Source organism: Tachyglossus aculeatus, unplaced genomic scaffold (assembly GCF_015852505.1).
Source record: "Tachyglossus aculeatus isolate mTacAcu1 unplaced genomic scaffold, mTacAcu1.pri scaffold_1_arrow_ctg1, whole genome shotgun sequence".
NCBI classification, from domain to species: Eukaryota; Metazoa; Chordata; class Mammalia; order Monotremata; family Tachyglossidae; genus Tachyglossus; species Tachyglossus aculeatus.
This window is the reverse complement of record NW_024044915.1, coordinates 5979540-6051628: the sequence shown is the minus strand read 5'-3', so window position 1 is coordinate 6051628 and position 72089 is coordinate 5979540. Positions and strand designations below refer to the sequence as shown.

Genomic DNA, 72089 nt, shown 5'->3' with positions numbered 1-72089 from the left:
AAGGCCATAAACTTGGCATTATCCTTGACTCATCCCTCTCATTCTACCCACATATTCAGTGTCACCTAATTCTGTCAGTTCTTCCTTCGCATCACTTAAATCCACTTTTTCCTATCCATCCAAACTGCTACTATGCTGATCCAAGAATTTAACCTAACCCACCTTAATTACTGCATCAGCATCCCTGCTGACCTCCCTGCCTCCTGTCTCTTCTCACTCCAGTACATACTTCACTCTGCTGCCCTAATCATTTTTCTAAATAACCATTTATTCCGTGTTTCCCTACTCTGATAGAACCTTCAGTGATTTTCCATCCTCTACATCAAAAGGAATCTCCTATCATTGCCTATAAAGCACTAAACAATCTATCTTCCACCTATATTGCTTCACTGATTTCCTAGGAATTCCAACATGCACACTTCACTCGTTTTATGCCAACATACTTTCTGTAACTCAAGCTCATCATATATCTCACCACAGACCTCTCGCTGACATCCTGCCTCTGACTTGGAGTTTACTCCCCTTTCATGCATGACAGACCACCGCTCTCTCCACCTTCGAAGCCTTATTAAAATCACATCTCCTCCGGGAGGCCATCCCTAACTAAGCCCTCATTTTTCCTACTCCTTCTCCCTTCTATATCATCCCTGAACTTGGATTTGTATACTGTATTCATCCCACCTTCAGTCCCACAGCAGTTATGTACATCTCTGTAATTTATTTTTACAACTCTACTAACTCTGTTATATTGTACTCTCCTAAGACTCGAATTCATCCATTCTTTCTTTCTTTCTTCTTTCTTTCTTTCTTTATTTATTGAGCACTGTACTAAGTGCTTGAAAAGTACAATTCGGCAACAGACAGAGAAAATCCCTACCCAATAATGGGCTCACAGTCTTGAAGGGGGGAGACAGACAACAAAACAAAACAGGAAGAGAGGCATCAATAGGATTAATATAAATAAATAGAATAATAGGTATATACACATCATTAATAAAATAAATAGTATAATAGGTATGTACATATACACACAAGTGCTGTGGGGTGGGGAGGCGGGTAGAGCAGAGGGAGGGAGTAGGGGTGATTGGGAGGGGAGGAGGAGCAGAAGAAAAAAGGGGCTCAGTCTGGGAAGGCCTCCTGGAGGAGGTGAACTTTCAGTAATAATAATTATAATAATAATGTGGCATTTGTTAAGTGCTTACTCTGTGTGAAGCACTGTTCAAAGCGCTGGGGGGGATACAAGGTGATCAGGTTGTCCCACGTGGGGCTCACAGTCTTAATCCCCATTTTACAAATGAGATAACCGAGGCCCAGGGAAGTGACTTTCAGCCCAAAGTCACACAGCTGAAAAATGGCAGATCCGGGATTAGAACCCATAATCTCTGACTCTCAAGCCCGTGCCCTTTCCACTGAGCCATGCTGCAGTAGGGCTTTGAAGGGGGAAGTGACTAGTTTGGTGGATGAGAGGAGGGAGGGCATTCCAGGCCAGAGGTGGGATGTTGGCCTGGGGTCGATAGTGGGACAGGCAAGAACGAGGCACTGTGAAGAGGTTAGCATCAGAGAAGCAGAGTGTGTGAACTGAGCTGTGGAAGGAGAGAAGGGAGGCGAGGTAGGAGGGGGCATGGTGATGGAGAGCTTTGAAGCTCAATCCACTGCTCTACACACAGTATGATCTCAATAAATATCATTGATTGATTGATTATTCCTGATTCATTTGGGAAGACAGGAGGTTGGCTTCCTGAGCAGCAAAGGCTCCTGCCTCTTGTCACATCATACCGATGCCTTCCTCCTCTGCTGTCGCTGCTGCTGCTACCCCTGCTTCTAGACCCAGGTGCTCATGGGAGGCAAATATTTTCCCTCAGTTCAAATAGAGAATTCAACCCCTGGCTCTTCTTGTCCTTTTTCTCCATAACTCCCTGCTTGGTATGTAGCTCTTCACTGCTGACCCAGTGATTGAGAAGCCTACAGTCCAAGAGAAGAGTCTTCCCTACTCAGTGTGGCTTGCCTGCCTAATGCCAGCTGGTGATAATAATAATGATGGCATTTATTAAGCGCTTACTATGTGTAAAGCACTATTCTAAGCGCTGGGGAGGTTGCAAGGTGGTAGGCAGGGGGCAAGGGGCAAGTTGCTGTCTAATGAAGATAGAGGGGTCCCTTCTGGTCCCTAGACTAGTTAAGCTACTTTTTAGCACCAGAGGGCAAGGAGCCTAACATCTTGATTCCCCTGTAGCTCTTTCATGGGTCAAAGGAGGATGGAGAGGCAAACTATTCTCTGTCCAGAAAGCTTTGAGAGAGAAAGTACTTGGGTTACCATGAAGTGCCCCATGAAGTGGGCACTTACGCCAAGGAATCACTCCTAGAATCAAGATGAGCCAAATGTTCATTCATTCAATCGTAATTATTGAGCGCTTATTGTGTGCAGAGTACTGTACTAAGCGCTTGGGAAGTACAAGTAGGCAACATATAGAGATGGTCCCTACCCAACAATGGTCTCACAGTCTAGAAAGAGGAGGCAGACAACAAAACAAAACATGTAGACAGGTTCAAAATCGTCAGAACAAATAGAAATAAAGCTATATGCACATTATTAAGAAAATAAATAGAATAGTAATATATACAAGTAAATTAAATAGAGTAATAGATCTGTACAAATATAAACAAGTGCTGTGGGGAGGGAAAGGAGGTAGGGCAGGGGGATGGGGAGGAGGAGAGGAAAAGGGGGGCTCAGTTTGGGAAGGCCTAGGTCTGCTGACTCCTGCCCGATTATAATCTCCCCATCGTTTCCCTGTATCATGGACCAATTAACCTGTACCTGAGATTGATTTAAAGGGACAAGCTGCCCATTCCTGTGAGAAACTTCAGCTTCTCCTCTCCAGAGTAGAAATGACTTGCTGTAAGATAAGCCCCAGAGCAAAACTTAAATCTGTGCCAGTTGTCTGTGATTAGGCCTGTCATCATGGAAGACATGAATGGAGAAACGAAGATCAGTCACCAGTGGCTAGGGCCATCAGATTGGAGAGAGCTCTCAGCATGCACAGTGTCACCCACGTCATGGTTGCAGCTGAATTTAATGTCCCTGCACTCCCCCATCTTTGAGGATCCTTGTGATATGTTGCTGACCCTCTACTCTGAGGTCCTAGATCTGGGATGCAAAGCAGTGCACTACCTGGGACCTAGTGCTGGGAAAACAGTGGAGGAGAGGAGGAGGTGTCGAGATGAGGGGAAGGTGAGACAGAAGATGAAGGGGAAGTGGGGATGCCAGAATTTACTCACGATAAATAAATATTGGAAGACCAATCAGTCACCCAATCAGGTGATGGTATTCATTCATTCAATCGTATTCATTGAGCTCTTACTGTGTACAGAGCACTGGACTAAGCACTTGGGAAAATTCAATGCAGTAGAGTCATAGACTCAATCCCCACCCACAAAAAGCTTACAATTTAGAGGGGGAATTTTCCTTTGCTGTTCTGTTGCTCCTTCCTGCCTCCACCTCCAGCATAGCTCACAGGGCTCTACTATCTCGGGCCATCCTACTCATCTTGTTGGTGGGATGAGTAGAAGCAGTGTGGCTCAAAAGAAAGAGCACGGACTTGGGAGTCAGAGGTCAGGGGTTCTAATCCCGGCTCTGCCACTTGTCAGCTGAGTGACTTTGGGCAGGACACTTAACTTCTCAGTGCCTCAGTTACCTCATCTGTAAAATGGGGATTAAGGCAGTGAGCCCCACGTGGAACAATCTGATTACCTTGTATCCCCCAGCGCTTAGAACAGTGCTTGGCATATAGTAAGTGCTTAACAAATGCCATTATTATTATTATCAATGCTGTGACAGTCAGTCTGTCAATCGTACTCTTTGAGTGTTTACTGTGTATAGAGTACTGTACTAAGCACTTGGGAGAGCCCAAGAGAACAACAGAACAGACAGGTTCTCTGCCTACAGTGAGTTTACAGTCTTAGAGTGGTGAGCTGGTGGGTGAACAGGAAAAGGAACAGAAACTGGTTTCTGCCAGGCCATTGTCATTGCAGCTGTCTTTCCGAGAGAGAAAGAGGAAATTTCTGTGAAGGACCACTCTCTAAACCCCATCACCATGCAAATCATTGCCTGGATGCCATTCCCAGCTTTCAGTGCACTACAGATGGCAACATTTTGCCTTTTACATATTTGTTAAGACTCATTATTTCCTCAAACCTTGGCCAGGAGGTAATCTAATCCAATAATAATAATTAAAAAGCTGTGATATTTGTTAAGCACTTACTGTACTATGCATTGGCGGGGGGTGACCTTGGGCAAGTCACTTAACTTCTCTGTGCCACAGTTACCTCATCTGTAAAATGGGGATTAAGACTGTGAGGTGTTTGTGACTATGGGTCCAACTTGATGAACTTGTTTCTACCCCAGCACTTAGAACAGTGCTTGGCACATAGTAAGGGCTTAGCAGATGCCATAATAATAATCATTATTATTATTAACAATAATACAAGAAAATCAAGTTGTACATTCTCCCTGATCCACATTGCACTCACAGTCATAATTCCCACTTTACAAATTAGATAACTGAGGCACAGAGAAGTGAAGTGACTTGCCTAAGGTCATACAGCACACAGGTAGCAGGCCTAGGATTAGAATCCATGACCTGCTGACTCCCACTCCTGTGCTCTATCCACTAGGATGAGTCTCTGGTCCCAAGGTAGTGGGAATGGTAAGATGGAAGACACCTGAGAGAGGAATTTTATAGAGAGTAGAGAGTTACCACTCCCCACTCTGGAGCTCTAGGCAGAAATCATACAGTTTCTTATAAATGACCACTGTTTATCTCAAAATTCCATTAACAGAGAAATGGTTTATCTTACCTCTGTCTCTGTTGCTCTTATTAACTGGTGAGGCAGTTCACAGGTGATCAGACTCTGGAATAATGAGACTGAGGCAGCATTTATCAGCTGATTTTTTCACCTCTTCCCTCTGACTGGAGTTTATTTGTGTGTGTGTGTGTGTGTGTGTGTGTGTGTGTGTGTGTGTGTGTGTGTGTGTACATCTGTGTGTATGTATGGGGGTGTGTGAATTAACATTAACCCACTCTGACACTGCAAATGGGAAATGTCCAGACTCCCATTCCTAATGGCCAATAACCTGAGACAAGATGTACCCAGAGCTCTCCTCCAATTATCTGCAGCTTATTGACTGGCTAAAGATCCCCTTTAAGACATCATCCTTGCCACATCCTTCAGTTCCCAGGTCCTGCCATCTCCCACCCATGGTAAAACTCTATCTGGAGCCAAGCCTGGACCTCTAGTCCATATCTGACATCCTCCACTCCCCTGGTTTCTGACTGACAACTGGCAAATCCCCTCAGAGCACACAGCTCTCCCCAACCCCTCTCCACCCTGGCATGTCTTGGTCAGTGGGAGGGCACAAATCTGGTAGAGGGATATTGGAGTATCTAGTTGATCCCTAACACCTACCCCTTTTCCCCACCACAGACACTCCAGAGGCTGGCAGCAACATTGAGAAAGGACTACTGACTGTGGCAGGAACATATTCCCCCACTCCACACTCCACTCCCCCTGGTTCCAGGCCCTCTTACCTTCAGAACCAGATTTGGGAAAGCCATAAGTTTTCCAAACAAACAAGCCCTTTTGGCAGCTGCCCCAGTGGCCACACCATCAATAAAATCCTGCCTGCTCCCAGATCAGATTTGTGTTCTCAGAGCTCTCTGTCCCACCCAGTTGCAGTGTGAGTTGGTTGCCATCTTCCATTATGGGGGGAAACTGAGGTTCAGGAAGCAAAAACCTCTGCCTAGCATCTCATAGAGCCTCAGCTAAAACTGAGGATCTCTCAAAGGTCCAACTCACCAAACTATTTCCTTTCCCTTGTTTGAGACCATGGGTGCAGAAACCTGGGCCTCCCAAAAGATTATGTACTGTGAAAATGTTCCTGTAGGAGAAGGATGCAGGAGAATAGAAAGGGAGTAACAGTGAGTCCCTGGTAGACAAGGGTAGAGACTTCCACCGACCACCTACTTTGACCTACCATCTACCCAACCACAAAATCTCACTGTGGGCAAGAAACGTCTTTACCACCTTTGTTATACTATATTCTCCCAAGTGTTCAGTACAGTTCTCTGCATACTGTAAGTGCTCAATAAATACTATTGACTGATAGATCTTAAGGCTCAGTTCCCAGTTCCACCAGACTGGAAGTGACAGATAGCAGAGGGAGCTTTCTCTCCAATCATCCCCAGGGCCACTTCCCACTCCACCTTGACCTCTTCTTCTCCTGCTATTACTGAGGCATATGGTGGACACTGGAGCATCCTGGTACTCTTTCTGCCCCTCCCCCACAACACATATGCAACTCTTGTTTCCTTTTCCATTGTGTGAGATCAAAATCCTATCTCCAAGCCAACTCTCTGCCTAGAGATACTGTACTGGTCGTGCCCAGGTACCAGAGAGTGAGAGAGACAGTGGGAAAATTCATGAACATGGAAAGCTACTCGTTTACTATGTAATTTTCTCCCTTTCCCTACCCTCCGTGATTAGACCTGTCTTGGGATGGAAAATAATGGGGCTCCACCCAGCCTGAACCTGCATGGGTTCATAGAGGTAGTGCCTTTCCAAAATTGTAATTCAATTAATAATTCAGTAGTATTAGTTGAGCACTAGGTTCTTGAGAAAGTTCAGTGGAGGTAGCAGGATCTTACAACCTAATGAGAGAGACAGATACAAAATCACCCATTGGAGGAAAAAGACACTAGGGAAATAGAAGATGAAGTTTTAAAATCATAGTCTATGTCAGTCACTGTGTACGGAAGTGTTACAGTTAAGCTGGTGCATAAGAGCAGAGGTGGCCTAAAATTGTTGGGGGGTAATTGGACGAATATGGCATTGGAAGTAGAAAACTTTGGTCGAGGTGGGATTTAAAAATGTTTTTAAATTGGGGAGAGCTATTATTTGGTGGAATTGAAAGGAGAGGGAGCCCCAGCCAAAAGAAAAATTGAAAGCAAAGGCTGAAGGTGGGAGAGATAATAATGAGGCACAGTGAGTAGGTTTAACTTGAGAGGAATGAAGAAGTTGGATAAGGTCAGATAGTAAGTTGGAGAGGGCTGACTTGGGGTTTTAAAGTCAATGGTCAGAAGTTTCTGCTTAATAATAGTAATAATAATGATGTTATTTGTTAAGCATTTACTATGTGCAAAGCACTGTTCTAAGCGCTGGGGGGCTACAAGGTGATCAGATTGTCCCACGTGGGGCTGACAGTCTTAATCCCCATTTTACAGATGAGGTAACTGAGTCCAGAGAAGTGAAGTGACTTGCCCCAGAGTCACACGGCTGAAAAATGGCGGGGTCAGGATTGGAGCCCATGACCTCTGACACACAAGCCCGGGCTCTTTTCACTGAGCCACGCTGCTTAATCCAGAGAGGAATGGGTAATCAATGGAAGCCTGACAGAATGCATATAGACATTTTAGAATGTCATTCTAGAACGAATATCTGGTCATCAATGTAAAGGATTTATAACTAGAACAGCAACAGTATCGTTATTGCTTGATACAGTGCCAGGCACATAGTAATTTCTTAACAAATTCCATAATTATTAACAACAACAATAATAATTATAATAATAACAATTGTGGTATTTGTTAAGTGCTTACTATGTGCAAAACACTGTACTAAGTGGTGGAGTAGTTACAAAATTATCAGGTCCCACATAGGGCTCTAGTCTCGGCAGGAGGGAAAGCAGGTTTTTAATTCCTATTTGCAAATAAGGGAAATGAGGCACAGAGAAGTTGAGTGCCCTGCCCAAGATCACACAGCAGGCAATTTGTAGATCCAGGATTAGAACCCAGGTCCTCTGACTCCCAGGCTTGGGCTCTTTCCACTAAGTCACTTTCCATTGCTTCTCTGCAAAGGGGAGAGATGGAGTGCAAGACAGGGAGGAGGGCCCCCGGCCCACGTCATCCCCCTGGCCTGGAATTCCCTCCCTCCCAACATCCTCCAAGCTAGCTCTCTTCCTCCCTTCAAGGCCCTACTGAGAGCTCACCACCTCCAGGAGGCCTTCCCAGACTGAGCCCCCTCCTTCCTCTCCCCGCTTCCCTGTCTCCATCCCCTCCATCTTACCTCCTTCCCTTCCCCACAGCACCTGTATATATGTATATATGTTTGTACATATTTATTACTCTTTTATTTATTAATTTATTTTATTTGTACATATCTATTCTATTTATTTTATTTTGTTAATATGTTTGGTTTTGTTCTCTGTCTCCCCCTTCTAGACTGTGAGCCCACTGTTGGGTAGGGACCGTCTCTATATGTTGCCAACTTGTACTTCCCAAGCGCTTAGTACAGTGCTCTGCACACAGTAAGCGCTCAATAAATACAATTAATTGATTGATTGATTGATTGACAGGACAAATGGTGAAGCCAAGCAAGAACAAGTATGTTCACCATATGGGAGAGGGGAAGCTGTAAAATAGAATCCCCAAATCACTGTGGCCTCTTGGAAACCTGGAAAGTAAAATATTCTAGATAAAGAACTGGGAGACTATGATCACTACAAGGATAAAAACGAGTATTTGAATTGGCATTACTCTAGTTTGCTAAGTAGCAGGAATCAAGATCAGACTCTTATAACTCTGTTACCCTGCTCTTGGAAATTATTGGAATCATCTGGTTCGTTGTAAACAAATCCACAGAGGAAGAGAGGCAGAAAACCTAATCAACTAACTGTTTCTTTAAGGACTAATTGAGAATAAGGAAAAAAACCTCTAGGGTGCTGAATATATAATTTTTGAGGGACAAAAATGGAAGTTGGATTCTTAATTCAAAATACATGTTTGAAGGAAGGAAACTCCTGCAAATAAATGTTTCACTTGTTTTAATGTGGAAGCATGGTCTTCATTATTTGGGAAAGTTTCATATCTCAAATATTTAAGTGTGGGAATGCAAAATGGAGAAGAGAATTTGCAATGATCCTGGCAGGCTTGTCTGTATAATTTTGGGTATGGTGGAAATTTCATATTAGTAACAGCAACCACAAAATCAATAGCAACAATAACAACAAAACCTTTTTCAGGGAAAAGTGCTAGGCAATTTGGGTCGTCAAATTTATGGAGAAATAGAATGAATTAATGGTATGACAGACAGTGCCCCACGTTGGGATTCAGACAGGGCAGGAAATGTGGAAAAAGCAGGTTATCTTCTTGTCAGTAAAGAAGTGGAAGAGTGAGCAGGGAAAGACTTCGAGAGTGGCTTCTAAGGAGGTATTAGGAGAGTGAACTGGGGGAAAGGGGAAAATATAAACATTGCAGAAAGGAAAAGAGGGTTGAACAAGAACTTGACATTAATTGTATGGAAAATGCTATCTTTCTACAATTATTGTTTTTGTCACCAAGAGGTTTTATTGTTTTGGCCAATGGTCGTGCCTGGGGTTCAGGATTGGACCAGTAAGTGGAGGTGAGGCATCGGATCAAACCTTTGCCTGACTCCAGGGTGCAGGAGCCTGGTCTCTTCCTCTAAGGGGATGAGTGCCTGGCTGGATCAACATCCAACCCCAGAATGTAGGAGGTCAGAGTTCTGTTCCCAACCACCATAAGGGTGAGCACTTGGAAGTGGGAGGGGAAGGAGGTGCCTGAGAAGGGTTGGGCAGTGGAGGGTTTCCTTCCACAGAAACCACCATATTAAATGCTGTTTAAATATTGTTGGACTCATGAGTCTGCCCAGTAGATACATGGCGCTTGCTCTTCAGATACTACAGTTGCCTTCACAGACCTAACCAATCCCAAAAAGGTGATGTCTGAGGTCAAAGCCGCCAAGAGAGTTGTTGCCCTGGTAACTCTTTGTATTCTCCTCTATGAGAGACAGTCGGTTATACTCTTATCAACCCAGGCTCCCTAGGAACTATCACCTGCTAGGACGTTGAAAATCCTGAATTTCTGAAACACAAAGCCTGAAGCCTATTCTGGGCAGCAAATGTGTTCGTTGCACTCTCCCAGGTGCTTAATACAGAACTCTGCACACAATAAGCACTCAATAAATATAATTGATTGATTCAATTATTGACTGAAAAATGAAGGGTAGCATGGCCTAGTGACTACAGCCTAGACCTGGGAGTCAAAAGGACCTGGGTTCTAATCACAGCTCTGTCACTTGTCTGCTGTGTGACCTTGGGCATGTCATTTAACTTTTCTGTACCTCGGTTGGCACATCTGTAAAATGGGGATAAAGAGTAGGAGCTCGTGTGGGACAAGGTCTGTATCCAACCTGACAAGCTTGTATATATCCCAGTACTTAGTACAGTGCTTAGCACATAATAAGCAACAAGAGTAAGTAAGCAAATAAGAGAAGCAGCGTGGCTCAGTGAAAAGAGCACGGGCTTGGGAGTCAGAAGTCATGGGTTTTAATCCCGGCTCCTCTGCTTGTCAGCTGTGTGACTTTGGGCAAGTCACTTAACTTCTCTGTGCCTGTTACCTCATCTGTAAAATGGGGATTAAGACTGTGAGCCCCACATGGGACAACCTGATCACCTTGTATCCTCCCCAGCGCATAGAAGAGTGCTTTGCACATAACATTAACAAATGAGGGTTTTACTAAATATGAAAGAAAATTCTCAACAGCTATTGACTAGCCATATGGTGCTGCCATTAACTTTCTGTTTTTAGTTCAATCAAGAAGAAGAACTTTCTGGAAAAGGGACACTTTGGTTTCTAACAAGGATCCCTCTTGGCATTCCTTCTGTGTTTGCCCCCAAACTCCTGTTCATGCCGCATGTTGTTGTCTTATGCTGTTAAGTCGTATCTGACCCATAGCGACACCGTGAACATATCTCTCCCAGAATGCCCCACCTCTAGCTGTAATTGTTCTGGTAGTGTATCCATACAGTTTTCTTGGTAAAATTATGGAAGCCTCCTTCCGTGCAGTAAACCTGACTCTCTGCCCTTGCCTCTCTTCCTTGCCGCTACTGCCCAGCGCAGGTGAGTTTTGATTTGTAACAGATTGCCTTCCACTCGCTAGCCACAGCCCAAGCTAGGAATTGAAATGCCTTTGCTTGACTCTCCCTCCTGTAGATGAGACTGGTGGAGTACTGGAAACTCTCCAGGTGCAACCCTGAGAGGTGTCATGCCCCATAGGCATTTTAAAATAAAATCTTGTCCCATCCTTCCTTCCTTGTCCCTGAATCTGCTGAATAGCCCCTTCTTAGCACTCCCTGTCCCAGGCCCATCCCTAAGACCCTACAGAGACCGGGAAAAAGTCAGGGTGGGGAGGGCAAGAAAATTGAAAAAAAATATAATTAATGGCGTGTGAATGGAGTTTCAGGACGTAGATTTGGCACTGGTTGTATCGAGTTAGAATTTCAGGGAACTTTGTTGGGGACAAGGAGCCATTCTCAGGCTCCTTCACAGGCTCCTGAAGGGTCAATTCTTGGTCCCCTTCTATTCTCTATACTCACTTCCTTGGCTTCAACTATCATTTCTATGCTGATGACACCCAAATCTACATCTCCTCTCCTGTTCTGTCTCCCTCCTTTCAGGCTCGTATCTTCACCTGCCTTCAGGACATATCCACCTGAATGTCTGCCCACCACCTAAAACTCAACGTGTCCAAGACTGAGCTCCTTATCTTCCCTCTCAAACCCTGTCCTCTCCCTGACTTTCCCATCACTGTGGATGGCACTACCATCCTTCCAGTCTCAGAAGCCTGCAACCTTGGTGTCATCCTTGACTCTGCTCTCTCATTCACTGCACACATCCAATCCTTCACCGAAAGCTGCCAGTCTCACCTCCACAACATCACCAAGATCCGCCCTTTCTTCTCCATCCAAACCACTACCGTGTTAGTACAATCTCTCATTCTATCCCGACTGGATTACTGCATCAGTCTCCTTTCTGATTCCCATCCTCCTGTCTCTCCCCACTTCAGTCTGTATTTCACTATGCTGCCGAGATTATCTTCCTGCAGAAACACTCCAGGCATGTCACTCCCCTCCTCAAAAATCTACAGTGGTTGCCTATCAACCTTCACAGGAAGCAAAAACTCATCACATGGGCTTCAAAGCTCTCCATCACCTTGCCCTCTCCTACCTCACCTCCCTTCTCTCCATCTGCAGCCCAGCCCATACAGTCCGCTCCTCTGCCGCTAACCTCCTCACTGTGCCTTGTTCTCGTCCACCCCTGGCCCACATCTTACCTCTGGCCTGTAATGCCCTCTCTCCACACATCTGCCAAACTAGCTCTCTTCCTCCCTTCAAAGCCCTACTGCGAGCTCACCTCCTCCGGGAGGCCTTCCCAGACTGAGTCCCCCCTTTCCTCTGCTCCTCCTCTGCTCCCCATCATCGCTCCCACTCCCTCCCACTGTCCTACCCCCTTCTCCTCCCCAAAGCACTTGTATATATTTGTATGTATTTATTACTCTATTTATTTTATTAATGATGTGTATATATCTATAATGCTATTTCTTTTGATGGTATTGACACCTGTCTACTTGTTTTGTTTTGCTGTCTATCTCCCCCTTCTAGACTGTGAGCCCAATGTTGGGTAGGGAATATCTTTATATGTAGCCGAATTGTACTTTCCAAGCGCTGAGTACCATGATCTACACACAGTAAGCACTCAATAAATACAATTGAATTAATGAATGAAGTTGATGACGATGATAATAATAACAATAACAATTATAGGAGAATGGATATTGAAATCCATTTTGCTGATGAGGAAACTGAGACCCAGAGAAGTGAAGTGACTGATCTGACCTTAAAGTTTGGGTCCTCTGGCCTGTGCTCTTTTCACTAAGCCATCCTACTGCTCAAGCAATCCAGGACAAATATGCTTTTTACAATGCTCCGCACACAATAAGCACAAATCACTTATGTATGTATTTGTAATTTACTCACTTATAATAATGTCTGTTTCTCCACCTCCGCCACCAGATTGTAAGCTCATTTTGGGCAGGGAATGTATCTGTTCATTGTTGAATTGCACTTTCTCAAGCACTTAGTACGGTGCTCTGCGTACAGTAAGTGCTCAAAAAATATGACTGATGAATGAAAGAATGAATGAAAGTAAAAACCATTGTTTGATTAGATGTCTTCCTCAATCTTGTGGTTACAGAGGAAATTTTTGCCTTCATTTCCCTTAACGGAGTGGCAAACAGAATGTCCTCAGGTAACATTGCAAGTGAGATGACTATTTGGCCATACTGTTTACATGTTTGAATTGTAATTTCCAAGCACTTAGTACAGTGTTGTGCACACAGTAACTGCTCAATAACTATGATTGAATGAATGAATGAACCACAACAGAGTCATTTCTCAGAGGGGAGGGGAGAATTAGGGAGGGAAGCATTTATCCATTTATAATAATAAATAATGGCATTTATTAAGCGCTTACTATGTGCAAAGCACTGCATTTTAGCCTCTCACCTGGTCACTTCTTACCTACTCCAGTTGTTTCCTTACATTCAGTCCTAATCGTGAAGGTATATAAAGTCTTATTACCAACAATTGTCAACATCACCTTCATTATTACCATCATCCCTTCCTGTCCCCATTTAACTTCTTTACCTTCTGCCCCAGGTCTCAGCCAGAAAGAACCCACAAATCATTTAAAGATCAGATCCAAAACCCTTTGAGATTTTCCCATCCCAAGTGATTTGCCTTTGCCTATTTGGATACCCTCAAAGGCAAATGGAACATCAGCCATACATATAGTCATCCAGCCAACCCCTGCTTCTGGCTATTCTGGCAATTCAGAGATCATTCTTTCAGCCTTTCCTCCCATGTAAATACCTGCTCTCCCTCCCATATGGGACATGATTTTCTTGTATCCTCAGAGCTTAGTACAGTGCTTGGCTCGTAGTATGTGCTGAACAAATATCACAATCATTATGTAATAGAAGGGACAAACGCAAATGACTTAGAGCAGAACAGTTTAGCTGGCTCTGTGGAGGAATCAAGAATGAGATTGATGCTGTGAAAATGTTCTGGATGTGTTTGCACTGTTGGTGTAGCATCATCATCACGTAGTCATGGACCCAGCTCCATGATAGAACAACATCTTAGAAACTCTGGTCATTTAAAAATTAATTACTATTTAGCTGATTTAAATAATGTACACTGGTATAACTTTTCTTGTTGCAGCCATTGCCTGGGATAGTGACACGTTTGGTTTTAGTGTGTTCATTTCTAACAAATGGTAGAAATGGTTGAAGATCCAAAATGTGAGCAAGCTGGAAAAATGCAGTATTGGGAGGAACAGTGATGGTACTATGCTCAGTAAGGCAAGCTGGGACTGATGGTGATAGTCTGTAAAAACACTTAGACAACAGGAAAAACAGATGGAAAACCCATGGCCACTCTTCTGATGCACAGGATGATCTGGAACCCAAGTGCATCAAGAGAATTATCCTTCTTGCTAGCCTTCAGCATCCCTGGGGCAGCCTGGATAAGAAGTGTCTCTGCCTCCTTGTGGGCAGGGAGTGTGCCTAGCAGTTCTACTGAATCGTACTCTTCCAAGAGCCTATTACACTAAGAACTCAATGAATACTTTCGATTGAATGATGGTGCTGGTCACCCTCAGGTAGGCAAGTACAGGATTGTGGTCTTCTTGTCATGTAAAGGGAAAATGAACGTGATAACACACACATATGAGCAAGGCTGCCTTCCCCAGAAGTCCAATCCCCATTCGAGTGAGGAAGAGAATTGTCAAGCCCAGGTTACTCAATGATATTTTCTTGATTTCTACAAAACTGAAAAAATCAGGATAAGTTAAAGAGAAACCCCAAATTACTAATAACTGATAAATCCTTTTCTTCTTTGTATTTGAAGAAGTCACCACTAGCAGTGAAACTTGCCATCAGTACATCTGTTGCATATATAAGGGTTTATTTATTATTATTACTATTACTGTTATTATTATTATATTTAATAAGTGCTTATTATATTATGATAGTATTTGTTAAGTGCTTACTATGTGCAAAGCACTGTTCTAAGCACTGTGGGGGATACAAGGTGATCAGGTTGTCCCACGTTGGGCTCACAGTCCCCATTTTACAGATGAGGTAACTAGGGCACAGAGAAGTGGCTTGCCCAGGGTCACACAGCTGACAAGTGGTAGAGTCGGCATTCGAACCCATGACCTCTGACTACCAAACACGTGCTCTTGCCACTGAGCCATGCTGCTTCTCTATGACAATCACTGTATTAAGTGCTAAGATAGTTACAAGGTAATCAGGTTGGACACAGTCTATGGACCATGTGGGGCTCACAGTCTTAATCTCCATTTCACAGATGTGTTTGGATGTGTCGATGTGTTTAGTATTTGCTGTACTTTGTGCTCTTTTCTTTTATTTGAAGAAAGTAGGAGAAACTCCTTAACATTGGTCTCAAGGCACTCAATCAACACTCCTCTTCCTCCTACCTTACTTTCCTGATCTCTTACTATAACCCAACCTACTTCACTCTTATAACACCAACTTTCTCATAGTACCTCAATTTCATCTTTCTCACTGCTGACCCCTTAAACGTCATCCCTCTGGCTTGGAAATCCCTCCACCTTCAAATATGATTAAGTACATCTCTCACCATCTTCAAAGCCCTACTAAAATCATATCTCCTCCCAGAGACCTTCCCAACTAAGCCATCACATCTCTCCCTAAGCTCTCCCTTATGTATCACCTATGCACTGGGGTCCGTTCCCCTTAAGCAGTTAGGTAGTCACCCTTCTTCCAGCTCCTCAGTACTTACGTACGTATTTGTAATTTAACACCTTTCTCTCCCTCTAGACTGCAAGTCCCTTGAGGGAAAGGTTCCTCTTACCTACTTTTTTGTATTGTGTTTTCCCAAATGCTTAACACAGTACTCTGAACATATTAAGCACCCAATAAGTACCATTGATTGATTGTATTAAGAAACGAATTTCCATTTTTCCCCTCTAAAATGAGAGCTTCAACTTAAGAGGTCTTGAGGAAAACAAAAAGATTGACTAAATTTCTTGTCTCCTAGCCTTATGTAGATTCCCTGCACCTGACCAGGTGATTGCAAGCATTATATGTGAAAATGGAGGCAGAGTAAGGAAAGGCTGCTTGTGGTACCAACAATTTAATGAACTTGCTAAGTACTATTGGCTGGTCCTTATTTCTCAGAAAAGCTGCAGTTCTTTAACCAAGGTGATTACTCCACAGGCATCAGGGAGGTCAAAATAATTTTAGAGTCCCATTTTACAGTTCCCTCCCGCATCTGGTAGACACTTCTCCAACTCTTGCTTGACTCTGGCATCTCTGTTCGCCTCCTCCCTCTCTTCCATTCCATCTTCTTCTCTCTTAGACATTTGTTCATAGCACAAGTGACATCCCTGGTTGATCCATCAAAGCACTCGGCTGCTCTTGCAAGCCTGGGTGTGTCCCCAGAGGATTTGAATTTAGGTATCCCAAACCTCTTTCACCCAACTGCTAGATTAGGGGTGTGCCTTTCCTTGGGTGCCTAATATGACCCTCAACATCCTCTTACAAGAGATTTCAAAAACTTATCCACATTCATCCACTGGGAGAACCTAAAGCCCCAAATTAGTTATCGTCTTGTGTGTTCAATACAAAGCTTGAACTGTGTCCTCAGGGACACTGACCATGCCCTACTACCTTTCTTCTGGAATGTAATCGAACCCCAAGTGACAGCTCTACGTTGACCCCACTTCAGGGGGCATCTTCTCTCAAGCCCACTGCCCACTCTGAACCTGACATTTAACCACGTTCCTCACTGTTCTCCTGGGACTCTTTCTGCCTGGACAGAGCACTCCCCAGGATCTTCTGTGCTTGGGAGTTCCTACTACTGTGCTCCAAATGTCATCGCACAAAGGATTTATCTGTTCATGGTGCCGACCTCTTTATCCCCGTTGGCTGCCCCGCAGCACATAACGACTCAGCTGTCCTTGGGAGCTACTCTGGATCCTCTTCCATTTCAGTTCTGCTAAGCGGCCGTTAACCCCAGACTGGTCACTGTATCCCTGTGGTGCCCCTAAGCTCCAAGTTTCCTTCAATCCAGTCAGAGCTCCCAGGATTCTGCCACATTTGGGAACTCTTTTTCCACTCCCAGCTACGTCTCCAGAGGACTTGTCAGTTGAGCTTCCTAGCTCCTATATGTGTCCTCGGGGGGACATATCCATTAACTGTCTCACAGTACTGAGACCCCTTTCACGGAGGTCCACATTCCCAATCCCACATCACCTTAATTCACTCCATGGTCCTCTAGAACCTAGTCTGCTCTTTCACTGTTGGAAACCTGGTCACCCCAATCACAGTCTTTCTGAGCAATCCCTGATTCCGAATTGAGCCCTGCTTCTTGTCATGGGAACCTGTTCATTCATTCACTCATTCAATCATATTTATTGAGTGCTTACCATGTGCAGAGCACTTTATTAAGCGCTTGAAAAGTAAAATTCAACAATAAAGGGAGCTAAACCCTGGCCAGAACGGGCTTACAGTCTATAAGGGGGACTTGTTACTGAAGCACGATCCAACTGAGTGACCTGTGATGCTGATCTCCATTCCTGATTGTTCCTCCCTCACCCTGAACACTGACACCTCGCAGTGTGGGAAATCTAGTCCCCAGGCCTGATCCATCTGTGTAACTCTTGTTCCTAACCAACTTCAGTGACTCTGCTTGATGTCATGGCCATGGTACCCCACAAACAGTGTTATTCCAAGATAAACTGGGGCATCCACCATCTCAAACATCCACCATCACAAAGTCAAAATGCTATCTCTTGCTTGTCTGTGCTAGCAAAGTAGAAATTGGAAGTGAGGTCAGGATGCCACCCCTGCAACCTAAACTGCTAGACATCCCAGGCCAGGGAGAAGGTTTCCTTTGCCCCTATACCGACCTAGTAAGGTATGGAGGAGATAGGGGTGGGAGGTGAGGGTGGGAGTGAGGGAACAGAGACTGGAAAAGTGGAAACTGGAAGCTCAAAAATTCCAAAAGGACAGGTAATAAATATCCACTGCCTCCGATGTTCTGGACAGAGGATCAAGACTTGTAGCAGCTGGCTGTGTGTCACCTTTGTTGAGAGTGTGGGATTCCTGCTCTGTCTGCAACAACTGAGGAGCTGTGGGGCAAGTGAGTGTCCCATAGAGCACTCATGGAGCTAGAAGTTAGGAGCTCATCCATGTTTGGGTAATACATAAGTGCTTCCTGAGTGGGAAACATTTATGAGGGGGAGCTACGTGCTTCACCACATGAGAGTAACACATAACTGAATTCCTCCAGAGAGGGAAGCATTCAGGGTTGGGAGCTTGGTGATTCAACGCATGTGAGTAACACACAAGTCAATTCCTCACAAGTGGGAAGCATGCATGGGCAGGAGCTAGATAATGCATAAGTGTATTCCTCCTGAGAGGGAAGTTCAATTAACCACACAGAATAAATTTTACATGGTTCAGTCTTTCTGATTCCAGTCTCTCACTCTCACCACACCAACCCTTGAACCTGTCCCTGTGTGATGGGTGACAAGGAGGAGACTCTAACATCCAAAATGCAATCTGCCTAACAGATCCCTAATGCCAATTGGCCCAGAGCTACCCTGCCTGCCATACCAGATCTGGTCTTGCAATGCTGAACCTCTGGCCCGTTTTGATCCAATTGAGAGAATCCAGATTTCAATTGATCTTGCTTTTACTGTACCAAGACGTTGACCAAAACTGCTGCCTGTCAGAAACATACCTGGGTCCCTCTAAAAGAATTCCCCAAAAGTCACAATCCTCCTCCACCCTAACATCCCAGCAAGTTACACAAAAAATAGGCCAACATATCAAGGGGTCCAATTACTTAGTGTACTGGAGGCTGGTATAGGGGACTGTGGAAACCCCACTCTGGCTCCTCCTACTCCCTCCAATATCCCAAGCTGGTTCTGGTTCTGGCCCAGAGGTGGCACCCCACATCTCTTCCTTCGCTTCTTGTGTGGTCCAGGACATTTCTGAGGTATGTACAAATATTTTGTGTCCAAATATTTTGATCAGGATTCTGTGCAGTCTTTGCAAGAAGTCACTAACAGTTCAGCTGCCATTAATTCTGTACTTGGTAAATTCCTTACCTGAGCATACAGCATACAGGGATGCTCAGTGTTTTCTACCATTCCAAGGCACTCCCCTTTAGCTCTTTTGTGTTCATGATTCGGGATTATAAAATGATATTGCTCTTGTTCAGTCTAATTGTCCTGAGAAATAATCCCCTTTTGTATTTCTGCCGCAGAATAATAATCCTGCCCTCTGTTTACTACATTGCTGCTTCCTAAAACTGCCCCTTACCATCCTTCTACTCGTTTTATTATTTCCCCCTCTAAAAGCTACCCCACCTTTACTAACTTCGCAATATAGTACACTTGCCAAATTCTACAGGCCTAAAAGGAAGCACTAGCCTAAATTCTTGTGTGGTTAAAAAGAAATCTGACAATTACTCTAATGAAACCCAAAAATCAGACTAAAGGAAAAGGAATTACTTTTGTTGCCCAGGCTATGCGAAAGATGATGGTATATGTTAAGCACTTATTTCTACCTTTACAACATTGATAAAAATCCACCCTTTACAGTCCATCTAAACTGCTTCCTTGCTGATCCAAGCACTTATCCTAACTCACTTTGACTACAGTTTCTGCCTCTTGACTTCAAGCCTCCTATCTCTCCCCACTATAATCCATACTTCATTCTGCTGCATGAATCATTATCAACAAAAATGTTCAACTCATGTCTCCCCACTCCTCAAGAATCTCCAAGAGCTGCCCATCCACCTCCACATCAAGCAGAAACCCCTTACCTTTGGCTTTAAAACACTCAATCATTTTGCCCCAACCTATCTCACCTCAATTTAAATATTCAGTGAAAAAAGTCACTTAACTGCTCTTTACCTTAGTTTCCTCATCTGTAAAATGGTGTTTGCAAAATCTGTTCTCCCTCCTACTTAGACTGTGAACCCCATATGGAACAAGAACTGTGTCAGATCTGATTACCTTGCATCTACTAGTTTTAGTACAGTCTTGTCTTGTCTTATGCTGTCATTTCCGACCCAGAGCGACTCCATGGATACATCTCTCCCAGAATGCCCTACCTCCATCTGCAATCATTCTGGAAGTATATCCATAGTGTTTTCTTGGTAAAAATACAGAAGTGGTTTATTAATACCTCCTTCCGTGGAATAAACCTGAGTCTCTGCCCTCGACTACAAGACCCTCTCTCATGCCACTGTTGCTCAGCAAAGGTTAGTTTTGACTTGTAACAGATTGCTTTCCACTTGCGAGCCACTGACCAAGCTAGGAATGGTTATGCCTCTGCTTGACTCTCCCTTCCATGGCTGACACTGGTAGAGTACTGGAAACTCTCAGGTGTGATCCTGAGACAGTCACTTTGTACAGTGATTGGAACATTCATTCATTCCTTCAATCATATTTATTGAGCACTTACTGTGTGCAGAGCACACAGCGCTTGGGAAGTACAAGTTGGCAACATATAGAGACGGTCCCGACCCAACAACAGAATCACAGTCTAGAAGGGGGAGACAGACAACAAAACAAAACATGTAGACAGATATCAAAATCGTCAGAACAAATAGAATTATAGCTATATCACATGATTAACAAAATTAATAGAATAGTAAGTATGTACAAGTGAAATAGAGTACTAAATCTGTAGAAGTATATGTAAGTACTGTGGGGAGGGGAAGGAGGTAAGCTAGAGGGGGGAATGGGGAGGGGGAGAGGAAAAAGGGCGCTCAGTCTGGGAAGGCCTCCTGGAGGAGGTGAGCTCTCAGTAGGGCTTTGAAGGGAGAAAGAGAGCTAGCTTGGCAGTTGTGTGGGGGGAGAGCATTCCAGACCAGGGGAAGGATGTGGACTAGGGGTCGACGGCAGGACAGGTGAGAATGAGGCACAGTGAGGAGGTTAGTGGCAAAGAAGCAGAGGGTGCTGGCTTGGCTGTAGAAGGAGAGAAGGGAGGTGAGGTAGGAGGGGCCGAGGTGATGGATAACCCTGAAGCCGAGAGCAAGGAGTTTTTGCTTGATTCGTAGGTTGACAGGCAACCACTGGAGATTTTTGAGGAGGGGAGTAACATGCCCAGAGAGTTTCTGTACAAAGATGATCCCGGTAGTAGAGTGAATTATGGACTGAAGCGGGGAGGGACAAGAGGGTGGGAGATCAGAGAGGAGGCTGATACAGTAATCCGGTAGAGATAGGATGAGAGATTGAACAAGCAAGGTAGCGTTTGGATGGAGAGGAAAGGGAGGATCTTGGCGATGTTGTGAAGGTGAGACCGGTAGGTTTTGCTGACAGATTGGATGTGTGGGGTGAAAGAGAGAGCAGAGTCGAGGATGACACCAAGGCTGTGGGCTTGTGAGATGGGGAGGATGGTAGTGCCATCTACAGTGATGGGAAAGTCAGGGAGAGGGCAGGGTTTGGGAGGGAAGATATAGAGTTCAGTCTTGGACATATTGAGTTTTAGATGGCGGGCAGACAACCAGATGGAGATGTCCTGATGGCAGGAGGAGACACGAGCCTGGAGGGAGGGAGAGAGAGCAGGGGCAGAGATATAGATTTGGTTGTCAGCAGCATAGAGATGATAATTGAAGCCGTGGGAGCAAATGAGTTCACCAAGGGAGTGAGTGTAGATAGAGAACAGAAGAGGACCTGACCCTTGTGGAACCCCTACAGTAAGGGGATGGGAGGGGGAGGAGGAGCCTGAAAGGGAAACTGAGAATGAACGGCCAGAGAGATAAGAGGAGAACCAGGATAGTCTTTGAAGCCAAGGTTGGGTAGCATGTTGAGGGGAAGGGGGTGATCCACAGTGTCGGAGGCAGCTGAAATGTTGAGGAGGATTAGGAAAGAGTAGGAGCCATTGGATTTGACAAGAAGGAGTTCATTGGTGACCTTTGAGAGGGCATTGTCGGTGGCGTGTAGGGGACGGAAGCCAGATTGGAGGGGGTCAAGGAGAGAGTTGGCATTGAGGAATTCGAGGCAGCGAGAGTAGATGACTCATTCTAGGAGTTTGGAAAGGAAGGGTAGGAAGGAGATAGGGCAATAACTAGAAGGGGAAGTGGGGTCAAGAGAGGGTTTTTTTTAGGATTGGGGGAGATGTAGGCATGTTTGAAGGCAGAGGGGAAGGAACCAGTGGGGAGTGAGCAGTTGAAGATGGAAATTAAGGTGGGGAGGAGGGAAGGGGCGAGAGTTTTCATAATCATTTGATCAATCATATTTATTATTCACTATTTGCAGAGCACTGTACTAAGCGCTGGGGTAGGTACAGGGCAATCAGGTCTGTCTGGTAATCGTGTTGTATTGTTCTCTCTCAAGCCCCTGGGCTTCATGGCTCTCCATGACCTAGCCCCCTCCTACCTCACCTCCCTTCTCTCCTTCTACAGCCCAGCCCGCACCCTCCGCTCCTCTGACGCTAATCTCCTCACCGTGAATCATTCTCGCCTGTCCCGCCATCGACCCCCGGCCCACGTCATCCCCCGGGCCTGGAATGCCCTCCCTCTGCCCATCCGCCAAGCTAGCTCTCTTCCTCCCTTCAAGGCCCTACTGAGAGCTCACCTCCTCCAGGAGGCCTTCCCAGACTGAACACCTTCCTTCCTTCCTCTCCCCCTCGTCCCCCTCTCCATCCCCCCATCTTTCCTCCTTCCCTTCCCCACAGCACCTGTATATATGTATATATGTTTGTACATATTTATTACTCTATTTTTTATTTATTTTACTTTTACATATCTATTCTATTTATTTTATTTTGTTAGTATGTTTGGTTTTGTTCTCTGTTTCCCCCTTTTAGACTGTGAGCCTACTGTTGGGTAGGTACTGTCTCTATATGTTGCCAGCTTGTACTTCCCAAGCGCTTAGTACAGTGCTCTGCACACAGTAAGCGTTCAATAAATATGATTGATTGATAGTACAGTGTTCTGCACATAGTAAGTGTTCAATAAATATGATTGATCGATTGATTATGTGCCAAGCACTGTACCAAGTGCTGGGGTAGATGCAAGAGAATCAGATCTTACCCAGTCCTCGTTCCACATGGGGCTTACAGTCTAAGTAGGAGAGAGAACTGGTCTCATCTGAGGACATGGTGAAAAACCCAAACCTTCAGGATCCCTAATCCAGACATTGCTCCCAAGGTTTCAGAAGTACATCAACAAGGACTAATGAAGGAACTACAAGTATACCTCACCTCCACCGGAGTGATGCTTGGGGTCCTATTTTGTGTTGCCAGAAGAGGTCTCAGTGCCCAGCTCGCACCCTCCGCTCCTCTGCCACTAACCTCCTCACTGTACCTCATTCTTGCCTGTCCCTCCATCGACCCCCAGCCCACGTCCTTCCCCTGGCCTGGAATGTCCTCTATCCACATATCCGCCAAGCTAGCTCTCTTCTTCCCTTCAAAGCCCTGTTGAGAGCTCACCTAATCCAGGAGGCCTTCCCCAACTGAGCCCCCTTTTTCCTCTCTTCCTCCCCATCCCCCCGCACTACCTCCTTCCCCTCCCCGCAGCACTTGCATATATATTTGTACAGATTTATTACTCTATTTCACTTGTACATATTTACTATCCTATTGATTTTGTCAATGATGTGCATATACCTGTAATTCTATTTATTATGACGATTTTGACACCTGTCTACATGTTTTGCTGTGTTGGCCGTCTCCCCCTTCTAGACTGTGAGCCCGTTGTTGGGTAGAGACCGTAACTATATGTTGCCAACTTGTAATTCCGAAGCCTTTAAGTACAGTGCTCTGCACACAGTAAGCACTCAATAAATACGATTGAAACAGGTATTGAATCCCCATTTTACAGATGAGGAAAATGAGGCACAAAAAAGTTGTGACTTCTTTTACTGTACTTGTTAATTGCTTGCCTGAGGTCACACCAGAGACAAATGGCAGAGCTGGGATTAGAACCCAGGTCCTCTGACTCCCATGCCTGTGCTCTTTCCACTAGGACACACAGCTTCCCTAACCCCTATGTATTTTTGATTGGGTTTGCTTGGGACTCTGAGTCTGAAAGAATGGTAGTAGCGACATGGATCAGTAGCCTTCTCATGGCACCGAAGCATGAATTCACTGAGTCAAGCGAGACAGGGAAGAGGAAGAGGTGATTTGAACTAGTAGAGGGGAAGAAGGAGAGTGAGAAAACTTAGGAGCTGATAATTATATATATTTACTGCTACTTGGTTTACTAGATCAAAACGTATCTTATGATCCATTTTGACTTCTCCCTCTCCTCCAGGAATACCAAACCCGAGAATTTGTAGAGCAAATTTATTTTCCAAAGCATTTTCATAGCAGTTACCAAAGTTTTGCTCCACAAAGTCCATGTGAGGTAGGTTAGGGCATGCATAACTCTCTCCAGTTTATAGACTGTAAGATCTTTGTGGACAGGGAATATGTCCATTATATTGTTATTTTGTACTCTCCCAAGTGCTTAGTATAGTGCTCTGCACACAGTATGTGCTCAATAAATAGATTGATTGATTGATGATAAAAGTGAAAAAAGTAGTGATAGTTGAAGTGACCAGGTCAAAGTCATGCACAACAGCTTTGACAGTACAAGACTTAGAATTGGAACCCAAGTCTTCTGATTTCTGGACACTTACACTTTCCACTAGCTCCCATCCTGGTTTTCAAACAGCCTCTCTCTCTGGCTCCTAACCAGTAAAAGTAGTAGCTACAATGATATCTAATGACATGATCACTCTAGAGATAAAATTTTAATTATAATAATGACGGTAATTTGTTAAGTGCTTACTATGTGCAAAGCACTGTTCTAAGCGCTGGGGAGGATACAAGGTTATCCTATTATCCCACATGGGGCTTACAGTCTTTATCCCCATTTTATAGATGAGGTAACTGAGGCACAGAGAAGAAAAGTGACTTGCCCAAAGTCACACAGCTGTCAAGTGGTGGAGCTGGGATTAGAACCCATGACCTCTGATTCCCAAGCCCATGCTCTTTCTATTGAGTCACGCTGCTTCTCTTTTGGAACTTGGCTCAATTACGTTTCTTTACTCATAGGATAGATCACTGTAGATCGTTGGATATGAATTACTTCCTGCAGTGTCAGATAATCCTCGATCTCAATCAAAGGTCAATTGAAGACATGTTTTGTTTTGTTGTCTGTCTCCCTCTTCTAGACCGTGAGCCCATTGTTGTGAAGGGACCGTCTCTATAGGTTGCCTACTTGTACTTCCCAAGCACGTAGTACAGTGCTCTGCACACAGTAAGTGCTCAATAAATACGATTGAATGAATGAATGAACGAATGAATGAATGAATGAAAAGACCACCATAAATATCCTGATATACTTATTTTCCTTTTGAAAGGTCAGAATTAAAAATAACAGATACGGAGAATGAGGATGATGATGATAATGGTGATAAGTATGATGTTGATGAGGATGATGATTTCATATTTCCTCAAAGAAACCTGGATGGAGCAAAGGCAGGAAGAGTGAATGAACAGAAAGGAATGAATGAACACAGAGGGGAGGCAAAGAAAGACAGGTGTTCCTTTCTTAACTAAGATTTTTGTCTCTACTGCTGTGCCCTAGCATAGCTATTCAGTAACAGCATTATACCCCCATCAGGGTTGCACCTGAAGAGTTTACAGTACTCTACCAGTCTAGGCCATGGGAGGGAGAGTCGAGCAGTGGCCTAATCATTCCATTCCTAGCGTGGGCATTGGCTAGCGAATGGAAGGCAATCTGCTATAAGTCAAGGCTCACCCATGCTTGGCAGCAGCAGCAAGGGAGAGAGTCGAAGGCAGAGACTCAGGTTTACAGTGTGGAAGGAGGCAATGATAAACCACTTCCGTATTTTTTGATGCAATACTAGAATGATTGCAGATGGAGAGCAGGGCGTTCTGGGAGAGATGTATCTTTGGTCTCACAATGGGTCATAAACGACTTGATGGCATAAGACAAGGCAAGAACAGCACTGTAATATCTTTGGAGAACATTGCCCTTTATTATCCAAGAAGGGAAAATGATCGGGGCCCATGCAGATGGAAAATAATTTCCCTACTGAAAGCTCACCTTCTCCAGGAGACCTTCTCACACTGAGCCCCCTTTTTCTCTGCTCCGCCTCCCCTCCCCATCGTCCCGACTCCCTCCCTCTGCTATGCACCCTCCTCACCCCACAACACTTGTGTATATACGTACATATATATTATTTTATTTATCTTATTAATGATGTGTATGTATCTACAATTCTATTTTTTTATATTGATGCTATTGATGCCTGTCTACTTGTTTTGTTCTGTTTTGTTGTCTGTTTCCCCCCTTCTAGACTGTGAGCCCGTTATTGGGTAAGGATTATCTCTGTTGCCGAATTGTACTTTCCAAGCTCTTAGTACAGTGCTCTGAACACAGCAAGTGCACAATAAATATGATTGATTGAATGAAATGAATGAAAAGATATTTTTGAAAGAAAATCTACATGTAGGTTATGAATGAGTTCTCTCGCTGGTGTTTCCCAGTGCTCTCATATAATAATAACAATCATAATAAGAATAGTGATAATAGTAATGGTTTGTTAAGCACTTACTGTATGCCAGGCACTGTACCAAGAGCTGGGATTGATAAAAGAAAATCGGGTTGAACACAGTCCCTGTACCCCAAGGGGCTAATATTCTAAGTTCCCATCTACGAAATAAGGTAATTGAGGCACAGTAATTTTGCCCAAGATCACACAGCAGGAAAGTGGCAGAGCCGGGCTTAGAACCCAGGTTCTTCTAACTCCCAAGCCCACACTCTGTCACTAGGCCATGCTGGGTAAGGAGTGCTAAGCCTATTGAACATCCTGTTCCCAGATCATACTTCTTCCCAGTGACTAAAGTTTTTACAGACAGTCTTTGGGCCATGAATGAAAGCAAGAGCTGACCTGTATTTCTTTTCTTGCTTATGTAGAAGGAAAGTGCTATCTTACCTCCTTAGAAGATCCATTTGAGTCTGGAAATGCGGGGACCAATGCTGATCAGCACCCAGGGGTAAAGGAAAGCATAGCATGAACCCAGAAATAATAAAGGATTATAGAATGTCATGTCATCCAGCTTGATAAAATGCAAAGACAGAATAATGCTGCTATTGATGCAGTAAAAAGAAACAAAGCAAGTGACAAGGAGCAGGATGGTCTGGGTGGCTTTGGAGTCTGGGGAGGCTTTGTGGGTTTGGCTACTGGTGTGAATGTGCTGGACCTGATTGCAGTGGTGGTGTAGCACAAGCACCATGTAGCCTCTTGCCCTGCTCATGAGGAAAACAAAGACATCATGGACAGTTTTAGCAGTGAGAAATCAATCAATCAATCAATCGTATTTATTGAGCACTTACTGTGTGCAGAGCACTGTACTAAGCGCTTGGGAAGTACAAGTTGGCAACACAGAGACAGTCCCTATGCAACAGTGGGCTCACAGTCTAGAAGGGGGAGACAGAGAACAAAACCAAATATATTAACAAAATAAAATAAATAGAATAGATATGTACAAGTAAAATGAATAAATAAATAAATAGAGTAATAAATATGTACAAACATATATACATATATACAGGTGCTGTGGGGAAGGGAAGGAGGTAAGATGGAGGGGATGGAGACGGGGACAAGGGGGAGAGGAAGGAAAGGGCTCAGTCTGGGAAGGCCTCCTGGAGGAGGTGAGCTCTCAGTAGGGCCTTGAAGGGAGGAAGAGAGCTAAGCTTGGCGGATGAGCAGAGAGAGGGCATTCCAGGCCCGGGAGATGACGTGGGCCGGGAGTCGATGGCAGGACAGGCGAGAACGAGGCACGGCGAGGAGATTAGTGGCAGAGGAGTGGAGGGTGCAGGCTGGGCTGTAGAAGGAGAGAAGGGAGGTGAGGTAGGAGGGGGCGAGGTGATGGAGAGCCTTGAAGCCGAGGGTGAGGAGTTTCTGCCTGATGCGCAGATTGATTGGTGGCCACTGGAGATTTTTGAAGAGGGGAGTAACATGCGCAGATTATTTAACTTATTTAAATAATGTGTACTAATACCACCTTTCCTATTGTTGCCATTGAATGGAATGGTGACATTTTTGTTGTCTACATTGGTTTTAGTATATTCATTTCCACCAAAAGATTGAAGATCCAGAATAAGAGAAAGGCAGGCAAGATATACTTGGGGGCCCAGTGTTTAACCTGGGCCCAACCAGAGTTGTTGGGGTTGATGGTGACTGGCTGGAATCCACTCAGGAGAAAGTTGGTACAGATAGAAAAGCCCCTGGCCACTCTCTTAATGTACAAGGTGACCTGGCACCCAATAACTTCCAGAGAATTCTCCCATTTAAAGGAAATAACTAGCCCTCGAGTAGCCTGGGTAAGAAGGTTCACTGCATTGGCCAAAGTCAGGTGAATGAGAATCAGGTCTGTGGTGTTCTTCTGTTGGTGATGGCAAATGAAGATGGTGACATGCATCATGAGCAGAATTAAGTTCCCCCAAAGCCCAATCCCAATCTGAGCAATGAAGAGAACTGTGAAAATCAGGTCACTCAGAAGCATTTCCTTTACTTTTTCAGAATTGAAAAATGAAGAATACGCTAAAGAGAAACCCAAAATAGTTCATCAGTTCTATCTAGCCAGCATTGGAAACACTCAAGGACAATGGTCAGAAATGGTCTGCTCAGCATGATGGCCAAATTCTCTATTCCACTTCACACCCATGTGACTTTCCAGGATAATGGCTTCCAGAGGTGGATGATGTCCACATGGGTAGTGGCAGAGGGGTGAATTCAACCTTATCAAACAAAAATAAAACTTGCATTTTCTCGTAAATCAATCAATCAATCAATCAATCGTATTTATTGAGCGCTTACTATGTGCAGAGCACTGTACTAAGCGCTTGGGAAGTACAAATTGGCAACACATAGAGACAATCCCTACCCAACAGTGGGCTCACAGTCTAAACTATATGGAACCCAAAGAGACCACGGGAAGTATTGTTTAAAATGTCCCTGAATGTTCTGGGAGAGGCAGTATGCAGGGGAATCACGAATGTTGTAGTTGATACCAAAATTTGTGCTTGATGAATGCCAGTTTCTTGTGCACATGTTCCTGTTGATCTCCAAAATAGCGTAGACATTAGATGATCTTCAGTATGGGCAAATGCTAAATAATGTATCTAGGGAAAAATAATACAATCTGCAACTAATCTGTGGTTCACTCTGAGTTCTCACATCATAACTTGTTAATGATATTGCCAAATCTTCATTGACTGTGAAAGCCGAAGAGTCCAAGCAAATGTTGGAAATCATCAAGAAGAAAATGAATAATAAATCAAAAGACAGAGTTTGCCATTATAAAATCACATTATGCTGGGTTCAGGAACACTAGGAGAATTTCCAATCTCTGTATCTTAGGAAGCACAGAATTGTTCACCTAATAGCACACTAATAAAAAAGTAGACCCTACTTATGTTTGAATGTGCAGTGGTGGTGGCGGTACTTATATTTAGTAATGATATTTCCTGATTGTCAATTGAAAGCGACAATCAGTCAAACAATGATATTAATTGAGCACCTATTATGTGCAAATCAAGGGAATAAGCCCTAGAGAGAGTATAATAGAGTTGGCATACAATATAATAGAATTGTCAAACATGTTCTCTGTCCACAGTGAGCTTGGGAAAACTTGTAAAAATTCTTTAGACGTAGGAGAGTCATTTCCCAAGACTTAGTGGAGGAGGTGAAATTTAAAGAGCATTTAAAACACCACAGGGGAGAGCTGTCCTCCATCGAATATGTAGAGGAAGAGGTTTCAGCCTCGGGAAACAGTGTGAACAATGGGGTATGCTGAGAGAAGGAAGGTAAGAGCCCAAAACAAAAAAAAGTCTCATTTCTCTTCGTAGATGATAATTATAATTGTGGCATTTGTTAAATTCTTAATCTGTGCCAATCTCTGGGATTGATACAAGGAAATCTGATCAGAAACAGTCCCTATGCCATATGGGGCATACGGTTTAAGTAGGAGGGAGAAGAACTATTGAATCTCCATTTTACAGCTGAGGAAATAGTCACAAGAGAAGTCAAGTGACTTGTCCAAGATCTCACAGCAGGCATGTAGTAGATCAGGGATTCGAATCCAGGTCCTCTGATTCCCTGGCCTGTGCTCTGTCCACTAGGAAATGCTGCGGTTTTGTACAGGCCATAGTAGCAATCTACTTAAAAGAAGTTTGAATAAATAAATGGGAGGACAAGAATTGAGAGGATAAGACATCCAAAATGAGCCATTAGATAAATAATTAGGGCTTTATAAGGGAATACTAAAAATATTAGATGATGAATCTTTATACAATAGTATCCATGTTACCCACATGTCAAAGAAAACAACAGCAAACAGTTCACCCAAGGATCCTGTTGACCCAACTGGATTAGGGATAGTGCCCCAATGGAACATTGTTTGGCATTTATTATGTTTTTTTTTATGTGACATATTTTACCTAAGCCATTTTGAACTATTCTGTGACTTACCAGGCAAGAGATTCTTCAGACTCTTTATGCAACTTTTCCAACCTACAGCATAACAGCTCTTCAAAAATCAAATTGAAGGTAACATTTTGAAATACTCACAAATTCTCTCAATATAATATTTTATTATAAATGAAATAGCATCTGAAACAAGAACTTTTGAAAATGATGATAACCACTAGACACAAATGAATTGGAATTGAATTTCAGGCCCTTGCCCTGAAATGACCTCCTTCTTCTTATTCAACAATCACTCTCCCCATCTTCTCCAAGAGACCTACCCGGACTAAGCCCTCAGTTACTCTTCTCCTACTCCCTTCTGTATCACCCTTGCACTTGGATTTGCACCCCTTATTCATCCCTCCCTCAGCCCCCACAGCAGCTATGTACACAAATCAGTAAATCAATTAATTGCATTTATTGAGTGCTTACTCTGTGCAGGGCAGTGTACTGTCCTGGAGGAGTGAAGTGTGTTGACTGGGCTGTAGTATATCATTAAGGTGAGGTGGAATGGAGACAGTTGTTTGGTTGCTTTAAAGTCAATGGTAAGGGGTTTCTGTTTGATGTGGAGGTGAATTGGCAACCACTGGATGTTCTTGAGGAGTGGGGAGATATGGACTATAGGTTACTTGAGAAAAATGATTCATTCATTCTATCATATTTAGTGAGCACTCACTATGTGCAGAACACTGTTGTCCTAAGCGCTTAGGAGAGAACAGTACAACAACAGACACATTCCCTGCCCACAACAGGCTTACAGTCTAGCGAGATATTTATTTATTTATTTATTTATTTATTTATTTATTTATTTATTTATTTATTTATTTATTTATATTAATGATCTGTCTCCCCCTCTAAACTGGGGGCTTGTAGGCAGGGAATGTGTCTGATGCTATACTGTACTCTCCCAAGCGCCTAGTACAGTGTTTTGCACATGGTAAGTGCTCAATATGATCAATACTAATAATTAAACAGAGTGAAGTATAGACTGGCATGGGGAGAGCAGGAGGTAGGAAGGTCAGTGAGGAAGAAGATAGATGCAGAAATCAAGGCTGGATAAGATAAATACTTGGATCAGCATGGTTGCAATTTGGATCTAGAAGAAAGGGAGGGTTCATGCAATGTTGTGAAGGTAGAACAAACAGGATTTGGTGACAGTTTGAATGGGTGGGATGAGAGAAAGGAGTCATGGACCATACGAAGGTTACAGGCTTGTGAGATCTAATCCCGGCTCCGCCACATGTCTGCTGTGTGACCTTGGGCAAGTCATTTAACTTCTCTGAGCCTCAGTTACCTCATCTGTTAAATGGAGATGAAGACTGTGAGCCCCACATGGGACAACCTGATCACCTTGTATCCCCTCAGCGCTTAGAACAGTGCTTCACACATAGTTAGGCACTTAACAAATGCCATCATTATTATTATTATTATAGAGAGGATAGTGGTATTGCCTACAATGCTGAAAAAGACAGGGAAGGGCAGGGTTTGGGTGGGGAGAGTTCAGTTTTGGACATGTTTAGTTTGAGGTGTCAGGTATATATGTCCTGAAGTCAAGAGATATGTGAGACTGAAGAGAAGATGAGAGATCAGGGCTGGAGATATAAATTAGGGAATCATCTACGTAGAGATGATAATTGAAGCAATGAGAGTGAATTAATTATTCAAGGGAGTGGGTGTAGTTGGAGTATAGAAGAGGACCTTAACTGAGCCTTTAGGGACACCTACTGTAGGAAACTGAGAATGAATAGTCAGACAGATAGGAGGTTAACCAAGAGAGGAAAGTGTCAGTGAAGCCAAGGTTGGATAAAGTTTCAAGAAGTGGGTATTCTATAGTGATGAAGGCAGGTGAAAGGTCTAAGAGGACAAGAGGACAACAAATGTGGCAAGAAGGTTGCCATTTGTGACCTTAGAGATGGCTGTTTCCATAGAGCAATCGGGGCAGAAGCCAGATTGAAGAGAGATCAAAGAGAGAATTGGAAGAGAGGACATGTAGACAGTGGGGTAAACAATGGTCTCAAGAAGTTTGGAAAGAAATGGTAGGAGGGAGATTGGGCAATAACTGGAAGGAGCTGTGTGTAAAAGGAGGGTGATTTTAGGCTAGGAGATAGGTAAGCATGTTTGAAAGAGGGCTTAATTGGGGAAGGCCTCTTGGAAGAACTGTGACCTTAATAAGACTGGGAAGGTGGGGAGAGTGGTGGTAATAATAATTATTGTATTTGTTAAGCACTTACTATTTTCTAGGCACTGTATGAAGCGCTGGGGCAGATACAAGCAAATCTGGTCGGGCACAGTTCCTGTACCATGTGGGGCCCAGTCTCAATCCCCATTTTACAGCTAAGGGAACTGAGGCACAGAGGAGTTAAGTGACTTGCCCAAGGTCACAGGTGACCTTGTGGTGTGGCATACATGGTGGGGGAGGGAATTCCAGGCTAGGGGGAGGACTTGTGATATAGGTGGAACTGTCATCTGTAAGGTCCTTGTAGGCAGGGTTCATGTCTGCCAACTCTATTGTATTATACACTCCCAAGCAAGCTATCAATCAATCATATTTTTTGAGCTCTTAACGTGTGGAAAGCACTGTGCTAAGAGCTTGGGAGAGTACAACAAAACAACAGACACATTCTAGAGTCAGTACAGTGCTGTGCACACAATAAGGACTTAACGAATACTTTTGATTGATGGATCAAGGGGACAGATCTGTGGAATAAATCATTTATTCAGGATGGGTGGAGGAAATCATATATTTATAAACAACATTTTTCCATTTGAAGAGTACATCCAAATTTCTACCACGTCAATACAATCACTCATCCTATCCCACCCGAATTACTGCATCAGCCTCCTTGCTGGCCTCACAGACTCATGCCTCTCCCCACTCTATTTCATACTTTACTTTTCTGCTCTGTCATTTTTTTACAAAAACTTTCAGGACATGTTACCATGCTTCTCCAAAATCTCCAGTGGTTGCCCATCCACCTCTGCATCAGACAAAAACTCCTCACCATTGACTTTCAAGCACTCCACCCCTTGCCCCTTCCTACCTCACCTCCCTACTCTCCTTCTGCAACCCAGCCTGCACACTTCACTCCCATAGTACAAACCTTCTCATTGTGCCTCCATCTCGCCTATCTCACTGCAGAACTCTAGCCCACATCTTACCTCTGTCCTGGAATGCCATCTCTCCTCAAACCTGACCAGCAATTACTCTCTCCCTTTTCGAGGTCTTATTGAAAGCACACTTCCTCCAAGAGACCTTCCCAGGCTAACCCCCCCCCACCCCTCCCAACACACACATCTTTCCTCTTCTCCCACTCCCTTCTACGTTGCCCTGGCTTGCTCCCTTTGCTCTTCCCCCTTTTCAGCCCCACAACACTTAATTACAAATCTGTAATTTATTTATTTGTATTGATGTCTGTCTCCCCCTCCTCTAGACTATAAGCTCATTGTGAGTAGGAAATGTATCTATTCATTGCTGTATTGTACTCTCCCTAGGACTTAGTACAGTGCTCTGCACACATTAAGTATCCAATAATTATGATTGAATGAATGAATAAGAATCACCAAATGGTAGGTCCGAATTGTATTCCTCATAGCTGGAAAAATCTACCTGTCCTTTTGAGTCAGTTACTCAGTTTCCAGAAACCATTTTTGCTCATAGTGGCACTATCACCATGTGCACTGTTAAGTCGGAAACTCCACCACCTCCACTGGTATATTCATTCCCATTGTTTGCTCTGCCTTGTCCCCTTCTCCTCTGGATCTTCAAGAGTGGATGCGGAGAATGAGTAAAAACAATCAATTTGTTCTGTGGCCTGCAGGGGCTGATCTTAACACCACAGTACCTAGCATGTTATAACCCTGGTCACATATTTGGCACTCTACAGTTGTCACTGTATAGTAGTTGCCCATTCATCTCTGCATCAAGGAGAAATTCCTATCATTGTATTCAAGGCAGTCAATCAGTTTACCTCTGACCTCTCTTTGCTCCTCTCCCACTATAACACAGCCCTTACATTTATTGTTATTATTAAAAATGATAATAATAATAATAATTGTGGTATTTGATAAGCACTTACTATGTGCCAGGCATTGGTGGGGTCGTACACAAGCAAATCGGTTTGGACACAGTCTCTGTCCCACACTGGGCTCACAGTTTTAATCCCCATTTTACAGATGAGGTAGCAGGCACAGAGAAGTGAAGTGATGACTAAGATCACACAGCAGACAGACAGCACAGCTCAGATTAGAACTCATGACCTTCTGACTCCCAGGCCCATGTTCTATCTACTAGGCCATGCTTCAGTCATTTAATTCCAACCTGCTCATTGTGCTTTGGTTTGGCCCCTCACATCCTTGTCTGGACCTCTCTCATCTTTCATATGCAGCAGACCACCACTCTCCACATCTTCAAAACCCTACTAAAATCACATATTCTCCAAGAAACTTTCCCACGCTCTTTTCTTTCGAATTATTCCATTTGGGTGGTTGAGTTCGTATGTGCTAAGCACTCATGTACTCACCTTCCTCTTCCCCAGCAGTTTATTTTCAGAGTTTCCTAACTTGTAATTTATTTCAATGTCTGTCTCCGCAGTTAGATTGTAAGGTCTTGATGTCTAAATTCTCTACTGTATTCTCACAAAACCTTAGTACAAGCTCTGAATACAGTAAGTGTTCAATAAATAACATTTATTAAGTGAAAGTGTATTGTTATGGTGGGTAAAGTCACTAAAATCATTTGAGGTTAAAATGCAAAGGGGTAAGATCTGTAGAGGGGATAGATACATTTATGACTACAAGGAAAGAAAATAAAAGAACCAGGTTGGACATCTTCAAGGCGCCAGGAAAAAATTACTTTAGAAATGAATGAGAATCTAAAGTTTAGTACCTGAAAATTAGTGGAAACGGGTGATGATTCCATTATTGATGGCAAAGACAGGGTGTTTTAGCAACATTAGAAGGGATTGGCTTATTTCTATGTGAAAATCACAGCACCGTGGAGTGAAATAGAAGAGACAGAGTGGGGGCTGAGACGAAAAAAGAAAACAGAGATAAAAGTGGGGAAGGAAGATGGCAAAGAGGAAGCAGGAAAGAGTGAGAAACAAATAGCCAATGTGAAAATGGTCTTAGAGAATTGTTGAAGTGGGGGAAAAAAGTTCTGATAGAAACATGCATTGAATGCAGTTACAGTTAATGACTTGAATTATTTTTATAATCTCACAGAATCTTCTTGCTACTCACAGATTCACTGAAGAAGCCTCAGCACTATTACTAAATAAATGAAATTTACTGAACACTTAAATGGTGCAGAACATGGCACTAAGTCCTTAGTGGAGTACAGTGGCCTAGTGGAAAGAACATGGGCTGAGCCTGGGAGTCAGATAACCTGAGCTCTAATCCCAGCTTTGCCACTTGCCTGCAGTGTAACCTTGGGCAAATCAGTCGATTTCTCTGGGCCTCTGTTTCCTCATCTACAAAATGGGCATTCAATTTTGCCCTCCGTCCTTCTAAGACTATGAGCCCCACGTGGGACAGTGACTGTGTCCAATCTCATTACCTTGTATCTCTTGCAATGCTTGGAACATGCTGACCCAAAGGAAGTGCTTAACAAATACCACAATTGCTTAGAATTCAACAGAACCTTGCTGGATCAGCAGATCCCCCTCTACCTGAGCAGCAACATCACTTGAAGAGAGACAGTTCAGCTCTCCCTCATCTCACCCCCAGGTGTTCAGTTCCATCTAGCATGAGTGGGATAGGAAGAATGAAATCTCAACTATGCATTTCTAACCTTTAGAACATTCTGAAGTCGGTGACTTTGAGAATATAGACCAGTCTGCCTGAGTAGTGAAAAACTGAAAACTGTTCCTTTAGCCATAGTGAAATACAGCATTTATTGTTTCTACTGTGGCTCTTCTTTTTGTCATTTAGTAGTACTAGTCATCACATTTTTTGGGCTCCCACCAAGTACTAAATGCTTGGGAAATACACACAATAATGAAATGACATGCTCACTATCCACAAAAAGCTTATACTCTGATGTTTTAAATCATTTCAGATTTTCCTTGGGTGTCTATCCCTAAACGTCCTTCTCTCCTAAATCTTAGATTGTGAGAACCTGTGGGTAGAGAGTAGCATTTGAACTATCTTTCATGTGTATTTCACTAGTACTGAGGACAGTATTCTGCACACAGTAGATGCTAAATATTATTTTTTGCAGGAATGAATGAAACTAAGGAATATGCACTTAGTATACATATATATGTGTGTATGTGTGTGTGTTACATATATATATATATATGTTTAGATATCATATATTATATAGCTATGTTGAGAGGCAGGAACACTTGATCATATTCTAAGTTATTTTTAAGGGCTAAAACATTTGTGAAGAACACCATGTCAGAGAGGTTTGTATAGAGAAACATTGCAGAACATATAATAATAATAATAATGTCATTTATTAAATTCTTACTATGTGCAAAGAACTGTTCTAAGCACTGGGGATGTTACAAGGTGATCCCCATTTTACAGATGAGGTAACTGAGGCACAGAGAAGTCAAGTGACTTGCCCAAATACAATATAGAAGACTGGGGACATGGAGATACTGAAAAACCTGAGGAAGTCATTTGAGAGGTCGTAGAGCTATTCTATAGGATATTAAAACTGCACGACAGTTATACTTGGGTTTACTTTTCTCTTCATTTTCATCTTCTTTTCCTTCTCCTTCTCTCTTCTTCCTTCCCTTCAATGACACCTAACTCAAATTTCGAGCAGCAGCAGTAGCATAGGGGAACTAGGAAATTAAGGAACACTCACCCATGCTGCAGTAGACAGGGCAGATGTGTTGGCCCGCAGAAACATCAGATCAGGATTTAGACAACTGACCTCAATTGAAAGACCCCAGATCAAAATCACTCAAGCATCAGTCCATCAATCAAATGAGTGAATCTCTGCTGCACGATCTCCACACTCATCAACTCTGAAATCCCTCTTTCTGACCACAACCTTCTCACTTGCCTCACTCTTCCTCCCGATCAATCTGTACTATTCCCCCACAGAGACCTCCTCTCTCTAGGACCCATTCATCTCTCTCAGCACATCACACCCCACATAGCCTCCATACCCATTCTAACCACCCTTGATGACCAAATAGATACTCTCAACTCCACCCTCTCTATTCAACTCAACTCACATACTCCCCTATTCCTTCATCGCTCTCGCACCACTAACCCACAGCCTTGGATCACCTGCACTATCCACCTCCTTTGCTCTTATGTTTCAGCTGCTGAACGCTGCTGGCAGAAATCTAAATATCATGCCAGCCTTGTCCACTTCAAGTTTGTTCTTTCTTCCCTTAACTCTGCCTTCTCCTCTGCCTGGCAAAACTATTTCTTTTCCCTTATTGACACCCATGCCCATCACCCTCATCAGTTGTTCCGGATATTTAACTCCCTCCTCAGGCCCCCTTTCCTGCTCCCCATCTCCATCCCTCTTCTCCAACGATCTGGCCACCTACTTCACTAGGTAAGTTAACACCATCATGTCTGAACTCCCGCAAATTATCCCTCCCCTTCCTCCATTCTCCCATCTCTCCCCCTCCTATAAGCTTTCCCATCCTTTCCAGCAGTATCTCCATTCATTCAATCGTATTTATTGAGCATTTACTGTGTGCAGAGCACTGTAATAAGCGCTTGGGAAGTACAAGTTGGCAACAGAGGAGATCTCCAGATGATATCTCTTGTCTCTTCTCAAGTTCTGCCTCCTCCACATGAGCATAGGACCCTATTCCTTCACACCTTATAAAAACTATCGCCCCTTCCCTCCTTTACTAAACTATCGCCCCTTCCCTCCTTTACTACCAACTTAAACTGCTCACTCTCCAATGGCTTCCTCCCCATACATTAAAACATTCCCCCGTCTCCAGCATCCCAGAAAACCTCTCCCTTGGCCCCAAAGCCCCTTCCATTTACAACCCCATCTCCCTCCTACCCTTTCTTTCCAAACTCCTGGAGGAGTCATCTACACTCTCTGCCTCGAATTCCTCTCCTCCCACTCTTTCCTGAACCCCTTCCTATCTTGCTTCAGCCCCCTCCAGTCCACTGAAACTGCTCTCTCAAAGGTCACCAATGACCCCCTTCTTGCTAAGTCCAACGGCTCCTACTCCATCCTAATCCTCCTCGACCTCTCAGTTGCCTCTTACACTGTTGACAATCCCCTTCTCCTCAGTACATTATCCAACCTTGGCTTCACTGACTCCATTCTCTCCTGGTTCTCCTTTTATCTCTCTGGATGTTCATTATCAGTCTCCTTCACAGGATCCTCCTCCCCGTCCCATCCCTTAACTGTAGGGGTCCCTCGAGGTTCAGTTCTTGGTCCCCTTCTATTCTCCATCTACATTCACTCCCCTGAAGAACTCATTCACTCCCATGGCTTCAACTATTATCTCTAAGTGGATGAAGCCCAAATCTATATCTCCTCGGCTGTTCTCTCTCTCCTTCCAGGTTCACATCTCCTCCTGCTTTCAGGACATCTCTACTTGGATGTCCTTCCATCACTTAAGGCTCAACATGTCCAAGACAGAGGTCCTTATCTTCCCTTTCAAACTCTGTCATCTCCTTAACTTGCCCATCTCTGTGAACAGCACAACTATCCTTCCCATCACACAAGCCCATTGGTTTAATCCATAACTCTGCTTTCTCACTCACCTGACTTATACAATCTGTCCCCAAGTCCTGCTGGTCTCACCTTCACAACAATGCCAAGATCTGCCCTTTCCTTTCCATCCAAACTGCTACCATGTTAGTACAATCACTCATCCTACCCCAACTGGATTACTGCATCAGCCTCCTTTCTCACCTCCCAGTCACCTTCCCACTTCAGTCCATACTTCACTCTGCAGCCTGGATTATCTTTCTACAGAAAAGTTCAGGGTATGTCAACCCCCTCCTCAAAAATATCCAGTGGTTACCCATCAACCTCCATAACAAACAAAAAATGCTCACTACTGGCTTCAAAGCTCTACTTCACCTTGTCCCTTCTTACCTCACTTCCCTTTTCTCCTTCTACATACCAGCCCGCACACTCAGCTCCGCTGGTGATAACCTTCTCACTGGGCTTCTATCTCGCCTGTCCCACCAACAACCCCTGGCCCATGTCCTACCTCTGTCCTGGAACACCCTCACTCCTAAAATTCACCAATCACACTTCCCCCCCTTTAAAGCCCTACTAAAGGCTCACCTCCCCCAAAAGGTCTTCCCAAACTCAGCCCCCTTTTCCCTCAGTTCCCCCTCCCCTCTGCATCACTGCCTTTGCTCTACCTCCCTCTCCCCGCCCCACAGCACTTCTATATATATGTACATATCTATAATTCTATTTATTTATATTGATGCCTGTTCACTTGTTTTGATGTGTATATATCTATAATGTTATTTAGTTATATTATTGCCTGTTTACTTGTTTTGATGTCAGTCTCCCCACTTCTAAATTGTAAGCCCAATGTGGGCAGGGATCATCTCTCTTTATTGCTGAATTGTACTTTCCAAGCGCTTAGTACAATGCTCTGCACGCAGTAAGAGCTCAATAAATATGCTTGAATGAACGAATGAACCTCGTTCCTTCTGACTCCCAGGCCCATGCTCTATCCAGTGGGCCATGCTACTTCGGCCATGCTACTTCTCATAAATGCTGTGGGGTTGAGGGTATGGTGAATATTACATGCTCAGAGGTCACTGACCCAAGTGTGTAGATGACAGAGAAGAGAAAAGGAGGAGGGGAAGAGAGGGCTAAATCAGTGAAAGTCTCTTGGAGGAGCCAACAGCAAGAAGAGAGCAGGTCTCGGAGAGATGGAGAAAGCATAGTGACACTCAGACCCCACTGAAGAACGTCCTGATATATCATCATAGCCCCAGGCCCCAGGTCCTAGGCTGCAGTCCTCCTCTTATTCTCCCTTCCCTTTCCATTTTACCCAGAGCCTGACACTTAATGACACACTCACCTGAACACGTTTATTCTCCCAACATTCAATGCTGTGCAGAGACAGACCTGGATTTTCTGTTTCCCGAGGGATCCAGCCAGGGCAGCAATTATAGGGACAAAGTAATGTGAGCTCATCTCCCAACAGGGCAGCTATTACTGTCACTTCCTGTTGCTGTGGCAGTGCTTGGACTGGGAAACTAAGATAGCTCCACAGAAGGAAACAATTTCCTTCCCTGCTGGAAATTCTCTTCCAAATAGCAAGACTGTTGAATTAACTAATTGACTGAATAATGTTTGCATTATTAAATGAAAATTGTCAGTTTCTTAGTAAAACATTTGAAAGTTGACCAGAGTTGTACACTAGGAGCTGTGATTATTACCAAGTCCTAGGACTGGGAGTGATTTTAGGAATTTAGTTAGTCCTGTCTCCTGCCTCTAGGCAGGAAAATCACAAAAATCCAAATAATAATAATAATAATAATGGTATTTGTTAAGCACTTACTCCGTGCCAAGCACTGTTCTTAGCGCTGGGGTAGATACAAGGTGATTCATTCATTCATTCAATCGTATTTATTGAGCACTTACTGTGTGCAGAGCACTGTACTAAGCGCTTGGGAAGTACAAGTTGGCAACATATACAGACGGTCCCTACTGAACAGCGGGCTTACAGTCTAGAAGGGGGAGACAGACAACAAAACAAAACATATTGACAAAATAAAATAAATAGAATAGTAAATATGTACAAGTAAAATCAGTAGAGTAATAAATATGTACAAACATATATACAGGTGCTGTGGGGAGGGGAAGGAGGTAGGGTGGGGGGATGGGGAGGGGGAGGAGGGGGAGAGGAAGGAGGGGGCTCAGTCTGGGAAGGCCTCCTGGAGGAGGTGAGCTCTCAGTAGGGCTTTGAAGGGAGGAAGAGAGCTAGTTTGGCGGATGTGCGGAGAGAGGACATTCCAGGCCAGAGGGAGGAAGTGGGCCGGGGGTAGATGGCAGGACAGGTGAGAATGAGGCACAGTGAGGAGGTTAGCAGCAGAGGAGTGGAGGGTGCGGGCTGGGCTGTAGAAGGAAAGAAGGGAGGTGAGGTAGGAGGGGGCGAGGTGATGGAGAACCTTGAAGCCGAGAGTGAGGAGTTTTTGTCTGATGCGTAAGTTGATTGGTAGCCACTGGAGATTTTTGAGGAGGGGAGTAACATTCCCGGAGTGTTTCTGCACAAAGATGATCTGGGCAGCAGCGTGAAGTATAGATTGAAGTGGGGAGAGACAGGAGGATGGGAGATCAGAGAGTAGGCTGATGCAGTAATCCAGTCGGGATAGGATGAGAGATTGAACCTGCAGGGTAGCAGTTTGGATGGAGAGGAAAGGGCGGATCTTGGCGATGTTGCCGAGGTGAGACTGGTAGGTTTTGGTGACAGATTGGATGTGAGGGGTGAACAAGAGAGTGGAGTCGAGGATGACACCAAGGTTACGGGCTTGTGAGACGGGAAGGATGGTAATAATAATAATGATGGCATTTGTTAAGCACTTCCTATGTGCAAAGCACTATTCTAAGCGCTGGGGCTATACAAGGTGATCAGGTTGTCCCACGTGGGGCTCACAGTCTTAATCCCCATTTGACAGATGAGGGAACTGGGGCTCAGAGAAGTTAAGTGACTTGCCCAAGGTCACACAGCTGACATGTGGTGGAGCCGGGATTCGAACCCATGACCTTTGACTCCAAAGCCTGGGCTCTTTCCATTGAGCCACGCTGCTTCTCTGGTAGTGCCGTCAACAGTGATGGAAAAGTCAGGGGGAGGGCAGGGTTTGGGAGGGAAGATAAGGAGTTCAGTCTTGAACATATTGTTCTCCCTCCTACTCAGACTGTGAGCCCCACGTACAGCCGGGACTGTGTTTAATCTAATTAACTTGTACCTAACTCAGGACTGAGAACAGTGCTTGACACTTAATAATTATAATAATGTTGGTATTTGTTAAGTGCTTACTATACACCAAGCAATGGTCTAAGCGCTGGGGTAGATACAAGGTCCTCAGGTTGTCCCACGTGGGGTTCACAGTCTTATTTCCCATTTTGCAGGTGAGGTAACTGAGGCCCAGTGAAGTTAGGCGATTTGCACAAAGTCACACAGCTAAAAAGTGGTGGAGCTGGGATTGGAACCCAAGACCTCTGACTCCCAAGCTCAAGCTCTTTCCAGTAAGCCATGCTACTTCTCTTAAGTAAGTGATTAACAAATACCATTAAAAAAGAGCGGGGGGTGGGGGTTGCAGGGGACACTATCCTGGGACTTGAACCTCTGGGGTCCCTGTTGAATTGTCCTATCGAGGCCTGTCTCCCTGGGATCTGGGCCTGGAAAAGTACCCTGTTTCCCCCTTCCCCGGGGTCTGTGCCCCACAATTCTCTGTTATCCCTGAACCGAGATTTCTGGCCAAATCCAGAGAGTGTTTTTAAGGTATTTGTTAAGCACTTACTATGTGCCAGACTAAGGGCCAGGTAGATACAAGTTTATTAGGTTGGATACAATCCCTGTCCCACATGGGGTTCACAGTCTTAATCCCCATTTTATAGATGAGGTAACTGAGGCACAGAGAAGCGAAGTGACTTGCCCAAGGTCATACAGCTGATTCATGGTAGAGCCGGCTTAGAACCCAGGTCCTGCTGACTCCCAGGACCATGCTCTATCCACTAGGCCATGCTGCTTCTCATGCAGCTTTTCCTGAGGATCCCAAAGCACTTTGAGCAGTTGATCTGATGATGGTCTGTTGCAGACCCATTGGGAAAACTGAGGCTCAAAGAATCTAGCCCAGATCCAGTCAGTAGACAAGGCACATGGTCTGCCTGCATCTCACTGTTCCAAGACTGACTTTCGCTGAAGTCTGGTTCAGTTGCACTGTTCAGAAGGGGCCCAGGCTTACCGGGGTTTGTCCCGATCAAGGAAGGAGAGGGGCTGGGTCACCCCAGTAGGCTCCCCCACCTCCAACTCTCCTCAGCCTGTATCACCAAACCTGCCCTGCCCATTAGTTTGCCCACAGTGACCAGAATGTGGTCTCTGATTATGGGGACACATGCCCAGAACAAGATCCCTGCCTTTGGGGGCACAGGTACAGAACACAGAAGTCATAGTAATGACATTTATTAAGCACCCACTGGGTGTCTTGCAATGTACTAGGCCCCGGGAAAGCACTTAGAACAGGGGGTGGCACATAGTAAGTGCTTAACAAATACCATCATTATTACAAAACAATCCGTTAATCCAATGCACCTATGGTTTGCACTTATGGGAAGCTGTGACATGGGAAAGAGTCAAAAGTGATTAAAATCCACTGTGATCAAGTGATTAAAATGTTGATCCAAGACAACAGCAGAGACTTAAGTTTTTATTGTGGAAGAAGGTAATGGTGAACTACTTCCATATTTTTTACCAAGAAAACTCTATGGATAAATACATAAAGTCACTATGAATTGGAAATGACTCGAAGGCATTTGATGATGGTGTTTTGCAGAGCACTGTACTAAATGCTTGGGAGAGTCCAAATCAATAGTTAGTAAACAATAGTTAGTAGACAACCGTATGAGCGCTTATTGTGTGGAGAACACTGTACTAAGTGCTTGAATAATAATTATGGTATTTGTTAGATGCTTACTACGTGCCAAGCACTGTTTTAAGCTCTGGGGTAGATACAAGGTTATCGATCTGTCCCACGTGGGGCTCACAGTCTTAATCCCCATTTTACAGATGAGGTAACTGAGGCACAGAGAAGTGAAGTGACTTGTCCAAAGCCTCTCAGCTGACAAATAGCAGAGCTGGGCTTAGAACCCACGACCTTTAACTCTTAAGACCATGCTCTTTCCAGTAAGCCACACTGTTTCTTTAGCCAAGCTGCTTCTCTAGGAGTTGTAGGGTATAACTATGATCCAACCCACATATGTCTGCTCTTCTAACACCAACCTATTCACTCATTCATTCATTCATTCAATTGTACTTATTGATGACTTACAGTGTGCAAAGCACTGTACTAAGTGCTTAGGAAATACAACATAAGAATAAACAGACACATTTCCTGCCCACAAGAAGTTTACAGTCTAGGAAGACTGTACCTTGATCACATCTTTGGAGTCATCCTTGGGTCCACTCTCTCATTCACCCCACACATCCAATCCATCATCAAAACCTGCCAGTGACCTCGACAACATCGCCAAGATCAGCCCTTTCCTCTCCAACCAAACCGTTACCTTGTCATCCTCGTATCTCATCCTATCCCAACTGGATTACTGCATCATCCTCCTTTCTGATCTCCCATTCTCCTATCTCTCCCTGGTTCAGTCTATACTTCACTCTGCTGCCCGGACTATCTTTGTACAGAAATGCTCTGGGTATGTCACACCCATCTTCAAAAATCTCCAGTGGTTGCCTGTCAACCTTTGAATCAAGCAAAAACTCCTCACTCTTGGCTTCAAGGCTCTCCCTCACCTCACCCCTCCTACCTCACCACCCTTCTCTCCTTCTGCAGCCCAGCCCACACACTCTGCTCCTCTGCCACTAACCTCCTCACTGTGCCTCGTTCTCGCCTGCCCTGCTGTCGACCCCTGGCCCACGTCCTGTCTCTGGCCTGGAATGTTCTCCATCCACACATCTGCCAAACTAGCTCTCTTCCTTCCTTCAAAGCCCTACTGAGAGCTCACCTCCTCTAGGAGGCCTTCCCAGAGTGAGCACCCCCTTTTTCCTCTCCTCCTCCTCCTCTCCCCATAGCCCCCCTCCCTCTCTCTACCCTAACCACTTCCCCTTCCCACAGCACTTGTATATATTTGTACATATTTTATTACTCTATTTTATTTGTACATATTTACTACTCTATTTATTTTACTATTGATGTGTATATAGCTATAATTCTATTTATTCTGATGGTATTGACACCTGTCTACTTGTTTTGTTTTGTTTTTTGTCTGTCTCCCCCTTCTAGACTGTGAGCCCATTGTTGGGTAGGGACTGTCTCTATATGCTGCTGATTTGTACTTCCCAAGTGCTTAGTACAGTGCTCTGCATACAGTAAACACTCAATAAATATGAATGAATGAATGAATGAATGAATGAATGAATCTTTCTGGATGCCCTCTTACTCACTTTCTCCCTCTGGCTTGAAACTCTCTCCCCTTTCATGTTTGACAGCCCACCACTCTCTCCGCCTTCAAATCTTACTAAAATCACATCTCCTCTAAGAAGCCTTCCCTGACTATGCCGGTTGGCTCTACCTTCTGCATCACCAATGCACTTGGTTTTAACCCTTTAACCCTGCCTGTTTACTTGTTTGGATGTCTGTCTCCCCCCTTCTAGAGTGTCAGCCTATTGTAGGCAGGGATTGTCTCTATTGGTTGATGAATTGTACTTTCCAAGCACCTAGTACAGTGCTCTGCACACAGTAAGGGCTCAGTAAATACCACTGATTGAATGATTGATTGACTGGACATATGTTCTAGAGGTGGCTGGTGGATTTATATGCCTTGAGATGCTGGGAATTAGTAGAGGAAGGCATGTTGGAGCAGGAGGATTTTCAGGAGGGCCTTGAATATGGAGAGGACTTTGGTCTGTTGGATTTGGGGTGGAAGAATTTCTGAAGAAGCGGGAATAGATTGGAAGAATATTAGAAGCAACATGGCCTAGTGGAGGGAGCATGGGTCTAGGAACCAGAGGACCTGGGTTCTAATCCCAGCTTTGCACATTTCTGCTGGGTGACCTAAGGTCATTTAACTTCTTTGTGCCTCGGTTACCTTATCTGTAAAATAGAACTTGACAGTGAGCCCTATGCGGGTTAGGTTCTCTGTCCAACTCAATTATCTTGCATCCACCTATAACTTAGTACATAGTAAATGCTTAACAAATACCATACAAAGTAGAGTAAGCAAGGGGGTGAAGGTGGGAGAGTCGAGAGTGTGGTGCAGATAGAAGTTTGGCTAGCAAACACCAAGACAATGTGTCGGGGAGTGTTGATGACAGCCACCCTCCAACCAGAACGTATCAGAGTCCTGGTAATAGAACCCCCGCCCAAAACAAACATGGCTCTGCTGTACCAGCGTCCCAACATAGTTACCCAAAGAGCAAGGCAACACGTCAGTAAACAGCCATTTATCGGAGACAGGTCTAAACCATGAATATTGTGCACTGGGCTGTGGCCAGTGAGCCCTCGACCTGGGAGAGCAGGGAGATCAGCGACCCAGCACTGTCACCAAAGTCCCCCTTCTACCCTCACCAATGTCCCACACCCCTCCCCTGTTCATCGTTGAAGGTGGGGATCCTTGTCTCCAACATAATTTCCTGGAGGGTCCAGGGCATTTCTGTCACCCTGTCGTGAGTTGGAATAATTTGCGTTGTTCCTGGCCAAAGGGTGACAAATCCTACAGACAATTTCTCCCCTACTTCAAAGCCTTATTGAAGGCCCAGCTCCACTGAGAGGCCTTTCCTGATTAAGCCCTCTTTTCCTCTTCTCCCACTCATTCATTCATTCAATCGTATATATTGAGTGCTTATTGTGTGCAGAGCACTGTACTAAGCTCTTGGGAAGTACAAGTCGGCAATATATAGAGACGTTCCCTACCCAACAACGGGCTCACAGTCTAGAACTTTGCACATAGTAAGCGCTTAATAAATGCCATTATAAAAAAGACAGACAACAAAACAAAATATGTAGACAGGTGTCAAAATCGTCAGAACAAATAGAATTCCCTCCAGTGTCTCCCTGACTTCCTCCCTTTATTCATCCCTCTCCCAGACTTACAGCACTTAGGTACAAATCTGTAATTTATTTCTTTCTATTAATATCTGTCTCCCCTTCTAGACTGTAAACTCACTGTGGCCAGGAAAGCTGTCTGTTCATTGTTATATTGTACTTTCCCAAGAGCTTAGTGATAATAATAGTAAGTGATAATTATGGTACTTATTAAAGATCTTACTATGGACTGTTTGAAGTGCTGGGACAGACTCAAAGTAGTCAGGTTGGACACCGTCCCTGTCCCACACAGGGCTCATACTTTTAATCCCCAGTTTACAGATGAGGTAACTGAGGCCCAGAGAAGTGAAGTGACTGCCTAAGGTCACACAGTAGACGTGGCAGATCCAGGATCAGTACTCCCAGGCCTATGCTCTAGTCATTGAGCCACGCTGCTTCCCCAAGAGTACAGTGCTTCTCCAAGAGCACAGTGCTCTACACACAGTAAGCATTCAGTAAATATGAATGAATGTATGCATGAATGAATGAATATCGAGGGGGTGGGTATGAGGTCAATTCCCCTTCCCCCATCCAGGTAAACTGTTCACTCTTCTTCCCAAAGTTTACCATTCGTTCAGTTATCATGTGCTCAGGGACTCTTCTTACCTCAGCAGCCAGAAGGGGGTCAGAGCTTTCCTTGTCCTTCTGCTTCTTCACTGTCACTATCTCTGTTGTTTGAAGATCACTCCTCATTGACTCCTTTGTGACTGTGATCCCGTTCAATTTATGGAAGACAGTTTAGGTGACCCTGTGTTTTTTTTGGCTCACAGTCTATTTTTCACAGAAGCTAATCTCCACTTCTTCCCTCGCTGCTGTCATGTCATGAGATCATGCATGAGTACATTTTCAGTTTTCCCAGCTCACCTCTCCTCCTAACCCTCCTCAGTCTGCAGCTCTCATCAAATCAGAGAGAATGACAAAGGTCAACCCCAACTCTGTGTTCGAGAAAAGTATCCTCCTGGAGTCCTCTAGACTGTAAGTTAATTGTGGGCAGGGAATATGTCTGCTAACTCTGTTGTATTATACTCTCCCATGTGCTTAGTACAGTGCTCTGCATATAGTTAGTGTTCAACAAATACCATGGGTTGACTGATTGAGCCCATCAAAGTCTGAGGATACCCGTTGTGTCCACGGATGGCCTTTGGGAGTTCAGGAAACATGGGAAGAAAGAGACTAGGGAGACAGAACAGGACTTCTGTTCTCTCATCTACAGAATGGGAATTCAATACCTGTTCTCCCTCCTATTTAGACTATGATTCCCCTGTAGAATCTAACACTAATTCATTCAGTCGTGTTTATTGAGCGCCTATTGTTTGTTAATAATCGTTTTTATTGAGCACTTACTATGTGCAGAACACTGGACTAAGCCCTTGGAAAGTACAATTCAGCAATAAAGAGAGACAATCCCTGCCCACAATGGGCTTAGTCTAGAAGTAGGGAGACAGACATCAAAACAAGTAAACAGGTATTGATATAAATAAATAGAATTATGTTTTTGTACCTATACACACAAGTGCTGGGAGCCGGGGTGGTGGTGGGGGGTGGTGTGGAGCAAAGAGAGTGAGTGAAGGGAGTACTGTGCAGCACTCAGTGGTGCTTGACGCATAATAAAAACTTAACAAATATCCCAATTATTATCTACCCCAGAGTTCAGTACATTGCTTGGCACATAGTAAGTATTTAGCAAATACATTTTTAAAAAAATCTCCTTGAGAAAGAGACGATACTAGTGGGGATGGGTCAGGTAATTTTCCATATGACCACCAGGTGGGAGAAAAGGCACATTTTTCCAGGCCATTGCAGAAGCTTCTATGTGACCCTGTTTCCTTCCAGGTTGTTCCCAGTGTTTCCCCCGTTTTCTCCCCATTCGCTTCTCGCCCCTCTCTCGGGGTTCCTTTCAACTGTCATCTGTTCACCACGGCAACTAAATCAGCAAACTTTCCTTTAATGTCTATGCCTCCTCAGAGAAACATCTTGGTCGTGCGGAAAGAGCATGGGCCAGGGAGTCCGTGGACCTGGGTCCTAATCCCAGCTCCGCAACTTGTCTACTGCGGGACCTTGGGTGAGTCATCAAACTTCTCTGTGCCTCAATAACCTCATCTGTAAAATGGGGGTCAAGACTGTGAGCCCAGCATGGGACAGGGACTGTGTCCAACCCAATTGGCGTGTAACCACCCCAGCGCTTACTATAGTGCCTGGCACATAGTAAGCATTTAACAAATGCAATTATTATCATTATTATTAATAATAATATCAGATTCAAATTAATCAGATTGGACATAGCCCCTGTTCCAAAAGGGAAAGTAGCGTGGCTCAGTAGATAGAGAAAGGCCCTGGGAATCAGAAGGACCTGAGTCCTAATTCTGGCTCTGTCACTTGTATGCTGGTGACCATGGGCAAGCCACTTAACTTCTCTGTGCCTCAGTTACCTCATCTGTAAAATTGAGGTTAAGAGTGTGAGCCCCATGTGAGACAGGGACTGTGTCCAACCTGATTAAACTTGTATCTACCCCAGCGCTTAGAAATTACTATTTCTCCCTCCCTCTCCTTCTCTTCCTCAGCCCCTTTACTTACAGTTTCTTCAGGTGAAGTGATCATTCATGAAAAATCTAGAATTCCCATCTGTGCTTTTCATTGTGATGCCACAGACATCTTCTCTAGTGAAGCAGGTCTGGTTTGGGGAGAGCAGAGCCAGAGCTGAGTGACGGGGCTATTAAGAGGTGAGGACCGGGGGACATAGTAAGCCTTCAATAAATACCACTGATGGCATCACTCCCTCCCCTTTCATTCTGATTCACTGTTGACTCCCTCTTAATTTTTCCTGCAGTTTCTTGTGACCCTTTGCACAACCTCATCAGGAGCCCACCCATAATGGGTCAGAAACAGTCGATCAATGTCACCACTATTTATGAAACGTTTACTGTCTGCAGATCACTGTACTATTTATAAATGTGGTATTTGTTAAGCCTTTCTATGTACTGGGCAGTGTACTAAGTGCTGGAGTGGATGCAAGCTAATCAGGTTGGACATATTCCCTGTCCCACATAAGAGTCAAGTCCTGCTCTCCCCTTTACTTAGACGTGACTTACAAATAAGGGATCTGAATCCCAGAGAAGTGAAATGACTTGCCCAAGGTCACAGAACCAGCAGGTGGCAATGCTGGAATGAGAACCAAGTCCTCGGAATCGCAGAACCATGCTCTTTCCACTAGGCCAGGCTGCTTCATGGTACAAAGAGTTTGGGAGAGTACAGTATTGGGGATAAGGCATAAGGGGCCTAGCAACAGCTTAGAGAGGATCCATTGCAGTGCAGGGCCTATGGTTCTGACTCCTTGGGTTTTCTGGTCACTCAAGGGAACTTGGGGTGCAATGCACACCTTAAGGGAATGCTCTTCCTGTCATGTAGGAGGAGCACCTACACCTACACCCTTTCCCCTCCCTCCCCTCCTTCCACAGCTGCTGCCAAGTGTGGCCTTTGGAACCCCTGCTCCATTAGGAAAGCTCCCTTTCATCCTGGACTTATTCCTTGCCAGCTATCTACTCCTCCTCGCCCTAACTGAAACATGGCTATCTCTGGATGACACTGTCTCTTCTGCTGCGCTGCTCTCTCCACTGGTGGCCTCTCCTTCTCCCACTCCCCCAGACTCACCGGAAAAGGAGGAGGTGTTGGTTTCCTTCTCGCTCCCCAATGTCCCTTTCGCACTCTCCCTCCACCCCCTTCCCTTTCCTTCCCCTCCTTTGAAGCCCACATTATTCGCCTCTACCACCCCCTCCAGATTCTTGTAGCCATCATCTACGGCCCCCCGGCCCCACCTCCAACTTCTTTAACGATTTGGACCCCTTTCTCGCCTTCCTTCTCTCCTTTCCCATGTCCACTCTGATCCTCAGAGACTTCAACTTCCACATGGATGTCCCTGGTGACTCCTCTGCCGCCCGCCTTCTATCTTTCCTTGATGCTGCCAACCACCTGCTCCACCCTCCCTCGCCCACTCACCAACTTGGTCATACCCTCGAACTCATCATCTCCTACCACTGCACTATCTCCACCCTCACCAATTCTGAAATCCCTCTCTCTGATCATAACCTTCTCACCTACTTCCTCACTCACACTCCTCCCCGCTGTAAATCTATATTACTACCCCACAGAGACCTCCACTCTCTCGACCCCATCCATCTTTTTCAGCGCATCACACTGCACTTCGCCTCCCTATCCTCTCTATCCGATCTTGATGACCAGATTACTACTATCAACTCCACCCTCTCCACTCACCTCAACTCGCTCACTCCCCTTTCCCTTTGCCACTCTCGTACCACTAACCCACAGCCTTGGATCACTCCCCCTGTCCGTCTCCTTCGCTCTCATGCTCGAGCTGCTGAACGCTGCTGGCAAAAGTATAAACAATCAGCCAAACTTGTTCACTTTAAGTTTGTCCTTAGCTGCCTTAACTCTGCCTTCTCCTCTGCCAGGCAAAACTATTTTTCTTCCCTTACTGACACCCATGTCCATCATCCCTGTCAGCTCCTCCATACATTTAAGTCCCTTCTCAGACCCCCTGTTTCTCCCCCTCCTCCATCCCTCACCCTCAACGATCTGGACTCCTACTTCATTAGTAAAGTTAACTCCATCAGGTCTGAGCTCGCCAAGGTCACCCCTCCCCCTTCTCCCTCCCCCCAGCTCTCAACCCTCTCCGCTACTCTCCCATCTTTCCCAGCAGTATCTTCAGATGAGATCTCCTCCCTCCCCTCAAGTGCTACTCCATCCACCTGTGCTTCAGACCCCATTCCCTCGCATCTTATGAAATATTTCACCGCTTCCTTCCTCCCTGCCTTAACTTCCATCTTCAACCGCTGACTCTCCACTGGTTCCTTCCCCTCTGCCTTTGAACATGCCCACGTTTCCCTCATCCTAAACAAAACCCTCTCTGACTCCACCTTCCCTTCTAGTTATTGTCCTATCTCCCTTCTACCCTTCCTTCCAAACCCCTAGAACGAGTCGTCTACACCCACTGCCTGGAATTCCTCAACGCCTACTTTCTCCTTGACCCCCTACAATCTGGCTTCCATCCCCTACACTCCACGGAACCTGCCCTCTCAAAGGTCACCAATGACCTTCTGCTTGCCAGATCCAACGGCTTCTACTCTATCCTAATCCTCCTCGACCTCTCAGCTGCCTTCGACACTGTGGATCACCCCTTTCTCCTCAACACGCTATCCAACCTTGGCTTCTGACTCCATCCTCTCCTGGTCCTCCTTTCATCTCTCTAGCCGGTCATTCTCATTCTCCTTTGCTGGCTCCTCCTCCCCATCCCATCCCCTTACTGTAGGGGTTCCACAAGGGTCAGTTCTTGGTCCCCTTCTGTTCTCTATCTACACTCACACCCTTGGTGAACTCATTCACTCCCACGACTTTAACTATCATCTCTACGCTGGCACCCAAATCTACATCTCTGCCCCTGTTCTCTCACCCTCCCTCCAGGCTCGTATCTCCTCCTGTCTTCAGGAAATCTCCATCTGGATGTCTGCCCGACATCTAAAACTCAATATGTCCAAGACTGAACTCCTTATCTTCCCTCCCAAACCCTGTCCTCTCCCTGACTTTCCCGTCACTGTATATGGCACTACCATCCTTCCCATTTCACAAACCTGCAACCTTGGTGTCATCCTCTACTCTGCTCTCTCTTTCACCCAACACATCCAATCTGTCACCAAAACCTGCCGGTCTCACCTCCACAACTTTGCCAAGATCCACCCTTTCCTCTCCATCCAAACTGCTACCTTGCTGGTTCAATCTCTCATTTTATCGCCACTGGATTACTGCATCAGCCTCCTCTCTGATCTCCCATCCTCCTGTCTCTCCCCACTTGAGTCTGTACTTCACTCTCCTGCCTGGATTATCTCTGTGCAGAAACGCTTTGAGCATGTTACTCCCCTCCTCAAAAATCCCCAGTGGCTGCCTGTCAACCTGCGAATCAAGCAAAAACTTCTTACTCTCTGCTTCAAGGCGCTCCATCACCTCGCCCCCTCCTACTTCACCTCCCTTCTCTCCTTCTACAGCCCAGCCCTCACCCTCTGCTCCTCTGCCGCTAACCTCCTCACTGTACCTCATTCTCGCCTGTACCACCGTCGACCCCTTGCCCAAGTCCTGTCTCTGGCCTGGAATGCCCTCCCTCCACACATCTGCCAATCCTCTCTTCCTCCCTTCAAAGCCCTACTGAGAGCTCACCTCCTCCAGGAGGCCTTCCCGGACTGAGCCCTTTTTTTCCTCTCCTCCTTCCCATGCCCCCGCCCTACCTCCTTCCCCTCCACACAGCACTTGCATATATTTGTACAGATTTATTACTCTATTTTACCTGTACATATTTACTATTCTATTCATTTTGTTAATGATCTGCATATATCTTTACTTCTATTTGTTCTGACGATTTTGACACCTGTCCACATGTTTTGTTTAGTTGTCTGTCTCCCCCTTCTAGACTCTGAGCCCGTTGTTGGGTAGGGACCATCTCTGTATGTTGCCGACTTGTGCTTCCCAAGCGCTTAGTACAGTGCTCTGCACACAGTAAGTGCTCAATAAATACTATTGAATGAATGAATAAATGAGCACCAGAGGAGCGAGGTGTGCAGGTTGGATTGTAGAAGGAAAGTGAGGAAAGGTAGGAGGGATCAAGGTGGTGGAGTGCTTTAAAGTCAGTGGTAAAGTGTGTATGTATGATGTGGAGGTGATGGGAAACCACTGGAGTTTTTTGAGGAGAGAGGTTATGTGTTCTGAACGTTTTTGTAGAAAAATGTTCCGGGCATCAGAGTGAAGTATGGACTGAAGTGGGGAGAGACGGGAGGCTGGGAGGTCAGCAACGATCCTGATGCAGTAATCCAGGCAAGGATAGGATGAGTGATTGTATTAACATGGTAGCAGTTGGGATGATGAGGAAAGGACAGATTTTAGCTATGTTGTGAAGGTGGGCCCTAAAGGATTAGTGATGGATTTAATATGAGGGTTAATTATTGCCTCGAAATGGGCCTTTCAGCAGCCTCTGCACCTTCATGCACTAGATGAAATTTTGAATCTCTTTACTCTATGCTCTTTGAGATTCTCAAAGAGGGAGAAGCCTCTCCCTCTCCCTCCCTCTCCCTTATGGAAGCCTCCTCATCCCCAGGGAATACAAGAAAATGTAGAGTACTTATTTTAAACCAATTACTATAATATTAATAGCTTTTCATCAACTGACCTTTATATATCTGGGTTTGGAAAATGAGACTTGTGTTGTTTCAGCAACACATATACTAAAATTGGAATGATACAGAAGGTTGTGGAAGAAGGCAATGGTAAACGACTTCTGTATTTTTCCAAGAAAACTCTATGGAAACACTATTAGAACGATTGCAGTTGGAGAGTGGTAAGTTCTGGGAGAGATGTGTCCATGGAGTGCCTTTGGGTTGGAGTGGACTCAACAGCACAAGACAAAAAAGGGAAGATTAGCTTGGCCCCTGCTCAAGGATGATACCCCAATTAATTACGGTTTCCATAATTTTCATCTCATCCCAATAGGTGTTTTCATTCAGTAGGGCAAAGTCTCTGAAAGAGACATTTTCTGACTCCAGTCTGACCTCACTCCAAAGCAGCCTGTCCCAACAGTCCTGACTCCTTCCCAAATACTTAAGCACTCACATGAGCTGCGTTTTGGGGGCTGCAATTAGCTGTAGTTAGTTCATGGGGGAAGAAGAAAGGAGAAAGTGGGTGGCAGTGGATTTCAGAAGAACCTGATTGGACTTGGTCTTCATCATCCCAATTAGCCTGGAACGCTGATTTAAGGGAATTGCCCTGCCACAATTGCACAAGATCCCTGGCGTCCTTGACTTCTGGAAAGGAGTTAGTTATGGTGGGAGACCAGGGCTCCTTAGTAAATCATTCAGTGGCATTTCTTGGGAGTCCGATGAGCCAACTTGTACTTCCCAAGCGCTTAGTACAGTGCTCTGCACACAGCAAGCGCTCAATAAATACAATTGAATGAATAAATGAATGAGTGCAGAGAGTGGGAGAGTACCACAGAGATGGGAAGTGATCACGTTGGAGTGACACTCAGCTGAAACAACCTCTGGCCCTCCATAGACAGCTGATGCTTGGGACAGCCAAGATGGTGCCCTTATTAGACCTTCATATAAAGTTGGGCACATACACAAGCTGAGTTAACACTCTCCCCATCTCTGGAATAACTATAGATTTATTTTCAGGAGTATTCCTCTCCTTCCCCACTCTCAGAAATAAATGAATCTTTAGAAAATGTGTGACTTTAAAATTGGAAGCACTGCGGAGCTTTTCTCATCATCCTTATCCTCTGTACTCCCTTTAGCTTGGGGATCAGCAAGGATCAGCTTGATTTTTGTGGGGGTCCAAATTTATCTTTGTTTAGGGCTAGGCCATTGGCTGATTTAAGATGAAGGTTTCAGTTTATCTCTCCCTTCCTTAGGGAAGGTCGGAGATCTGGTGTGGCCTTCCCCATCTACAAAAGGTGATTACCTAGCCTGTGAGGGGTGGAGGATGGTTCATTGATCCCACACCTCAGGCATAAGATCAGCCCAGCTCTAAGATGGATCTTCTGGTATTTCTCAAGGACAGCAGTTGTGTTTTTCCACTCCTGAAAGGGTGAAAGTGATCCACTGATGCTAATCAGTCAGTCCATCAGTGATATCGATCCCCTCCAGACTGTAAACTCACTGTGGGCAGGAATTGTGCCTACAAACTCTGTTGTAGTGTATTCTCCCAAGTGCTTAATACAGCGCTCTGCACCCAGTAAGTGCTCAATAAATACTGGGTGGGTATGAGGAGAGCACAACATTAAGTGTTTGCAACAGCTCAATATAATAGAATTGGTAGACAAATTCCTTGTTCACAATGAAATTACTGTCTAGAGGAAAATCCCTAGAAAATTGAAGACTTTGGCTAGGGGAAATCATTTTTGCCAGGCAACTCATGTTAGTAGATTAAGTTTTCTCCTTCCCCTTCTGTAATTTCACATCAGATACACCTCCAACAGAAACCTAGACACTGTCCTAACCAGGCTGTTCCTTTTTACGGCAGCTGAGAAAGGTTTTCCCTCTTTGTATCAAATTTAGGTTAACCAGTAATATTCAGTAATGTGGGGCTACGGTTAGTGACCACTCTATATTCAACATCCCCTGAGGCAGATATGGTATCACAAACCATTCATTCATTCATTCAATTGTATTTGCTGAGCACTTACTGTGTGCAGAGCACTGTACTAAGCACTCAGAAAGTACAATTCAGCAATAAAATGAGACAATCCCTGCCTGGACACAGGGGATAGTGCTATATTTGCCCCAAGTGCCATGATAAAGATAAGGTCCCAAGCCAAGCAAAATCAAAATTAGGATTTAATTAATTTTCACAAATGGAAAGATTGCAAAAGAGAGTACTAGAGGAGAAGTTGATGAGGCAATTTTAATAACCTTTGATAGTTTAAGACAGTCAGTCAAACTAGAGATTAAATTACCAGATCACGGTATTATGGCCTGTGCAGCCTGAGTACCCTGCTTGGGGAAAACCGTGAAACCACGTTTAAGACTAAAATCACCGGAGATTATGCTCAGGACCAAATGCACCAAGATTAAGTTTCTTTTTTTTTTTTTACCTCATACATAGTTTGAAGAGAGAGAAATACACCATTCATTCAATCATATTTATTGAGCACTTACTAAGTGTTTGGAAAGTACAATTTGGCAATACATAGAAATAATCCTTACCCAACGGGCTCACAGTCTAGAATGGGGCAGACAGAAAACAAAACAAAACAAAACAAGTGGACAGGAATCAATAGCATCAATATAAGTAAATAGAATTATATATACACATCATTAATAAAATAAATATAATAATAAATATGTACATATATACACAGTGCTGTGGGCTGGGAGGGGTAGAGAAGAGGGAGGGAGTAGGGTCGATGGGGAGGAAAGGATGAGCAGAGGAAAAGGGAGGCTCACTTGGTGAAGGCCTCCTGGAGGAGGCAAACTTTCAGTAGGGCATCAGAAAATGGTGATTATTGCTGCTCGATCCCGAAGACCAGAGGCAAACAAAACCTTCCCCAGTTCAGCCCCTATTAGAGCTCAGTTCCACCCCTAATTCTGCTAAGGCTGGGAGCAGTCCAACCTATTGGCTGAAACCCGGTGACCTCCCAGAATTTTCCAAATGACTATTGGAAGGGAAATCTAACCCAGTCAGACTGAGACTTTTCTAATTCTGTCAACAGGTAGATAGTTTAAGTAGGGGTGAAAAACATCACCCGGCAGCCAGATTCCATTTGCTATTTCTATCTCCTGGTCTGACCTGTTTGTGACCTAGCATGAGATGGATGAGACCATCTCTCACTGGGGCCCTCAGGCTCTCAGTGTTGGGACCCGGGGTCAGACAGGAAAGACCAGTGTGAGCCTGGCTCCGAGCTCCCTTCCCTTGTCTTCTGCTCCTCCCTACCCCATTTCCTAATGGGCTGCCGGGTGCCATCCAGAATCTTCTCCAATAGAAGAGAATGATGTCAGGTAAACACCTCCTGTTGGGATTTTCCGGATTGCAGGGTCTCTTGGGCAGAGAAGACCACATATCCTTGTCACAAACTCTTACATCTGTGAGGCAGAAGAGGAACTGTCCCAATTACAGGGTTAGGCCTGGCTTTAGGAGGCAGGAGTTGGGAGAACAGAAGTTAAGACTTGGGTGGGGCACTGAACTGGATTTCCTTTTGTGCTTTACGCTCAGAAAGGAAACAGAAATTTTCCATCTGGCCCGGCTTCTCAGGAGTCAAAGCTCAATAACTCATAATTACCCCTGCTGCTCTGCCCAGAGGAGCAGTACTGAAGCTTCCTGTCCTTCTGGGTACTACATGTGCTTCTTCACCCACTTAGACACAGTTGGAGGAAGAAGGACCATGTACGCTTGCCACACCTATGCTAGATCATCAAGGGTGTAGCTGTGGCCTGAGAAGATGGGGACTGCATTATGGACAACTTGCAAGGATTTGCAGTTTAAGGAGGTGGAGCACACTCTGAGTCAGATCTCCAAACACCGTGGGAAGGAGAGCTCCAATGGATGGCTCCTGGGGATGACAAACCTTAATCACGTCTTCGATGGAAGGACTGAGAAGCTGGAACATTAATTCCACCACATTCTACTGAGAAGCCACCAGCAACTCCTACCCTACTCTCCAGATTAGAGGGAGAGAAAGAGTTTTTCTCCAAACACCCAAGAAAGGACATGGCTGGGTTTAGAAAACAATGAAAAGGAGAGGCAAGATCAACCCAGAACTTGGAACGGAGAGATTAAGGACTTCAGCCCAGTCCCCAGGAGGTGGCAGGTCTGTGCTGAGACCTGTGTCTGGGGCTAGGAGAGGAGTAGGTTGTCCCTTCTTTCACTTTTGTCCTTTTTTCCTTCTTTTCATGTTTCCCTCTCTATGCCTTACCATGTCTTTCCCTGTCTCTTTTTAAGCCATTCCTCCAGCCCCAGACCCAAATCACTTGAGCTCCCAGAATCTAGTTCTGCATGGAAGGCCTGGGCAGGAATTTCTGAACTGAGTCCTGGAAGGGTGGATTGCTGGAACTGGACCAGAGAGAGAAACACACACTCAGTGTATCATTCCCCTTAAACATGAAATAGGGGTGCCAGATCACTGTTCCAGGCCATATTTGGAGTCCATTACCATGTTAGCGAGAGACTTAAATATGGCACAGCAGTCTGTCATAGGAGACTGTGTCCTGTCCCCATTGGCTAAACCCACATCTCCATTACCCACAGCCTAGGTCGCTGGTACAGAGACCCCCAACATCTCCTAGTATCAATCCCACAGAAACTGCCACCAGGCATTCGGGATTGGGGAGGCCCAATTCCTGGATGGCTAAACAGGGAACGGGATGGCGTCAGAAGGTGGGGGATGGCCAGCATGGATTATCCATTGGATGGGAATGCAAAGTGAGAACCAATCTGTGAGCCCGCAGCTAAAGTGGGCAGCAGTGCCTGAGGCTGGAGGTGGGGCCTGGCAGCCAGACATATGAGGCAGGCAGAGGGAATGGGAAGATAAGATGCTATAAAATGACAGTAGATGGCTGGTGAAGAGAATCAATTTTCATATTTCATTCATGAAAAGGATGTCCAGTGGTTGCCTATGCATCTTTGCATCAAACAGAAACTCCTTACCATTAGCTTTAAACTACTCTAGCACCTTGCCCTCTCCTACCTTAGCTCCCCGATTTCCTACTACCACCCAACCCACACACTTCACTCCTCTAATGCCAACCTACCTACTGTGCCTCGATCTTGCTTATCACACTGCTGCCTCCTCACCCATATCCTCACCCTGGCCTGGAACAACTTCTCCCTTGACATCTGACAGAAGAAATCTCTCGTCACCTTCAAAACCTTATTGAAGGCACACCCCTATGAGAGGCATTCCGTGAATAGGCCATCATTCCTCTTCTCCCACTTTCTTCTTCGCCACCCTTATACTTAGTTTCACACCTTTTATTTACCTCTCCATCATCCCCACAGCACTTATACACATGACAGTAATTTACTTATTTACATTAATTTCTGTTTCTCCTTCTGTGCTATAAGCTCCATTAGGGTAGGGAACATGTCTACCAACTCTGTTGTATTCTACTGTCCCAGGCATTTAGCACAGTGCTCTGCACACAATAAGCACTCAATCAATACCAATGGTAGATTGTTTGCTGGCAGTGTAGTGAGGACAGAATGCTTTCCTCCTATTGCAGAGAAATATACTGGTCTCCTAAAGGTTGTGAACCCTGTGCATGCTCCTATCTGTACAGAACACTATATTGAGTGACTGTTATGTGTTGAGCACTATACTGTACTATCACTCTGTGCAAAGTGCAGTAGTAGTAGAAATACTTGAAGTAATTGATACTAAATTTGATACAGTGCTGCAAAGTGCAGTAGTAGTAGAAATACTTGAAGTACTTGATACTGAATTTGATACAGTGCCCAGTACTTGATTCATGTATTTGGAATATACAGAATGAATGAAGTGACACATTCCCTGCCTACAAGGAACTTACTCTCAATGAGGGAGTCAAACAAAGAAATATTTACAAATCTGTAATAATACATAAACTGAGCATGAATTGTGATGATGGTGTAAATAAGTTCATAAGGACTACCCCTGAAGAGTAACATGGGCCCACTGGGGGCAGCAGCGGGGGGAGGGAGAAAGGGGTAAACCAGGCTCCTGCATGACACTGAAGGCTTTTAACTGTGAGATGGAGAGACAGAACAGGGTAGCCTGAGGAAAACACATATAAAATAGCAAAAAAAAAGTATTAGAATAAATGGACTATAAATTGGGGGAGGATTACAGGCTGCATCTAAGGTCAATATCAGGATCTTGGATGACTTCATGCAATTTGAGGGGTTCAAGGCCCTGCTTTAAGAAAAGAGGATCTGCATAAGAAGGATCTTGTAAGAACCCATTTTTAGGTTTTAATGGGAAAAATTGTAGCATATATGAGGTTGTGAATTGAATAACAAGATAGAGATCATGGACTCCTAAAAACTGGCCATGTAGCTGGGAGAATCAAACGAGCAATCCTGGCAGCACCACGTTCCTGTTGTGCCTCAGTTAACTCTTCTGTGATCCCGTCGTGGGACAGGGACTTTGTTCAACCTGACTATCTTGTATCTTCCTCAGCATTTATCATAGTGCCAGACAAATAATAAGCGCTTAACAAATACCAATAAAAAACCAAAACAAAAAGCAATGAAGTCCAGAAGCTGGGGTTGGGAAGGAGTCAATCAGCTCTGGAGTTCATCAGTACGAAATATCTGTGAGGAGGGCTCAGGGGGAGATGACGAAAAAATAGAAAAACTGTTGCACAGACCGTAGTGAACTGAAACTAAGTCACTGGCTAGAGTTGACTCACTACAGTGCACATCAGAGTCTCAAGCGGCAAATTGAAATTGGACGGTTGTAAGAGTAATATGCTGAGTTGGTCATAAAAGCAGGCTCAGAGCCATTGGGGGACTCGTCAGGGAAGAAGAGTGGAAGGAGGTGACATGGTCATTGCAGGAGATCTGGTTCCTTAAGGCATGCCTGAAACAGACAGCATATGGATGCCTACTGTGAGCAGAGTGCTATCCTTGGTTCCTATTGTACGTAGAGTACTGTACTAAGTTCCTACTAAGGACTGAGTGCTGTCCTGGGAGTCTATTGTATGCTGAGCGCTGTCCTAGGTGCCAACAGTACTCCTCATTTTCCCACGCAAACCCCAACCGATCAATTGCATTTACTGAGCGCTTCGTGTATGCAGAGCACTGTACTAAGAGTTTGGAAGAGTACAATAGAACAATAGTCACATTCCCCGTCTAGAGGGGGAGACAGATGTTAATAAAAATAAATAATTTATGTATTTATTATGTATTTATGTATTTATATGTACATAAGTGTTGTGGGGCGGGTTTGGTGGGGGTGGGGAAAGAAAGGAGAAAGTCAGGGAGATGCAGAAGGGAGTGGGAGAAGAAAAGTGAGAGTTCAGTCAGGGAAGGTCTCGGAGGAGATATGCTTTCAGTGAGACTTTGAAGGTGGGAAGAGCAATTGTCTGTAGGACATGAAGAAGGAGGACATTCCAGGCCAAATGCAGGATGTGGTAGAGAGGTCGGTGGTGAGATAGATGAGATCAAAGTACAGTGAAAAGCTTAGAATCAGAGAAGCATGGTGTGTGTGCTAGTTTGTAGTAAGAGAGCAGAGAGAAGGGGTAGGAGGGGGAAAGGTGATTGAGTGCTTTAAAGTTGATTGCAAGGAAATTTTGTTTGATGTGGAGGTAGATGGGAAACTGCTGGAGGTTCTTGAGGAATGGGGAAGCATGGACTGAATGTTTTTGTAGAAAAATGATCCAGGTATCAGAGTGAAGTACGGACTGGAGTGGGGAGAGAGAGAAGGCAGGAGCCCGATAGAGTAATCAAGGCAGGATAGGATGAGTACTTGGATTTATTGGTAGTAGTTTGGATGGAGAGCAAAGTGCAGATTTTAACAATGTTGTGGAGGTTGAACTGACAGGATTTGGTAACAGCTTGAATATATGGGTTGAATGAGAGAGTTGAGTCGAGGATAATGGCAAGGTTATGAGCTTATGAGACAGGAAGGATTATGAGCTGTCTACAGTGATTGAAAAGTTAGGGGAAGGACACGATTTGGGTGGGAAGACAAGGAGTTCCATTCTGGACATACTAAGTTTGAGGTGATGGCAGATCATCCAAGTAGAGTAGTAGAGTTGTCTTGAAGGCATGAGGCAATGTGACACTGCAGTGAGAGAGTGAGATCAGGGCTGGAGTTGTGGATTTAGGAATTATCCGCAGAGAGGTGTTAGTTGAAGCCATGGGAGCAAATGAGTTCTCCAAGAGAGTGGGTTTAGATGGGGAATAGAAAGGGACACAGAAGGGAACCTTGAGGGACACCCACACTTAGGCAATGGGAGGCACAGGAGGAGTCCATGAAAAAGCCTTAGAATCCTAACCTCCTTCAGGCTTTCCCATTATTGTTATGGTTATGGTGGAATGCTGAGGAATAAAATATGAATGAGTTTGAGAGCTTGTTTCAAAGGCAACACAACTACTTTTTTTGGTATTTGTTAAGCACTTACTGTGTTTCAGGCACTTTAATGACAATAATAATAATAATAATAATAATAATAATAATGATTGCGGTATTTGTTAAGCACTTACTGCGTTCATCAGGCACTGTACTAAATACTGGAGTGGATAACAAACAAATCGGGTTGGACACAGTCCAGGTCCCCCATGGGGCTCACAATCTTAATCCCCATTTTACAGGTGAGGTAACTAAACTACAGAAAAGTGAAGTGACTTGCCCAAGGTCACACAGCAGGCATGTGGTAGAGTCATGTTAAGAATCCACTGCCTTTGGACTCCCAGGCCCGTGTTCTATCCACTGCACCATGCTGCTTCACTAAACTAAGCACTGGAGTAGATACGAGCTAATCAGGTCGGACGCAGTCTACGGTGCATGTGGGGCTCACAGTCTCAATCTCCACTTTTCAATGAGATAACTGAGCCACAGAGTAGTTAAGTGACTTGCCCAAGATCACAGAGCAGTTACGTGGCAGAGCCAGGATTAGAATCCAGGTTTCTCTGACTCCCAGGATCATTTTGTGAACACTAGACCACGTTGCTTCTCTACTATTTACAACACCACCATCCTCCCAATCTCACATGCTGACAACCTTGGCATTATCCTCTGCTTATCAAATTCATTCATTCATTCAATTGTACTTATTGAGTGCTTACTGTGTGCAGAGCACTGTACTAAGCGGTTGGGAAGTACAAGGCGGCAACATAAAGAGACAGTCCCTACCCAACAACGGGCTCACAGTCTAGAAGGGGAAACAGACAACAAAACATGCAGACAGGTGTCAAAACCGTCAGAATAAGTAGAATTATAGCTATATGCACATATAACTATACAATGTGAAAGTTACAAAAATGAACCTGAAAACATCTTGCCCTGTTTCCAACGATGTGTGGTAGCATTTATTCTGAAGGAAAACAAAACAAATCACCCTCCCTGCCCCAGACTGGCCGTCCTCGGGGGGTAAGATGGTCTCCGGATAATAATATTAATAATGATGGCATTTGTTAAGCGCCCACTATGTGCCAGGCACCGTTCTAAGCGCTGGGGAGGATACAAGGTGATCAGGTGGTTCCATGTGGGGCTCACAATCTTCATCCCCATTTTACAGAAGAGGGAACCGAGGCCCAGAGAAGTGAAGCGACTCTCCCAAAGTCACACAGCTGACAATTGGCAGAGCTGGGATTCGAACCCATGACCTCTGACTCCCAAGCCCGGGCTTTTCTATTGAGCCACACTGCTTCTTCTGGCACAACCCCACAAATAAAACACACACACACACGCGCGCGCACACACACACACTAATAATAATAATAATAATAATAATAATGGCATTTTACAGTCTAGAAGGGGAGAGACAGACATCAGTATAAATAAATAAATTCCATGTTTGGCCTTAAGTGCTGTGGGGCTGGGAAGGGGTGCAGAGCAAAGGGAACAAGTTTGGGAGACGCAGAAGGGAAGGGGAGATGAGGGAAGAGGGGTTTAGGACAGTGTTCTGCACGCAGTAAGCGCTTGATAACGACTGACTGATTGATAAAATGGATCTTTCCCTCAGACTATGATCTCATCGTGGGCAGGGAACGTGTCGACCGATTCTGTCGTACTGTCCTCATCCAAGCGCTTGCTACAGTGCTTTGCACAAAGTGCTTAACAAATGCCATTATTAGTATTATTATGACAGTGTTCTGCACACGGTAAGCACTCAATGAATACCATTGTTTGATTTAGCTGAAACACAGCAGGGGGACAGTCTAAAATTTAACATAAAAAATGCTGTCTATTTGACTAAGTTAAAAAAGAAAAAAGACCATGACCATGAAATTATCTACTCAGTCATTAATATTTTGCCTGCAGATTCAATAAGATTCTGTCGTACCTCATCATCATCACTCCTAGAGCCAGAACGATCGCAAAGTGAAACATCAACTGCTTCAGGCCAGTTTTTAGAATCGGGAGCATCAGGGAAATAATAATAATAACAACGACAATAATTGTGGTATTTGTTAAGCTCTTGATACATATCAGGCACTGTACTAAGCGCTGGAAAACCAGCAAATTGGGTTGGCCACAGTCCCTGTCCCACATGGGGCTCACAGCCTTGATCCCCATTTTACAGACGAGGCAACTGAGGCACACAGAAGTGAACTGAATTGCCCACAATTCAATAGGCATATTTGACGTCACATAATCCTGTCAATTCTATCTTCACAACAGCTCTAGAATCTAACCCTTCCTTTCCATCTGAAATGCGAAAACACTGATTCAATCTTTTATCAATCCCACCTTAATTCATCAGCCTCCTCAGTGACCTCCCTGACTCTTGTCTCTCATGTCCTATCCAAACGTAGCTCAGCTGCTTGGATCATTATTCTATAAAAATATTCAGCCCACATCTCTCCACTCCTCAAAAACCTCTGTTTCCCATCCATCTCCACAGCAAAAGTGTAATCCTCACAAAAAGCTGTAAGGCACTCAATCAATTCTACTCCTCCTACCTTCCCTCACGGATCTCCCAATGCAACGCAACCTATACATTTATCTTCTTTAACACCAAATTAGAAGCATAACCTAGTGGAAGGAACATGGACCTATGAGTCTGAAGACATGGGTTTTAATCCTAGCTCTGCCTCGTGTCTGCTGTGTGATATTGGGCAAGTCACATAAGTTCTCTGTGCCTTAGTGTTCTCAGTTGTAAAATGGATATTCAATCCTATTCTCTCCTGCATAGACTGTGAGTCCATTGTGGGACAGGGATTCTGTCCAACTTATTACCTTGATATATTCCAGTGCTTCAAACAATGCATAACACATAGTAAACCCTTAGCAAATATAACAATACTACACTACCAATAATAATATAATTGGTAATAATAATCTAATTTTAATTATATAATTATAATTATTATGTATAACCATAACAGATTATAAGTATGCTCATAATTTATAATATTTACAATTATTATATTATTAAATGATATACTATTGTAATTATTATATTATCATAGCATAATATTTCAATAATGTAATAATATTACCAATAATATTATAAGTGTAACCTACTCATGGCACCTGGATCTCACCTGTTTCTCTCCGGATTCCTTGTCCACCTCCTTTCTCTTGTCTGGAATTTACTGTCCACTACTCTCCCAATCACCTATCTCCCTACCTTTAAAGTCCTACTAAAATCACATCTCCTTCAAGACCTCTATCCTGATTAGGACCAATTTTGCCTATTTGCCCTCCTTTCTATTTTGCTATGTACTTGGAGCTGTACCCCTTAAGAGCTCGCTTTTTACCCTCACCCCAGTCCCTGAACACTTAAGTGTATATCTTTACACTCTTCCATTCCCCCATGATTAAAATATTTAAATGTGCTTCTCCGACACTATGAATTCCATGTGGGAAGAGAACCTGTCTTTCCACTCTACTGTACTGCTTTATTGCAAACCCCTCATACAGTGCTCAGCACGCAGTACTAAAAACTGTTTAATTACCAATTGTGTCTACAGAGATCTCTTTGAAGTGTCTAATGCATGCAATGTCTACTGCATATACAGCGCTATTCTGAGTGCACAGTGTTGTCCCGAGTACTTGCGGAATAGACATAAGTTAAGGGCGCTGCCTCCATCCTTGAACGGCTTCCAGTATATTGTGGGAAGCAGCGGGCACGAATTGAGAGAAGGGACCCTGCCCAGGGGGAGCGGGGACTACTAGCTACTTAAAAGTGGCTCCCAAGCAGGGCAAGTGGATGAGTCTCACACTTTTACATCAGTGGTTCTCTCACTTCATCAATCAATCAATTATATCTATTGAGTGCAGAGGACTGCACTCAGCTCTTGGAAGAGTACAGTGCAGGAGAGCTGGTAAAAATGTTCGCTTCTCCCACGGAGCTCACAATCTAGAGGAGGAGGCAGAAATTAAAATAACTTATTGATGGAGACATGGTAGAGTATAAAGATATGTGTTTAGGGGCCCTGCATCTGCTCTAGGCTCCACTCTACCACGACTAGGTCCCAGAGTGGAGATGGGCCCCAAGAGTGTGGGTGGGTCCGTGGTGCTATCTGGGCCCCAGAGTTGTGGGCGAGATGTTTGGGGAGCCTGGGAAGGATCTTCCAGGGCACATTCATTTTCCATCCAGTCCCCGGGAGGCATATTGGTTGGAGGCACAGAGAGGATTTGGGACTGCAGGACTTTGCCCCTGGGGATCCTGGCCACAAAGAGCCCCATAAGGAATCGGGAGCCGGCAGAGGGGATGAGTGGCTCTGAGAATGGCACGGAGCAGAGCAGGCATGGTGGTGAGAAGCGGGGCATGCAGTGGTCTCTGCTGTATCCCTCGACCTGTCTTTATGGAGCATAGGATGGTCCGGAGTCAGGAGGAGAAGGAAGCTGGGGATCCTGGGCTATGGTAGAGTAAGGGTAGTGGTGTACTCTTCGGGTGCTGGGGAGGAAAGCTGACATCCTGTTGTGGGAAGCGGGGAGAGAAATCTACCCCTCTCAGAAGCTGTGGCCCAAATTAGAAGCCGGGGCTTCATGGTGCTATTGGGGAGGAGACTCCTGCCTCCATTTCCTTCTCTGCACGGGGACAGATTAGTTCAGGGACTCAAAAAAGCTCAGACCCAGGGGTCGTATATACAGGAGTTCCTGCTGACTCCTAAAATTACATCTCCTCACAACCCGACCATCGAAGTTGCAGCTCACGCCAGGATGAAGATCATGTCCCGTTTAAAACAGCAGCCACAGGACAACCCTTCCCACCACATCTAGCTCAAAGGTGTCACTACCTCATGCAAGGCAGGGTATGGGCAGCAGGAGAGAGGAGCTTGCATGTCCAGGAGTGCCTTTAAAACCTGTGCCCCCTCCACCTCCTCTCCCTTCTTTTCAAGTACCCTGCCCAAGGGGTTGTGAATAAAGTGGGGAAAACAAATGGATGCTCATCACCAATGCTGATCAGGCCGGACCCTGGTTGTTCATCTCCAGTAGGGAGTCTGGTGATTCCATGCCTAGGAGAAGTCCCTAGGTGGCACTGCATAGAGACGGGAAGGCATGAGTGAGTTGTGTAAATGACATAGAAGTGACCCTGGCTGATTGGCCCTTTGTGTGTTTATCCACAGGGGTGTTGCCCTGTGGCCCGGGTGAATATGACCGGGGAAATCATGGTTGCATGTTTTTGTGTGTTTTCAGATGTATTTGAATGTGCACATTTATGTTTGTTGTTGTGCATGGGTATGTGCCTGCATGTGTTGATGTGTATATACTTGTATGGTGTTGTGGGGTGGATAGGAGCAGCCCCCACACCATTGCCTGGACATGACACCGCAGTACTGTGTCAGGGCCATGAGATAGGATGTCCTGGGAGAAAAGGCAGGATGTAGTCATTCATTCATTCAATCGTATTTATTGAGCGCTTACTGTGTGCAGAGCACTTGGGAAATACAAGTTGGCAACATCTAGAGACAGTCCCTACCCAACAACTGGCTCACAGTCTAGAAGGGGGAGACAGACAACAAAACAAAACATGTGGACAGGTGTCAAGTCATCAGAATAAATAGACGTAAAGCTAGATGCACATCATTAACAAAATAAATAGAATAGTAAATATGTACAAATAAAATAAATAGAGTAATAAATCTGTACAAACATATATACAGGTGCTGTGGGGAGGGAAAGGAGGTAGGGCGGGGGGGATGGGTAGGAGGAGAGGAAGGAGGGGGCTCAGTCTGGGAAGGCCTCCTGGAGGAGGTGAGCAGGAGGTGAGCTCTCAGTTGGGCTTTGAAGGGATGAAGAGAGCTAGGTTGGCGGTGTGCAGAGGGAGGATGTTGGCCGGGGGTCGACGGCGGGACAGACGAGAAAGAGGCAAGTGAGGAGGTTAGCGGCAGAGGAGTGGAGAGTGCGGGCTGGGCTGTAGAAGGAAAGAAGGGAGGTGAGGTAGGAGCGGGCAAGGTGATGGAGAGCCTTGAAGCCGAGAGTGAGGAGTTTTTGCCTGATGTGTAGGTGGACTGGTAGCCACTGGAGATTTTTGAAGAGGGGAGTAACATGCCCAGAGCGTTTCTGCACAAAGATGATCCGGGCAGCAGCTTTAAGTAAAGACTGAAGTGGGGAGAGACAGGAGGATGGGAGATCAGAGAGGAGGCTGATGCAGTAATCCAGTCAGGATAGGATGAGAGATTGAACCAGCAGGGTAGGGTAGCAGATTGGATGCAGAGGAAAGGGCTGATCTTGCCGATGTTGCAGAGGTGACACCGCTAAGTTTTGGTGATGGATTGGATGTGAGGGGTGAACGAGACAGCAGAGTCAAGGATGACACCAAGGTTGCGGGCTTGTGAGATGGGAAGTATGGTAGTGCTGTCTACAGTGATGGGAAAGTCAGGGAGCGGGCAGGGGTTGGGAGGAAAGATAAGGAGTTCAGTCTTGGACATACTGAGTTTTAGATGGTGGGCAGACATCCACATGGAGATGTCCTGAAGTCAGGAGGAGATGCGAGCCTGGAGGGATGTAGAGAGAGTAGGGGCAGAGATGTAGATTTGTGTAAGTACTAAGGTGGATACAAGCAAATTGGTTTGGACACAGTCCTGATCCTTGAGGGGCTCGTAATTGTAATCCCCATTTTACAGATGAGGTAACTGAGGCACAGAGAAGTGAAGTGACTTACACAAGGTCATTCAGCAGCCACGTGGCAGAGCCAGCATAGAACCCATGACCTTCTGACTCCCAGGCCTGGGCTCTATCCACCATGCCATGCTGCATTCCTAGATGCAGGGTGATCTACCAGGCTTCTAATGTGCATGGAGTGCTATACTGAGTGCCTATTGTGGACATAATACTGGACTGGGCACCTAAGACTGCTGTATTAGGCACCTAAGGTATGCAGAGTACTGTATTGGGCACTTGGGAACATGTCAGAGAAGTAAAGGAAATGACCCCTGCCCCCTGGTAATTTGGGATTTCTGCTGTCTCCCTCAGTCTCCTCAGGAACTTCCACTTGGGGTAGGGTCTCACTCCCCTCTATGAAATGAAGAAAACAGTTCCTGATGCTGACAGGAGGACAAGAGATCACTGATTGGGGGCAGTCTGGGAAAAAAAAAACAGAAGGCTGGGCATATCAATTTTGCTTTTTTCCAGGTACTGACAATTCTCCCTTCCATGCTACTCATGAACACACCACCGCTGCGACAGTAGAATTTACTCCTGAGCAGTCTTTCCTGTGGCAGCATTGCCCGCTGGCTGATCAGACTCCTCCGAGTCATGGTCACCAGGGATCTCCGGGACCCAACCTCCCTGGAGTCATCTCTTAGGCTTCTTGGGGACTGGCATAGTTGAGCTGGTACAGCTCGGCCCCATTACTGAACCTTGTTGCAAAGATCTGACCCTGGAGGTTGATTAGCCCTGGAAATCCCCAGCACCACCTTGGCTACTGCTTACACCAGGTGGCGCAATGCCCACCCATGGCTGTTACCCCTTCTGTCACCCCTCTGAGGGCTGATTGATAAGGGGCTGAGTCACTGGCCTCATTCATGCCGCCTGGGTACCATGGGGAGGTCACCTCACTTCTGATTGGGTGGTGTCAGCTTTGGAGAGCCTGGGAGAGTCTGGGGGCCCCTCTGAGTCAGGACAGAGCCTGAGTCAGGGGAGCAAAGGGGAAGGGAGGGTCAGGGTCAAGGTTTCAGCTGGGTCACATTTCTGGCTTCTTTTAGTTCTCAGAGTTTGGGTACAGACCTCTATTCTAGTCCCAGCAGTGCACTGGTTTGCTGTGTGACCTCGTACAAGTGAACTAAACTCTCTGGGCCTCACTTTCCTCTGTGAAATGAAAAGAACAGTCCCTGTTGCTGGGAGGAAGACAAGAGATCACTGATGGGGGGTAGTTTTTTGGGGAAAAAAACAGAAGGCGGGGCTTAGCAATTTTCCTTTTTTCCAGACACTGGCAATTCTCCCTTCCATGCCACTCTTGAACACACCACTCATAAACACCAAGCTCGTGAACACTTCTGCGTGCCTGTCCTGGCCTATGGTCCTGTGTTGTCAGCAATGGCCACCTGCAGGAAGGTTGAACAACCGTTACCAACCTCCTAGGCAGGCAGGGGCATCTGGAAGGGTAGACACCTAGCTACGGGTGGCAGGTGACAGTGCTGTGGATTTAGTCTCCAGTGCAGCCAAGGAGTAAGGCAGGAACATCCTCTCTCAGAGAGGGGAGTTGGCAGCAAGAGGATGGGAGTAGGCAGAGAGGGAGGGAGGATAGGAGTATGGACAGCCTGGACCAGATAAGGCTGGGTTATCCTGCTGCTCCCTCTGTCCCACCCATAAGGAAACCCTAACTCCCAGAACTCGAGCCAGAATCCTCTGTGACCCCCAGAGCTGGCAACCAGTGGATTTCTCTGTCTGGGGGTTGACTTTGCCCTTGCCCATTTTCTAGCTAACATTGTGGGTGGATGCAGTAGGGCCCGGTAGAGAGGGTCTTTACTCCTCAGGGTAGGGTTCAGACAGGACACACCCAGGGGGTGAAGTGATTAAGATTAGAGGGAAGGGCCATGTCTTGGGCAGAGGGCATTGGGGATGCTATGCAGGGGGAGAGTTCCAAACTGCAGGGCCCAGTGCCGGTGGATAAATGTGGATCTGGTGCGGGCATGGCAGTAGTTTGTAGAAGCTGTGCTCATACAACATGCTGTGGAAAAGTGTGTGTGTGCGAGGGGAGTGGGGCCAAATGGGGCTGGGACTGGGGGCTCTGATCAAAAGAAATACCCCCAGTGTGGGCGGTTATGACACACTCACTTCAGCCTCTAGTAGGTTCAGTCTCGTTCTGCCCACACTGGACTGTGGCTCAGAGCCAGGACTATTCCAGATTCACCCCAAACAAGAAGGTCCATCAGGGAAGAGGTGAACAGTGTTGGTTGAGACGTTGCTCAGCTCAGCCCTGGAAGGTGGGTAGCTCGAGGGCTAGGGTCAGCATCAGGGGTCACAGCTGGACCAAGACCTCAGATAACTCAGACCTAATTCCCTATCCTTGGCTGGCCACAAGCCCCAGGCTTGTACTACTGTGCTGGACTGGGCCCTGCAGCCAGGCCAGGCTGGAGGTGGGGGGGTGGTCTGTGAGACTGGGCATGTTACCCATGGGTGGTGGGCAGGGCTCTCTTCCATTTTCCGTTGGAATGGGAGTCCCAGGCGAGCTTCCTCCTGCTCCACTCTGGTGCCTAAGGAGTCCAAGAATGGGGTAATGGGACCCATCCTTCCTGGAAGCTGTCCAG

General features: G+C 45.1%; 1 protein-coding gene and 1 non-coding gene across 2 annotated transcripts; one reads left to right on the top strand and one right to left on the bottom strand.

The window, feature by feature from the left end:
* Nucleotides 1-26928: 26928 nt before the first annotated feature.
* On the bottom strand, nt 26929-70097 carry LOC119923529 (vomeronasal type-1 receptor 3-like). The gene is given in 4 exon segments (XM_038742894.1): nt 26929-27290; nt 27955-28044; nt 28047-28535; nt 69977-70097. Coding segments are annotated over 4 exon segments (1062 nt in total).
* On the top strand, nt 54618-54721 carry LOC119923579. Its single transcript, XR_005448889.1, has one exon. It is a non-coding gene; the product is annotated as a U6 spliceosomal RNA (small nuclear RNA).
* Nucleotides 70098-72089: the final 1992 nt, after the last annotated feature.